The following is a 57,241-nucleotide window of genomic DNA, read 5'->3' as shown; positions in this document are numbered from 1 at the left end:
GAAGATGTACTATGGACGCCTTAGGGTGGGTGACTGCACTGGCCCACGCATGCGGCGAGCTGAACTGGGTCCGTATTTCGAGTTTGTGTCGTTATCGAAGTGTCGTTATCTCACGTTACCTCGAGTCGTCTGATTGGTCGAAACGCCGGAACCAGGTGTTGCCACTACGGAACCGGAAGAGGTGGCAACATCCGGTTCACGTGCGATAACGACACTTCGATACAGACGCAAACTCAGAATACGGGCCCTGAAGAGAACGGGGGAAGGGGCATAGCGCACTTCACACTTTCTTGCTAACGCATTGCAATTGTCGATTAAATGTTTTGAAATCCGAGTATTTGGCGAAATGAACACACCTCTGCAGCTCGACTGAAAGTACCGCATTACCGAGTGTCGTAATCGTCATGTGAGTTTTTTCACCGACGTGTATTGAAGTGCTATATTGCATGTTCAAGCGCAGTCGAAACAAACTACAGAACCGGGTCAAAAATACGACAAATTATCCTGTAGTTCTGTCGTAACCATCAGATTTTTCTGTAGTTCAGTAGTACGTTTCTGTAGTCCTGTAGTTTTTCTGTAGTATATTTCTGTTTTCTGTACTTCTGTAGCACTTTTCTGTTGTAACTACAGAACTTTCTGATGCTATTACAGAATGTTCTGTTGTCACAACAGGTTTCCCGTCAAAAACCACACAGAAATTCTGTCGTAATATCATAAAAGTTTCTGTAGTTTTCTCCGACTGTGAGTTACTCTTAAAACAGCGCTCGTGCCGCTTGAAGCACTCTCCCAGTTTCCCCTTTAGGACTAAGACGCTGTGATGGGCTGGTTGGTACATTTGAAGCGAAAGAGTAAAGATGCGTGAAAAAAACGGGACTGAAACCTACACACAAGCACACGCAAGGCGCAGACTTCCAACTAAACTTATTGAGAAACACTTGGCTTATAAATCCCCTGAACATAACAAGAAAGACAATACGGCAGAAAACGCTCGACATAATGACAACAGCACCTTACAACAGAATCATAGCGGCTGTACAACCCGAACATGCCCTCGACATATAACATGATATCGACGGCAACCGGACGCAGTCTTTTTTTTTTTTTTTTCGTTACGCAAGCTTGCCTTACGACATATTATAAAAACCCATGTAAATTATTTTCCGTAAGGAACCGGAGAAGGCTCTTATCGTTGTCGGTGAGTCATTTGGAGAAGTCATCTTCCCTTGTTGCGGTTAGTCCCATTTCCTGTAGAATTTGTGCCCTTGGTGCCCTTGTCCCGGCACAGGTCAGAAGGTGGCGAACATCAACTTCTGCAGCTGGTGTGGTACACTTCGGGCATCTAAAAAACAACACATATCCCATATCTGCCTTCTTGATGTTATGAGACAGTGATAATACGACATGACAAATGTAGGTGTTCTTTCTGCTCACCGTACTTTCCTTTCGGGTGTTTTTCAACTTCTGAAGAAGGCCTTCACATGAGCTAAGAATTACGTGCTGAGGGTAGCCCGCGGATTCGAGCCGCTTGACTTAATTCTGGAGACTGGACGACACCGAGTGAACACACGACTTCTGAAAGGCGGAGCAACAGCTGTTCATGATGATGCTGCGTTTCAATAGCTTAGAATTAGCATTTTTATAGGGCAAAAAGCTTTTGTTGACTCTAGGACTGTACGACCAGCAAACATGTGCATCGGAGAAAATCAATTTAAGGTCTGGAAATTGGATCTTGTTGTCCCTTGTTCATTCATGAGTGAAACGCAAACCATGCCCCTCAGAGGAGGAGTCGAGAATGTTAGCAACAACACAGTCGAGGTCATGGTTAGAAGAATTATCTAAAATCACAGGATAGCCATCTACATAACGAAACACGTGTAAAATCAGCTGCTTCGAAAGCTCTTGTTCCAGGCGCCTGTCAAAATACGCCATAAATATATCGCACAAAACAGGGGCTATGCAGACGACCCAATACAAATTACACTTTTCTGGACATAAAAAATGACCGTCCTGAAGGCTATATAACGGAGGTAAAATTCCAGAAGTTCTAGAAACTGGTCAGTGCTAATGCCTGCGGTGTTCTGGAAGGCTACTTCACCATGTTCGAGGATTAATATATCCCTGATTGCTTTGAACATGTCGTCATGGGGACGGAGTAAAACAAGTCCTCTACATCAATTGAAAAGGCCGTAAGTAATTGGAATCTCTTTCTCCAGAACTGCCACCAAGTCCTTGGAGCTGCGCGGATGAGGAAAAGATCACGCCCTACAAGATTGTCAAGGTGTTGCTTCAAGAAGGAACTCACAGCATGTTTTCATCTTCCTCTCTCCGAAATAATAGCGCGAATAGGGTAATTCTTCTTGCGTGTTTTTCCGGTGAAATATATTTCCAAAGATTAAAGAACCACTCTCAGCTTTTGGGACAGCCATCGCAACAGCATCCAGATTGATTCGCTTCAGGAGCCTGACAGCTTGCTTTCTTTAAAATTTGATTCGTAATTCAATCGGTTTAAAGTTCTTTTAAATTCCAGAATTTTTCAGCAAACATTCCTTGCGGCAGGACTACGAAACTGCCCCCCTAATCCGCTTCATTATTCAAGGGTCGTTAACGCTAAGGTAGGACACATGCAACTCTCTTCACCGTCCTGACCGACGCACCGACACAACAGGCGCACCGGTAAAGGCCGCAATTGACCACTGCATTGCAGAACCTGCGGATGCGTCCCTTATCTGGACAAAACCACTTTCCTCTCTAATGCACGAGACAAAACTGAAAGGAAGGTCATCGAAGCCTTCATGATTGCCAAAAGAGGTGACGACTGCGTCAGTTCACCGTCGATATTACTATCGATACAAGACATTGATTAGAAGGCACCCGGACATGTTCGGGTAGCACAGTCGCTATGATACTGCTGTAAAGTGCTGTTGTCATTATGTCCAGTGTTATCCGCGATAGTGTCTTTCTTGTTACGTTCAGAGGATTTATAAGCCACCTGTTTCTTAAATAAATTTAGATTGAAGTCTGTGGCTTATTTGTGCTTGTATGTCTTTCAGTCCCGTCTTTTTCTGGCAGTTTTACTCTTTCGCTTCCATTTACTCCTGTAAACACGTGGGAATGTATATGATCTCATGTGTTGTGTGTATATATACGTGTAGCCCTACAGATGTTCAATAATATTGCGCAAGTCTCAATATGCGCGGCGCTTCTGCGCAAGAAGATGAATTAAGGGAGAACGTATGCGAGAGAAATGGGATTCCTACTATTCCTGCTATTCCTGCTGCTGATGGTGGCTTTATCTAGTGGGCTGTTCTAATTAATGCAAAACCACCCCTGCCAATCATCGGCTGTTATATATCGAAGCCTCAGGACGCTACCACTCAATGTTTTACCCGCTGCATTTAGAACAGGTGTCAGGGGAAAATGCGCTAAAATACGACACACAGTAGAAGAACGCATAGAACAGGACCTTTTACTCTTATGTGCCGTGTTTTCTAGCGCATTTTCACGTGGCTTCACGACAACAACTTCTGATAGAGCAGGAACGTGATACTGAAAAAAAAAAGCTCACATTTGCGATAAACCATGGCCGAGGTTATCGTGCACCCAACTTCCAGCCATGCGGCATGTAAGCAAACCTATACGGCAATCTCATATATTTATTAACTGACGAAAAATGCGTCCTGAGGCAGCGTTCAAACCCGGGACTTCCGTTAATCCGCAACATTTCGCACCAACTCAGCTGAACGCGTGAAGGCTGGCAGATGAGATATACATCATAGCATTGCGAGAGTGAGGCGGCCAAGAGCTCGAACTTGTAAACAGTATTCAAAAGTTTAGGGAAAACCATCAAGTTGGAGTAGATGTGTAATGAAGAGGTCATTATATCAAATGCTCCAGACAATGCTACCAGCCAACACAACCGGAGCCTATCGTCAACGTTACACGTTGACGCTAATCCATAGTCATCAACACGAAGCAGATACAAAGAGAACGCTATTGAACGTGATAACAAATTTGTTCACTAAAATTACTTCGCAGGAGGCAGAACTAACAAGCAGGGTTTAAATTCAGGTGAGGCTCGGAGGGTCTGAGATCCCCGCCTTTATGTGCTTGATTGTGTAAGATATGCATGAATACAAAGCAGGCTGCCATTTTTTTTTTCTTGTCAGGGGGTTTTCGACCATTTCTTCTCTATTGTTTCCGCAATTCCGCAGTGATTTTTAATAAGGACCATTAACATATTACCTAAAACCTTCTAGAAATTTCTAGAGGAGGGGGAGTGGCATGAATGGTATATTTATAGAGAAGACGCGGTAGCCGTTCTTTTTTTTTTTCTTTTTTTTTTTTCTTGTGGAACCATGCAATGTTTATGACTCCGGCAGTCATGATAAAAATTTCAAACAATGGCTTGCTTCTTTTTACACAAAGGTCAAAGGTCGTAATAATGAACAGAAAAAGACTAAAGAACAAGGACTACGTAATTTGTTTTTTGAGAAATTATGCGGTCGTTTACGCTACTAGCAATAAATCTTATAAAATAACTTGCTGTTCAACGCCACTGGCTTAACCAAGATGTGGAAGACGATGTAAAACACACAATCCTTTGCAATATATGGTATAAGAGCTCAACGCAATAATTAAACACACACCAGGAATTCGAATCCATGTTCAACACTGTACACACGCGCGAAAGACGCATCTCTCAGTTTCGATGTCAGCCACGACGATTTGTATGACACTGACAAATGCAGATACAAATTTAAGATTGCTACTCAAAAGAACTGATTGAATATGTACAAGGACAGGCAATTTGCACGTCGAACCATTCACTCGACAACTAAACTATTAAAACAAATCTAAACCAAGACGTGACCTTCTATGTACTTCCTTAAAACATATTCGTTACAAATTAAGGGGGTGTCTTCAGAAAAACAAGAGGGCGGGTAAGGAAATCACTGGCCCAACCAAACGAGGAAATCTCTGACACATGGTTAGGGGAAGATTAACTGCGCACGTTGAAAGCACAGCTTCGCGTCTGGTGCGGGAAAGCAACCCGTACTACACGGGAAGCGGCCATCTCCTCACCGATTCAGATATATTAGGTATCAATAAATATTTCAAGGATCCCCTTGCAGACACGTTCATATTATTTAGCGCAAATGAGTGAAAAAAGGAAAAGGAAAAACGTGAGAGAATGATACTCATATAGTTTATTCAGAGAAAATCCAGCATACCGTAAACCGTTTTTCTTTTTCTTTTTTTAACAGGGTCCAAAATTTCAAAAGGAAAGATAGCCGGCATTTAGATTTATTTTATCCATGGTGGGCAATATAGGGTTTAGACCCAAAACGACTCTGGCTATGAGAAACACCGTAGTGGAGGGCACGGCAAAACATCTCACAGCACACGGGCGCCTAGCTTTTCGCCTCCGCTGAAAAGCGGCCGGAATTCGATCCCGCGCCCCTGGGCTCAGAAGTCGAGCGCCTTGGCCACTGAACCACCACGACTTTTTTGTTGTTGTTGTCTTTATTGCCTTAATTTCACAAAGACTACAGACTGGTCAACTGTGCACGTGTGAGCCGTTTACATTGAATATACCTAACTATAAAACGCTCAAATTGATTACTTTTTCTAATACATTGACAAACTCGGGTACACATGACCGAGTTTTCAAAACATCCATTATCTGGCGGATAGAATCCCCAAAATACTTTCGGATATGTCTGATATGCATAACAACACGACAAACAACCATTCGGCGTTTTTTTTTTTTTTTTTTTTTTTTTTTTTTTTTTTTTTTTTTTTAACTACTGCCACCTCAAAGGAGAAGCACGAGTTGGTCCTGCCAATGTGGCCATGTCATGTGGTCTCGCGACGAACCCGTTGATCAGTCAGTGCCTTGCCATACCAGCTGCTAGCTAAAACGTCAACGCTGACACCAGATTTTCTGGAGAACGCGTTTACACGCTACGCGTATGCCCATCGCCACGCCTCAGCCGCTCCCTCGCATCGAGTCACCCTAGTGCCGCCCGCACAGCCGGACAGATGGTGCCCTCCCACGGCCATATATTGAAGCGTTGGCGTGGAACAAGTGCAGTGCGCAACCTTGTGTGCAACGAGCTCATGAACGAGCTAGAGCTTGTGTTTTCATTGTCCCGTGTGTCTGTTTTCTTTGTGGGTGTGTTGTGCTGAACCATTATGGCACATGTCTCGAAGTCCAGACAAACATGTTGTGTCGGCGGCTGCACGAACACCTACGCCAACATGTCCGGCGTCAGCGAGATTTTTCAGTTCTACCGATTCCCGACTCGACCTTACGATTCCGAACGGCGGAACGCTTGGATACGTGCTGTGCGCAAGTACAGGTGCGTATCGCCGGATTTCTGCTGATCAGGCAAACTAAACTCTGAGCACAAAACCTACGTGATATTGTGAGGTTTTCGTGATGCTGTGGCATGTCCCTTCAAGAAATATGCATCACTCATCATGCATATGCTTTCAGCCATGGTCCTGATTCCTTCCAAATGTTGCAGTCTGCAATCAGCGCATCAATCGCTGTTAAAAAGAGCACTGGTTTGGCCACTCGGTAGTGTGGTGTGCGTCAAAACACCTGTTGTGCTGTCCCGAAACGGCAGCAAAAATCTATCCAGTGTTGCAACAATGTACTGCGAGTGCTGAAACAATGCTGCATTGTGCCGTTCGGTGCAGCACGTAGCGTGGCTCGCTTAAAGCCTTGCGCTTCAGGTGCCGTATACAGCTCAGGAAGCCTGCGGCCAGTGGCGTAGCCAGACATGTTTCTCAGAAGGTGTTCTACAACGTCGCTGTTATAAATAAAACAATAACACGAAGGGTTAGTTGTTTCGTTCACTGTAATATCTCCATAATAATACAAGTCCACAAAGACTCAGAGGACTTCATTCATTAAGACCATCAATTTTCTCATGAAGCAACACTCATACGAAAACTCACTGCTTTCGTTTCCTTTTATACAGCCGCGGCAAAGCACAATTAGCCTTTTTGAGAATGAAGATATTGTTCCTGAATATTTACTGAAACAAGCTGAAATGGGGGAGGGGGGGGGGGGGGGTGAAATGAGGCATTCAGAAAATTTTGAGTTGTGGTCTGGCACTAAAACACCCCGCTGGCTGTGCCCCTAGCTGCAGCAAATATTCCTCTAAGGAAGCCTTTGGCCAATAGATTTGATGACATCGCGGTTTCCCTCATTTCAGAGGTGTACCCACCATTCACTTGCAGTTTCACTCCAGGGGGATTAAGCGCTGCTTCACAAAAAACAGTCAACCAACGGCATTGTCTGGAAGGCCCCCTTTGCGGGAAGCTCGCCACTGCATTCTTGAGCTGTTATCTGACAGTAGGTTCTTATCCCTGCAGCTGCAGCCGATACATGCCTCATTTGCTCATTTCTGATTGCTTCGCTTATTTGGTTCAACACAACTACAATGCGCAGTAGAATGTGCATTGATAGAACCGATGCTCTGGGCTTCGCAGTAGACGATGGATTACGAGCCACTGGCATCTCTTTTCAACCATATAAGGCTTGTTTAGCTGCTGCCATAACTGATGATTGCGCCTCCTTAAGTACCACTTCAAGAAAAAGCAAGCAAGCCTAAATATTTGCTCTATTTCCTGCAATATGCCACTGTTTATGGAGTGCCTGTTCTTTCATTGCATACATCAGAGCTGGAACTAGTGTAGTAGAATAGAGGTCGACAAGGCTTGGTTTGTGAAAATTCTCTTGAAGTTGAGGTGGAGAAAAGGCTAAATGTATGTCTGTCTGTTTAATAGTAACTTCAACATGTTTCAAGTGGGCTTAACTTCTTTTGTTTGTTTAGAGTGAATGTTTACGCTTTACCAGTGTTCCTTTTCTGTAATGTGGACACAATTGTGATGCCCTTCTACAGAGACTGTACTTTCCAGCCTTTGGCAGTCATCTGTAAACTCCATCAAGAAAGAAACAGCATTTCAATGTCATTTTACCTTTGTAGCCATACCTAATAGTGGTTTAATTTCAGGAATGAAGGAAGTGCTTGGGAGCCAACAAAGCACTCGCGCATCTGCAGTCATCACTTCGTTGGCAATCGAAAGTCTGAAGATCCTAGGGAGCCAAATTACAATCCAACAATTTTCCCACAAAGTCAGAAAAAAAGGCCATCTACATCTCAGCCTAAAGGTTCCCGAAGGTAGTACGAAATGGCATGCATTTTTCTAGTTCTCACTACTGTCTTCCTTCCAAGAATTTAACTAATTCAGCATGTCTTTTGCTGCCAGTTAAGTTTTTTGTTTCTCTGCTCAAAGGAAAAATCTGAACATTTTTGGCATTCATTCACATTCTGAAAGCCTGATTTTTTTAGTGCATGTCTTGCAAAGAAAGGGGTGCCGAAGACAAATTGAAGTTGGTGTGTATCGACAGCATGCTGCACTCTAATCACATATGAGACCTCTCTCACTGAAAATTGAGCTTTTGTAATCATAAGAGGCTAAATAAAAAGAACACAAGATCACCAGCTGAATTCGCAAATGAACTGAATGCACTGACACCTAATTTGCATCGTGTATGCTACAGACATGGGCACCAGCCCTTCTCGGGGTAGATGGTCACAAGCTTGAATTGAGTGCTAAAGAAAGCTTTCAAACTGATTTATTTTTTTTTCAGCCCTAATTGAGCCTTTGCTGCTGAAAACCATTAATATATACAGAAAGTGTGAGGGAACCAATTTTCACTGAAAGCAATTATTGCGTGGAGTTGACCTGTTCTGTAAAATCGTGTTAATGGCCAAATAACGTTGTGCAAAAAACTAAAATATGTTTGAAATATAAGCACTGCAACCGATATACATATGGGATGCTTCTGCATTGTTAACTTTGCTGACACTCAGCTCAATGAAAATTTGTTGGCCTCATTTGCTCAGCGAGAAAGCTTGTGAGCATAGTTAAGTCTACAGAGCAAGCTAGTGACCTCTGCTTCTGTTGAAAATTTTAAAGGAGCCCAAAAAAATTGAAGTTGGCTCATGTCTGTAGGATACTGCTTCCAAATCACAATAAGTTCACTCACACCAAAGGACAGGTCTTACTATAAGCTAGAAAGGAATCAGAAAGCAAGATACAGGTGTCATCACCAGCAGTCAATTTTGCAAGTAAGGTGCATGTGTCAACATCGATTTAGTGCTCATATCCCAGTTGCTTCTCTACATTACTATTCACTTCAAAAAGCGATAGGAATAGACATTTTCAGTAAGGACATCATGAGTTTTGATCAACTATCAGGTAAAATCCAGTTTTCTTCTATATCAACATGTCATTTGCTACCTGAGCATAACAGTAATTGGATGGAGTTGTCTTTGGTTTTCCTTTAGTGTAGGCTAATTGTTAACCCTTGTTGAAATGGTCATGGGCAGTTGTGGTACCAGTACATTGTACCATTCAACGTACATAACTGTTTGCTACACATTGTTCTCATTTCCAGAAATTAGAGGGTAGCATATTTTTCGAAATGTCAGGCAAGAATTGAAACGTTGCTACCTGTGAGATATGAGTTTTAAGGCCCAATCTTTTAGCACTGTAAAGCAAGAGCTGATAAGCAGCAATTCCCAGGTTTTGCATCAATGTAGAAGTAGTAGTAGTAGTAGTAGTCGACATGTCTGGGAGGTGGTTGTTGAGAGTGGGGGGGAATATGACGAGTGAGTTGAGAAATGCATAACTAGAGGGTGGCTACCGCGGAAGGAGAAGTGCATGGTGAGAGTAGAGAAACCTATAACCAAAGGATAGTCACCATGGGAGAGGAAGGATTAGCATGTAAAGAGGAGGGTACGGCCGGAGTGCAGACATGCATAAACAAAGGGTGGTTACTAGGGAAAGAAGCGAGTATGGTGAGCGCAGACGAATGTGCAGCTGGAAAGTTGCTGTAATGGAAGAAAAAGATAATGGCAAGAATGTAAGGAAGCACAACTGGAGGGTGGCTGCCACGGAACCATCCAAGGAGTAGTTATCCTAAAAGATGTGGAGAGGATATGATGAGAGCATAAGGACGTAGGTCTGCTGCAAGTGGCGCAAAGTCCGACACCCAAGGAAAGGCATGTTTGGAAGTGCAAACTGGAGAGGAGAGCTCATCGAAGAATTAGTATGCATAGAGAACTAAAAGAACTAAAAAGATTACTTTACAAGTAGCCATATATGCATGTCACAAAAATTTCCTCCCTCAGTGTACTGTGAAATAACCACTTCTGTAGCTGTCACTGAAGCTCACGCTACACAGTGGTAACCCTCAGCTTCCCCACAGTAACACACATGTCATTTCCTGTTGTGGGTTCCCCAACTGCTTCAGTATTTTCATGCACCTGTGCAAGATTTTATATGGCTACTCTAGAATTCTTTTTAATTTTTGTTTGTTTGCGTTACACGAATACTGCTTAAATTTAAGGAGTGTTGTTTGCAGATCCTTTCTTAAGCTTGAAATTTTATGAAGAAGCACTTCATTTTTCTTTTCCATCTCATTGTTATTGCTGATGCTTACAGCGGCTGGTTTATCTCGTCAAGAGACTTGTTCATGAAATTCATGCTCGCTTTCAGTCATTCTCAAGTTTTATCACTTCTCAATTCTGAACAAATCTGCTCTGAAGACTTCCAGTTTTGTCTTCATTTCTTCTCTGAAATCTTGAAAAAGCTTAGCAACTGCCAGATTTAGTGAAAAGTAAGAAGTCATGTCTGCATTCTTTGTTCTATGCCAGCATTCTTGCAGGATGTCATCAGTCTTGTTTATCCTTCACGCCAGTGGCCTGTTATTTAATGATAGTTTATTTGGCACACACAGCAGTGGTAAAAAATATGGCAAAAAAAATGCATCCGATGGCCAGGAAAGTGAATGGCCAGTTCAGTGCATGCACCTCTGGAAGAAGACATAGCAAAATAAGTATTGGTGGCAACAGAGGAACTGTCATTTTTGATCACTTATCTGAAGTCAAGTCAACAGCACAAAAATTTAGAAGCACTGGCTACCGCTGCAGATGTTCGAACTTTTTTGGCAGTTCTATTTTTTTTCAACATTGTTATGCTGCTCAATGATGCAAAACTGCCAGAAAATTCATTTCACTGTGGCATCCAAACTGTTGTGTCATAAATTGTAGCACATCACAAGTGTTTTGAGAGTTAGTAATAAGACCCTTTTTTGATAGCGTAAAATAAAAAAAAAAAAAAAAAGGTTAGGAACACAAAAACTTTTGTGTATTTAAAAGTGAGTTGAACTATGGTGCCCTTACAGTCTGGTACTCTTTCTGCAGAAGACGTTTTTATTGTAAGAATTTTGTAAGAGACAAACTCTGTTGTTTTTGTGATGACATATTTTTGTAAAATATTGTTGCTAGGGAGGGGCACTGCCTTCATGCATGTCCAATTATGTCACTGCGCTACTTTGGGCTGTGAAGCATGGAATGTTGATGGGGTGGCAGCTTTATCTCTATTTTTCTCATTTAGAAGTAGGGATGTGCCACTGAGAAATTTTGGGGATTTTTTTTAAGGATTGTCAGGAAGCATTAATTTTGTTGTTTTTCTTACTTCAGGGTATTACATAAGATCTTGAGTGTTTTATAGAAAGGTTGACAGGATGCATAACTGCAGAGCTGGAGAGGCTATAGAGATATCTTTCCAACATTTGAGGGCATGGCATGTTCCTGGCCGAGTCACTTCTTACTTGAATTTCAAGTAAAGCATTTTACATACTTTTTGATGGCACTTTTTTGTGTGAGGAATACAGGGTGATTTTTTTAACTTACAAACTTCTAGTTCAAAAACTATGAGAGAAACGTCTATGCAGTCCAGGTGGATTCTAAAGCAAGGTGGACGTCATGCTCGTGCTAGCACTTGATGACTATGCAATAAATTAACTAAAATTTACTAATTAGCTTTTGTATTTTTGACTTTAAGGAAAAATATTGCAATCTGAAATTTGAGGTCATCAACATCAAAGGTGAGCCCCGCTTTTAAATATTTTTAATACTGAAGGCATTGTGGTTTGAAACATTTTAGTTAATGTTGTAAATAAACATTTCAGAACTGCCCGAGTTGACTTTTCTGCATTGCAAAATGGGTAATGGCGTTTATCGCATTTCTCATGCAGTAAACACAGCTTCTGTTTGTGGGATTGATGGCATAGAAGAAGCTAATGTCGTTTTGGCAACGTTACCATGCATAACGACATCATTATATAATTAATTATGCAGTGTGGGAAAGTGAGCCTTCAAACTCACATTTTTGGCATTCAGTATTTCAAGCTACACTGCCACTTAAAGAAATTAAACATCACGGCTTACCCATAATGCTGATAGTGTTCAGTATTAGAAAATGATTAGTTAAGTTTAGCTAATGGTTTATCATTTTCTAATATGTACGTCGTGTCCACCTCGCTGTAAAACCCATCTGCGCAGACCGCAGAGCCGTCTTTCTCAAAGCTGTGTGTGCATAAAATAAATGCCCATATCAAGTTTGATGCATTTGCTCTTTTAGAAACAATTCTAGGTGCAGTGCTGATCCTTGTTCTGGCTCTTTCTTTGTCTTTTTCTGCATACATGACCCAGCCTTGCTGCATACCATTCTGCATCATACTTACTTCTTTGCTGGGAATTTTCAGGTCCAAAAAGAGTCGGACATGTGCATTTCAGCTCCACTCTACCAGAGAAAGTCACAGTGAAGATGATAGTGAGGTATTGCCTTGGCAGATTGATCCTCTATATTGTACTATCATGTGCTGCCCATAAACACCAATATTTTTTTTCCTTCAGCCATCTTCTAGTCTTGGCTGTCATGCAGGTCAAGAGAATCAAAGTAAACTCAACAGAGTAAAAACATGTGAGGTGAGATGGATTGTTGTGCACTTTTACCTTTGTGTAGTGCATAAAACTTGCACACACATTACTCTTATGCATTGAATCTCTTTCAGGTTGGCACAATGACATCACGTGAGGTTCGTGAGGTATGTGAACTTTTACTGTTCTTTGCATTGATGCTCCGCTGTTATATATAATCATGATTGCTTTGTTAACTCTCTTTTAGGTTGCCACTATGACGCCTTTTGATAAAGTGCGCAGTGAGCGTCGCAAAGTGAAAATGCGGCAGGTAAGTAAGATTGCTTTACTACACATTAAATCACAGATGTGCATGCAGTTTGTCATCACTCACTGATTCTGTTTCAGATAGGCACGCTTACCCTGTGTAATCCTGGGGAACGTCTTTCAAGGCCTTGCAGCTTTTCTAGTTCGACAGATGGCACAACTGCGTCGACGCAAACCTCATCCAAATATATTTCTGAACAGTCAATTCAGACTGATGAAGCTGCAGTGAAATGCAGCACGGCCGCAGGACCAGATCACAAGTTGGTGCTCTTTGCAGGAGCGCAATCAATGCAAGCAGATAACAGTGCTATGCAAAGTCTGTGTGCAGTGACCTTTGCCGTATTTAATTTACTGATGAGCATTACTCCCGACACAAGAAGGATACATGAGCTGAGCAAAGCTGATCGGCTCACCCTGTTTCTTATGAAGCTAAAGACAGGGTTGACGTACAGTGCCTTGGGTGCTTTATTTGGCATTCACCGTACAACAGTAGCTAGGTGCTTTCATAGTGTTCTCAATACCCTCTATGTAAAAACACAGGATTGGATACAGTGGTATCAGGATGGTGAAGTGGCGGCGACAACTCCAGACTATTTTAAGGTGCATTATTCAGACTGCGAAGTTGTTGTTGACTGTGAAGAGGTCAGAGTAGAGCGGCCTGCACCAGTAGAAATTCGGCATTTGTATTCAAACTCAAAAGGAACATTTTCGGCTAAATTTTTGTTTGGTACTGCAGCAAATGGTGCCCTGATGTTTTTGAAGGCCTATGATGGAGAAGCCACTGCTGGTTGTACACAAACAAGCACGCGTGTTGCTTCTTTGCTGGAGGCAGGGTACATTGTTCCAGATCCTGGCTGCCATTCTGCACATACTGAATTTTCCCAGACAGGTGCAATTTTGATCAGGGCTCCAGATTCAAATGAAGAGATCGACGATGTGCCGAAAATTCATTCTGTTGCTAGTGTTCGTAACCATGTGGAGCGAATGATTCTCAAGCTAAAATTTTTCAACATCCTGAATCTTCAGCTTTCATCTGACCTTCAAGATCATGTTAACCAGATTCTTCATGTTATTTGTATTCTTGCAAACTTACAGAGTAGCATTTCAATGAAACCTGACTAATGTTTTTTGTAATTTGTACAGTGTACAAAGCAAATTTATAAGCGTTTAAACAGTTTAAAGGAATTTATTGTGTACTACAGAGTTTCTTGTATTTTTGCTGGTAACCAGTCTCACAGCTTGTTACCCATTGTTCTTGCAAAAAGTTTTTGACGTCAGAATGATCTCATACCTCAGACCATTGCAACGTACCAAAAATAAATCACTCACGTTATGAAACGAAGTCTTGTTGATATTTTATTATCTTTTTGTTGCCATTTACAGCAACAAAAATAGGTGAATGCCTAGGGGGGGGGAGGGGAGGGGGGTAGTTCATCTTGGTAGCAGCTGGTATTAGCTCGGTCTAAATGGTCTGAACTACTACAAAGCATGTATAATATTGACAGCTGTACATTTTACTATGCAAGCCTCATTTTTTGGAGTTAAAAAACATTTTTAATGAGTGTCATTTAAACTATAGCGTTATTCATATGATCTGTATGGCTCTATGACTCCACTGTGGCATCGACTGATGACTGTGTCGTGAGCACGCGCCAAAGGGATGATGCGAACAAAGCTCCTCTAGATGTGCAACACAGTTCTCGAAGTTACAACGACCACTCTGTCAACATTCTACCAACGATACTTGTGTGATATGCACTAGCAAAGGAAGTGAATAAATGCTAATTTTTATTTTGGTGGAGAATGTCGTAACGCAACTTAAGATGATATGTGGCCGGGACAATATATAGCATTAACTTTCAAGAGCCAGAAGTTGGCACTGTATGCTGTCTGTATCAATCGTCCTTGTTAATTTGTGCTATGGCACCTTTGTCAATATACGTAATCACCTGCCCCAAAAAAAGGCTTTATTGTACTTCACGCTCCTTGTTCTATGTGCCACTGCAAGTACAATCGACAAGGTTTCAATACATATATGCATGCCACTAGATGCCATCGCCTCCCTGTGGTGCTGGTTAAAGGGTGCTATATCATCTCTGGAATAGTATCATCTCTGGAACACATGAACACAAAAGTAATTTTAATAACTCGTTAAGGTTCGATGGACTTAGGAGTCACAATTATAATACACTCTAGCAGCCATGGAATCAAAAACGTACTAATCCCGTAATGCCCCAATTTTAAAGGCTACTATATCATACTAGACCCAGTTGATCCCGGATATATCGCATTATTGTTTATATAGAACTGGTGGAATATTTCCTTGAAAATCACATAAAAAAGTATAGCGTACAGCGTTCGCGTTTATCGAACACCCTTTTAATGGACATTAGAAATATCGAACTGCGCGTCGTGCCCCTGCAAGGGTAACTCCTCCTAACGGCTTTCGGACAACCGATTTTGGCGCATGGAGCCGGGTTGGCTGCGCCGCCCTTGACACCTGCTGGTTGCGCTAACACTAAAACCGCGTGAGATGAACGTCGAGTCCGCTTGAAAGGGGCCTTCGGTCTGCCTCTTCTCTTTTTCGTCACGGCACCGCTGTCATGCGGGGAAGCCGGCGTTCAGTGCACCGGAAGCCATACGGTGAAGCCAGCCTAGCTGACCGAAGGCCTGAGGCGCCCTTGCGTGGCCTGCTTCCCCGGTGAAGGCGACTCTGGAATCAATTATACTCTAATTTTAATTGTGTTATTGCTCTTACAGGTATTATAATTGAACGTTTTATGATCTTCGATGGCTTTTCCCAAAGCACCGTGCACTGCGCAGCTTTCATGTGAGCCCCAACTCCAACGGCACTCGTGCGCGGCGCAAGTGCCGTTGCAGTTGGGGCTCACATGAAAGCGCCATTGGACGTTGCTTTGGGAAACTGCACTAGCCGCGAGCGACACAAACTCCGACGCTCAGGTCTCTCCCTGCCACATATTTGCATATTTGCCCTCGGAGCGCGCCCGCATCGAGGCACCCTAGGTTGCGCGCCCCACACTTCTGGCGCGGCTCCGCACCTGCGGAGAGCGCTGCACGTGCTATCGCTGTAGGTAAGCGCTCCGCTAGCGTGGATGCACCATATTTACACTTCTGGATTACAGACTTCATATGGTGGTATGTTTTATATATTATATATCGAATTAATCGATGCAGGGAACTATTTCACGATCCCCTTCAATTTTCATATATTCCGAATTGACTGTGTAATGTGCCCACAATTAAAACCCAATATCAAGAAGGCACCTATGTGCTGTGTTATGTCGGCATACATTAATGACCCAGGTACTCTAAATTAATCCCGAACCCTTCCAATACGGTATCCCTCGTGGCCAATGTCGCTTCAGGACATCAACCCTGATTTTTTTTTTTTTTTTTGTACTGCTACGGTTTGAAAAAGAGTATATATAGCCAACTGGCAACACATGGCATTAAGCCCATACTATGCATCTGGTTGAATTGTTTTAAAGACTGAAATCAAGACCACAAGCCAATTTTAAGGCTCAGAAACAACATTGTTTTATCCAACTACTCAACAAAGACGGCAAACAGTTTTACCTTTCCGGAAAGCTTTGGCTACTGAGAACTTTACACAAAACTTTGTATGCAAATTCCATGCAATATTGCACGGCATACAAACAGTAAGTCGTGAATTCATGGTTGCCAAGAAAATATTTATTATTTCCTGTACATGCGCCTCTTTCTCTCAAATGCTATGCCCCAAGCGCCTAACTTCCATCTGCAGAAATGAAAATTTATGTCATAGACCTGGAGCAAGGAATCAAAGCTACATTTTTCTCTAGGCCTATATACAATTGCGCATATTTTTCTGTAGCATAAACGTGCCTTCCCACTGTGCTAATCAGTATTATGTGAAAACCCCATTATGAAAAAGAAGAAAAAAGGTACAAGTGCCTAAAATAACTGACAAATTTTATGTAGCATTTAAACTCCGCTGATGCTTTCCAGACATACTCGACCGCTGCTCAGACAGGATCGTAGGTACACCAGCGTACGCAGCTGCTACAGAACTGAAACAAAACCGACCGAACGAGATGTCAAGCTTCCGTGATAATTCGTAGGCCTTGCGTCAAGCTCAGTTCTGGATAGCCAGGGAGCCGGCCAGCCACTGCGCCTTCTGGGCCTCGTGGTACATGAGGATTGCCACGGTGACCATGCAGCCAGCTCCCGTGGCCATGATGGCGAACAGGTGCCAGCGGCAACCGCCTGCGGAACCGCGCCTTGTCGCCGCGTCACCGTGGGGCATTGATGGTTGCCGCTGCGTGCCGCGAGCCAGCAGTTTCAGAAGGCGCCTGACCACCGAGGCGGGCTTAGAGGGACCGGAGGCCGCTGGAGAAGTCGCAGTCTTTGTCATCACAGCGGTGTTACTGTCTTTGACGGCAATGGACGAACTTGTGCTCTGTGGCTCGAAGAGCGCAGCGAGATTCGCCCTGTGCTCTGTGACGATGATGATGATAGTGCCCTCAGATGTAATGGCACATACGGCGGTGGATTGGCCGGGGGTGAACTGCAGATGCAAACATGGACAGTGAGTGAGTAATTTGATAGTATTGTGCCATTTGAACAAAAAAAGGGGGGGGGGGGGAGAGAAAAAGTGAACTGTAATTCTAGAAAAGGAATCTACCTGATGTAATTTTATAGCCCTATGTCCAAACAAACACACGCACTCTGGGCCTCTTTCTCCTCGTTCTCCACCGCCCCACAGAGCTGCCGCTGAGTCATTCGTAATCTGTTTTTAATTACTACTGCGTTTTATTCGTTATAGCTTTAAAATGAAGTTGCTGTAACATGGGATGCTACATCATATTTTATTAACACTGCATCGAATTGAGCCGCATGCGCGCTTGCTGTTGGTTTCAAACGTTTGTGTCTCATCCAGGGTGTCGAACCGGAATCGAACCCGAACTTTCGCCTGGAACTGTACCCGCTTTTTTCCGCCATCTTGGAACTGAACTTAAACCGCAACAAATCAAAGGAACCTTTCCAAACCGGTTCGGGGCACGGTTCCCACCTACTTTTACTTCCAACTTACCTTTATTATTTTTTTTAATTGGTGCTTGTAACGCTCTCTTCCCTCTTGTTTCCAAATCTACACTGCACACCGCAAACATCACAATCATTTTGAACGATGAAAAGAGCAAAGGAAAATATACTGCCACATGCATCGCACCAATCTTCATTGTCGGGCTGTCGTTTCATCCCGAATATGGGTTACCGTTGCACTACGCAATGGCACCGCTCATGATCTTTCTTCTCCCCTTCCCTAGTGCAGAGTAGCAGGCCAGATTTTAATCATTCCGGCCAACCTCTCTGCCTTTCAATAAATCCATCTATATATCTATCTATCATGGAGGAAGTTGCACCATCAGCTCTCTTAGACAGTGAAATAGGAGCAGCTAATTCGTAAGTTGAAATAAGCAAATATTACGCTCATGTGCAGCTCAAACACAAAATGGTGAATCTGCTCCAAAAATATCAGCAAATCAATTTCTCTATTGTTCGACGACGTCGCAATGAGTCGCACGAGATCTGCATAGCAGCCGTATGTGATGTGACGCTAACAGGTGCAACAGGTGAAATTTGGTTGACCGAGATTTCAGAATGATGTCACTGCATCGCATTGAGCCGCCGTGGGCAGCAGTTAGCCAGTCCGTTTGGAGGGCTCGAGCCCCCTCTCCTTTCCCGAAGTTTCTTCCAGGGCGGGGGGAGGGGGGAACGAAATCCCGCGCACAACTCTCGCGCACGAGATTTCGTTCCGTGAGCCTAGAAAGGCTTTCGCCTTAAAAGCAAGCAAGCCGTGGAGCGATGTTTACCTAGGTGATCCAACTTCTTGATTGACCAAAACTCTGAGGAACCGGAAACGCAGGAATTACCGCGACTTTTTTCCAAGACCTCCAGTGTTTCTACTTGTAATTTGAATTTTATTCGAAACGCGGTTTTTTTCGAAGTCTGGCGCCTGTTGCCAACCAAATATGCCAACGGTATGTGTTAAGCTCATTTAAATGTTGCATGCCCAATCTGCCATGTGGCATTAACATACATATTGAGAATTTCGCACTTTGAAGATAGAAAACTGGCGCTCAATATCTTGACATATTATTGTCATCTGTTAACTCCTTCAGGCCTAAGAAGTAGAACTTTAATAAAAGTGCCCATCCAGCTCGTAAGTCCAACTCCAGGTCCGTCCCGTTAGGGCGCAAGCCCGAGCGAGCCAGGGCACGACCCGGGACCGCAGAAAAACGGCGCCCGGTCCGGTCCTGCCCACGGGCCTGGTCGGGCTTAGGCTTTCGGGTAAGCCCGAGCATGAGTAGTGCTCTAACCCACCCATCTGCGTGGAATAGTGATGTGAACAGAGTGCGCGGGTGGCACTCTTTGCCTTTTCTAGTTACTTGCACATGGTTCGTAAGGCCCCTGGGGCCCTGTTCTGTTCGGTCTCTTAGCTTTCGCTGGATTGTCGACGCGAGTTGATAATTGGACCCTCATAGCATGTGTTTGTGTGTGACGAAGGGTCGCGGCGTTGGGGGCTCACCGGCTTTGCTGGCTTGCGCTAAAGTACTCAACTGCCACTTGCCAAATTTTTGTTTGTTTGTGTCGACTGATTCTTCAATAGAAAACCCGAGTTTTGGGGGAAAAGTGTAAGATTCGGCGCATTGCCGTTTGTTTTGTGTCTGTGTTTTGTGAACATTTCTCAGCAATATGCCGGGGTGTGAACTGCGCGTCACGTTTAGTGCGCGGTCCTTACATACTTCTCTGCTGGCCTTGACTGGGGACAACTGTCCCCTGCTGTCCTATCGTCCGAGAGGGAGCGGCCGGCGGCCATGAAACCCCCGAGATAGGCTGTTTTTCGTCGCGATGCATAATGTGATGGAGACTAGGCCAATAATGTACGAAGACGTAAAGGGTTGGATAGCCTTCGACGTGTAGCGCACATCTGTTGCACTTGCTGATAGAACAAGCGCAGACACTCGCCATGGAAGGAGAAGAAGAAGCAACAGTCGGACGGCGCAGAAACACCAATCCAGAAGTGGTAGCTTGGGAGTTGGCTAAAAAGCAGCGAAAATATGAAAAGCGCAAGGCTAGACGAGCGGTTTTTCGCTTCGAGATATCCAAACTTAACCTTAGCTAAGCCACAGCTAATTTTTTGATGTGCTATTGCGTCTGCCCTTATACTACTACTGTGTAAAAAAAAAAAAAAAAAAAAAAAAAAAATGAGAGAGTTTCATCGGCGTATCCTCCATCATTGATGCAAATACAGTCTACAAAGGTGGCACTGAGAGCTAGAAGTGCGATATTAAGGGTAAACGTAACTAATGAGTAACCAGAGACGATGGAGGAAGGAACAAAAACCCTGAGAAGCAACAAGAGGGACGGGGTCAAGCGGACCAAAGGAGCCAGCGACCGGAAAGAGCCGCATTTCCTCACGCTTGAGAACTTCAAGAACATATTCGCCGCTTGAGAAACGAATCTGGCGTCGCGTTGAGCATGGCTTCTATCCTCCTTGGCACTAATGAAACAAATGTGTTAAGACGCTAATTAATGAGACAATTAGATTCCTGATTAAGAATATTTGGTAGGAAATGACGTCCAGCCGGCTGACAGTTTGCTTATGTTTTTTTTTTCTTGTTTTAAATTTAAAGCTTCGTGTATTTTGGAATTTTCGGAACTTCGCCAGGCCTCCTGGTGTGTAAGCCTATTCAATTATCAAATGCAGGTCAGAGAAAAACGCCCGCAATAAAAAGGTGACACTTGTTTCTCGTTCAGAAAGCGCATCCGGAAAAGAAAAAAAAGAAAAATCTCCTGCGCGGATTGCGCTGTTTCCGTGATCCAACATCCTACACTAGTAACAAATATTCGTCTAATATTTGTCTTGCCTTAATCGAAATATTTTCATATGCAACGGCCCCATAATGCAACACTATTGGAGCAAGCTAAAATGAAAGAGAAAAAAAAAAAATAAAATTGAGTAGAAATTTTGAGCAACTGAAAAGGCTAGGATGAAACTATTTTATTTAAAATTGCTTTTGGCACTAGGCAGCTTGAGTCGGTTTCGTGCGAATGAAAATAATATTCTTTCCAACCCTGCTCTAATCATTGGTCGTTCAATAAACATTTTGCTGTGGTCTGTGCAACGAAGTGGACCCTGTCACATCTGAAAACAAAAACGACAGACAGACTATAAATTTTTAGCTTCTATTACAGAATGGAACGGGAATGAAAACTTAGTTAAGAAAGTGGAGTAAAACAAAAAATAAAGCACCCCGTTGTCGTTTTTGTTTGTTTGTTTGTTTGTTTGTTTGTTTGTTTGTTTGTTTGTTTGTTTGTTTGTTTGTTTGTTTGTTTGTTTGTTTGTTTGTTTGTTTGTTTGTTTATGAACCCGTGTGAACCTGTTTGAACAAATTCGGACATGGTCGAACCGCTACGGAATACATCTCTCCGGAGCTGAACCCGAAAGTCATGAGCCGGAACAGAGCCCGAAAAATTCCCGTTAGATACTTGGATCTCATCACTTACACAGAGGGGAGGAGGCAGAAAGCAGATGTTAATTCGCAAGTGCTTTGGTTTGGGTTAGAGGGTTTAACTTCCCAGCACTGCTCTAGCTATAGGAATTACGCCGTAATGGAGGACTGAAAATTCCTCGTAAGGTATACACACGCGCTTTAACGTTTCTCCTCCATCAAAAAGTGGCCGCCACGACCGGGTCGAACCCTATTTCGTGAGATCAGCAATCGAGCGCCTTAACTGCAGCAAGGCTTTTACCGAATGTAGAACCTAACTCAAAAGAAAAAAAAAAATAGAAGCTCCGCCGCGGTGGCGAAGTGGTTAACATGCTGGGTATCTGTTCCGGAGTATCCGCGTTCGATCCCGACCGCCGGCGGCTGCGTTTAGATCACCGTTATTAGATATATATAAGAACGTTGGTTTCGATGGAGGCGAAACGCAGAGGCGTTCGTGTGCTGTGCGATGTCAGTGCACATTGGTCCCCAGGTGGTCAAAATTACTCCGAAGCACTCCACTAAGGCACTCCTTTCCTTCTTTCCACTTTCACTCCCACTTTCGTTCCTTCCTTTATGGCGCTGTTTAGGTGTCCACAGAACAAGTCTAACAGATACTGATTGTTTCCTTTCCTGTGAACCAATTATTATAAACTGATATAGCATCGTGTTGTTCACGGCTTCGAAGTCTCCGTTGGGACTAATAATCACCCAAATTGGATAATAAAAAGTATTAAATGGGTTTTAGTTGATTAACTGCATAATTAGAACAGTTGCGCAGCATTTGTGTCCGCCGCGCTAGAGAGTTTGTTCCTGCAAATATATATATATATATATATATATATATATATATATATATATATATATATATATATATATATATATATATATATATATATATATATTCATTTTGAACTCGCTATTTTGAGGAATTCTTTAATGTTTTCGCTGAAACGTGTCGCCCTCTGGGCAATACATTTGTTTAGCAAACTGCAGCGCATCCTTGATTTATTTTTCTTTGTAGCTGAAACGAGTAGCGCGTAATTCCCCGTGAAATCTGCGAGAAGCGCGCCGGGGCGTAACTCTACGCGTCCACAAATGTACAGTGGTCAAAAATGGGTACAAGCTCGCACGAGTTGACGGAACTCTAAAACAAGATAGCGTCTTTCCTATCTTCCGCTGTCCTGTGGTGAACGCGGAAAGGTCGCTCACAAGACGCACACAGCGCTGAAGATCTCGAGGCCTTACTGATTATCAAGACCGCTATCTGAGCTCCCTGCAACCACGAGGCTGCGCCGATAGACGCCATCGCCCGAAGGGAGCGTTTTGCGTCCTGCGAGAGTGTAGTATAACGCTCACCCCAGCAGTCGTCCGACCGGTCAGTCTGGATCAAGATGGCACCCGGAATCTACGTCTTCGTGCTCCTCATCGGACTGGTCGCTTGCAAAAAAACCTGCCCAGATGGATCTCTCTGCAATACTGGTAAGGCGATATGCGTCACACCGCATGAACCTAGCCGGAAGCAGTCAGCAGCCATCAGTGTCTACAGACTTTAGTGGTCAGTGGCCATCAATGTTAGAGAATATTGGAATACCAGCCGACACGCGAGACGTTAACCGCGACGTTGTAAAGCAAAACGAAGAGTGTGGTTAAAGGTTTGGGCAGCAGCTGTAGATGCAGAGGTTAAGGTATTATTTTGACAATTTATTCTACCATATGTATAAGCATCCACTCAAGCTGACGCTGACCCATGTAAGATGGGAAGAGGACAGCCGCTAACCGACAATTTGATCGTATGAGTAGCGCGCCGTAGCGGCGGTCACTGCTGTTGTTAGCAAAGTTTATGCGATGGCTGTGACCATGCCGCTTGCGACAGAAAAAAAATGTTTAACTTATTTTCGGTGGCACTGTACTTGCATTATTAGTAGCAATTATTCTCGGTATATATCGCAAAACACGCAGTGCATAATAAGGCACTTTTGTTCGACTTGCCTGCCTTTGTCAATTTGTTTGAAAGAAAAGGAAAACGGCATCGGAAGGAGGCGTAGCGCCACGTTATTTGGTAAACAACAACAGGAGCAAAAGTAGGCTGAGGAAAATTCGCGATTGCTTGTATCTTGGGAGGAAGAGGTCGAATGCCACTTCAGTCGAGGTGATATACTGCCAAGGAAATCGCGAGAACGTACAGCGAATTCATTCTTACAATGCCACGGTCAGAGAGACGAGTGAACAACTGACGCAGGTGATACAGGCGCTCATCTGTGGAGTGAGTAGCCACAAAAATGGCCTCCACGTAGTGAAAACGAAATGCAGATCGCGAAAGACGGTGCCTAAAAACGTTGGAATGTTTGCGCAGCGTTTCGTAGTCCGAATGGCATCCGTACGAATTCGAAGAAATCGAAGGGGGTTGTAAGGGCTGCCTTCGACATATCTTCCTCAGACATAGGAATTTCATGGTAGGCGCGGACGAGTTCGATCCTTAAAAATGTGGTCATGCCATTGAAAACCTGCGATGAAGTTCTGTATGATGTGAGTGTTGAGAGAGCGATAGTCTCCGCATGGCTTCCAGTCACCGGTTTTCTTGAGTGTCATGTGAAGTGGAGAGGCCGAAGTGCCAGAAGATGGTCAAATTATTCCCATCTGAGCATGTGCTCAAATTTAGCACGAGTGATCTTGAATTTGTCCGGGGCGAGTCGGCACGAACGAGAAAAGACAGGCATGTCCAGTAGTAGCCAGATGGCGACGCACCTCGTGGCGAACAGGCAGTGTCCAATCTGGTGGGGCAGTGATGGTCGAATATTCGCCGAGTAGAGGGCCGAACGATGGAACGGCAACTGCAGCGCAGACCGAGCGGCATCATGAGTTGCCCGCGTTGCGAGCCACCGGACCGAAAGGCCAATGGTCGGATCCAGAAGAAGCGAGACTTGGAATTCGGCGCCGATAATACATGTGTGGGCATCAGCAATAGCAAAAATTCATCGAAAGACTCGTCGTAGACCTAAGTTCATCGTCAATGCATGCGCCGTTCAAGGCAAGCAGATTGGTGATCGGTCGCAAAGTACGGTCATGGCGCAGAACACTGACTTGGACACCGGTATCGATGAGGAACATGGTGCCGGTGGTCTTGTCAGCTACGTAAAAAAGGCGGAAAGGTTCGAGGTCTTGACCGCTCGTCGCTGCTGGCGGCGTCCGGCTGGTTTCCTGTCCAAGAGCACAGAAGCGGGCGTTGGCGCCGAATCGGTGGTGGTGGTAATAACGGAACGGGGGCCGAGACGGTGATTCCGAACGGCACTCTTGGGAACCGGTGTGGGACAGTGTGCGCCGGCGGTAGTTCAGGCGGTAGTGCAGGCGGGATCATCGGTAGGCTAGAAACGACGCGGTAGCATCAGGTGATCGAGGCAGTGACAGAGCTTATCGACAGATGCTGACGGGTCGTCTGCTTCAGATGGAAACGGTTGGGTGGCGGAGGTGCTGAGGTGACGTTGTTGGTAGAGCTGATGATGGCAACCTGGGTAGGGTGGTTGCCAATTTCCAGGATTTCGTCGGCTAATTCGGCGATTTGGGGAACCGCCATAGTCGATGGCAGCGACCAGGATCGTATGGACGTTCACCAGCAGTTGGAGTAATAGTAGTCCGCCGTCTGAGCTTGTGCGCCGAGAATCTGCGTCATGCGACTAAGCATTTGTCTGGAGCGAAGATCACCGAGCCCCTCAGCGGACAACAGCTCTCGAATACACATTCGCGCCGACGCTGTAATAGGCGTGAGGAGCAACGGTCTTAAGCTGGTCTTACAGGTCCGCCTGGGGTTTCAAGGGGAACCCGGCCAGGAGGTCAGCGACTTCTGTCGCAGTCGGAGGTAGGGTGGAGACGACGTGTAAATACCGTGCGGCCTGAGTTGTGATATGGACTAGATCGAAGTGGGCCTCAACCTGGTGAAACCAAAGCTCTGGGTTGTTCCCCCTGAAGGGCGACAGGCAGACAGCAACAGCTGAGGGAGTCGGAGGCCTGAGGCGCTGGAGTCAGCACCGAGCTGCGATCCGTGTTGTGCGTAGAAAGCGGGTCCTAGTGTTCCTCCACGGCTCTACCTGGTTTAGGCAAGGGCCGCAAGGATCACGCCCAGGTCACCAGCTGTAGAGCGCTGTTGGAAGAAAGGACATGAGCCAAAAGTTATTTATTCTTCCTTCACCGCGAGCGCAACTTCAGATCCCGAGCGCTCACGGCACACGGCTCCTGTTCCTTCTTCCGCCGCTCTCCTGATCAATAGAGAGAATAGTGCTACAGGTTAATTGGCGCACGTTAAAGAAGCCCAGGTAGTAGAAATTAGAGCGTCCACTGCGGCGTCCTGCATAGCCTGTGTCACTTTAGGACGCTAAGCCCAATAAACAAAATGAACGACAATTACCGGTTTTTGACTTCGGTAGCTATAGGTAGAGCCGACGATATATGTCAAAATGACATAATGACAAAAATGGCCCTCTGTAGTTTCTGGTCTATAACTGAAGGAACGCAAGCAGTATTTGGCACAAACTTGGACTTTTCATATTTCGAAGTGTTAAAACAATTCCTCTGAGTTGCACTTAGTAGCTCCCTTAACTTTAGAGAGACAGGACAGGGGACAAGTGCAACTTGCAACTGCTTCTTCACAGCGGATGGAAGTGAAGATAAGACATCCAGAGGAGGAACCAAAAACATTCAAACGAGGAGTATACAAATCTGAACTGCACACAGAATCTAGGCACGCACGTGTCTATCTGAAGAATTTTTCTGAATATTATACATTGGAATAGATGGTGTGCTTGTACGATCACTGCTTTCTTTTTTTTTTTTTTTTCATTTATATAGCATGCCTCCAGCAGTTCCCGTGCTATCTTCTCCCTATACTGCCTTTGAGATATTTGTTTCCTTCAGCCTTGCTTCGCACAAGTTCTTGTCTCCCCCCTAGGCATTACAATGATGGTAAATGGGATCTGTCCCATTTTTGAAGTCGCGCTTATGCTCTACTAGGCAATCATTAATGCATCGATCAGTCTGGCCGATGTACTGTTTCTACTTTCCCGCATGTAGATATCTGATAAACGACGCCGACAGCATACTTCACAAACGGATCTACACGCTTTTTTTTTTCTCTCTCTCTCTCTCGCAATGCTTTTTCTTGATCTTGTTGGGGTCAGTTTTACAACACAGAGAAGCAAGTTTTTCGGAGCGGAAAACACCACAAGTACTTTGTGCTTTGTCGCAACGTGCTTCAATTTATGCGCTACCTTATGTGTATAAGGAATCACGGCTGGTCTACTTTTTTGTTTTACAGCTTAGTCCCGAGTATTATATTTCCTCAACTTTTCCGGTAAAGCTTCAGCGACTGCAGTTATAATCGAAGTGTCGAAATTGGATAACCAGCCTGTTCTAACTTCTGAGTATGCCCCTGAAAGCTTTTCTGTACTTTCTGACTGTGTGACCTTTTCAGTGTAGCGTCAAGGCACATTTGAGCGAACGCGCGCTCAACAGTTTTTGAATGTGCAGACCCATACGGCAATAATTCTTCCTACGCGCGAGGACAATACATCCAGGAAACGCTTTCGTCAATGAGGGTCATGGTGATGCCTGCAAACTAATGACTTGGACAAGTTCATAAGTGAATTCCAAACAGTCTCCAAATAGTTTAAAACTAGCTAAAATTTCTTCTACTATCTGTAGATAGAGCGAGGCTGCCGGTTTTCTTAAAATAATTAAAGAATCGCTAACATATCTGAAGGTCTTCAGTTTTTTAGCGTCGTTAAATGCTTCCATAAAGGATCTGTCCAATTGGGCTAAAAAGATATTACAAAGCACTGGGGCCACACAGGACCCATTACAAACTCCCCGTTTTTGAACAAACAGCTGATTTTGAAATGAGGCAACAGTGCATAATATAGTACTCTAACAACGCCATGAAATTGCCCACAGAAAGACCAGCCGAGTTCTGGAAAAAAAATGCTATCATCCTTCTCAAATCAGGACAAAACAGCGGATAACATCTTATTCTGTGAACTGGAGGTCAACGACATCAATCGAAAAAGTATAGCCTACCGACTTGTCTTGCAAAAATTTCACAACTTCAAGCGAGTTCCTGTTATAAAAAGGATCATGAACATTTAAATTACAGGCGTCGTAACAAGTAACCACTGATATAGCTCTGCCATGAACCTATCTCGCTGACAATACACACTGACAGTATGTTTTCTTTGTGTGTTTTGACAGTAAAAAACATATTTAAACAGTTGCCTTCACATTCTCGGATACCGCTGGATATCCTTTCGAAGCCAATTTTCTCACACAAAGAAAGTACATATAATATGGTGAGGCTTCCAAAAAAAAAACATAAAATATTTTGCCGCTGCCCGTGCCACTAGGTATAACAGGCTTAAAACAGTAGTTTTTAGCTTGCCCCGTTTAACCTTGGTCTTCCGGAAATTCTTGTGTTAAACGTGACCTATAGATTCCGAGTACATTAATCGCAATATCACTCTTTACTTCATTTCCAGAAGCACGCAGATGTACATGTTCTTCCGATTCCCATGTCCCTTTATTCCGGTCAACTAAACAGTTGCGCTTCATTCCCACTCTCGCGGACTGAAAATCTCGGTACGAACGTACTTGGATTCAGTGACAAGGCCAGGAGGATGCGAGGACTGGAGGTCATCACCCAAAAAGATTTCAAGCCTAGATAAAGAAATTTGAAGGCACTTAAGCTTCGCCTTTTTTTAAGGTTATGATGCGATAGCATTAATTGCTCCCGTCTGCGGGTCCTCTTGCTGATCGTCATTCAGCGCATGCACTGAGCTACTCGCTTAGCTGATTCCTAACTCTGTGCCTCTATTATAACACACACACACACACACACACACACACACACACACACACACACACACACACACACACACACACACACACACACACACACACACACACACACACACACACACACACACACACACACACACACACACACACACACACACACACACACACACACACACACACACACACACACACACACACACACACACACACACACACACACACACACACACACACACACACACACACACACACACACACACACACACACACACACACACACACACACACACACACACACACACACACACACACACACACACACACACACACACACACACACACACACACACACACACACACACACACACACACACACACACACACACACACACACACACACACACACACACACACACACACACACACACACACACACACACACACACACACACACACACACACACACACACACACACACACACACACACACACACACACACACACACACACACACACACACACACACACACACACACACACACACACACACACACACACACACACACACACACACACACACACACACACACACACACACACACACACACACACACACACACACACACACACACACACACACACACACACACACACACACACACACACACACACACACACACACACACACACACACACACACACACACACACACACACACACACACACACACACACACACACACACACACACACACACACACACACACACACACACGCGCACACACACAAACGCGCGCACGCACGCACACGCACACACACATTAGTACACAGTCGTAACCTATCCCGTTATGTGAAAGATCATGCTGACAAAGATGTACAGCCCCTCTTTGACCAAGCCATGTACTTGCCTGGGGGCAGCCAAGTTGGTATCCCAATATCATCCCTCATTTAAAAGAAGAAAGGAGCTGCCCTAGTCTACAGCTCCTTCCAAGTCTGTCATGTCTTGAGGTCTCGTGGCGTCACACCGCCTGCCAATTGACTAATGAGTGCCCGGCCATGCCACCTGCCAGCTACCACCTGCCAGAGGCATGCTCATGATTTTTCATGGATTCTCTGGAGAATGGGGCATCTAACGCTGACGCGTCAGAATCTGCTGAGCGCTTCGTTCAGACCCGTACAGTGCATCCTTTATCGGACTGTCTCGTTTTTATTCGCAATGCCACACACGTCATGCGAACGCAGCCATAGGTAGAAGCAAACTGTTCATATGCTCGTTGTCCTAATTACCTTAGGGGTTATACATATGAGGTCATTGTGGAAATATTATTTCTCGATGCAGCCACATTTTCGTGTGTGAACATAAATCACTCATCATATTTGGTTACGCCGAAAACAGTGTAATTGGTACAGGTTTTTTTTTTTTTCTCCGTTCTTTTCTAGGCGACACATGCTGTAAGCTCAGTAGCGGAAAGTACACCTGCTGTCCGCTACCCAACGCCGTCTGCTGCAAAGATCGAGAGCACTGCTGCCCATCAGGTTACCTCTGTGACAACGAAACGGACTCCTGCAAACTTCCCAAAAACACAGGAGTGACACCCAGAGCGCTCTTGTCGCAGGCTCTCGGCAACGCAAGCCACGAGGCTAGGAACTACGTGCTCTGCGGGGCCCAAGGTGAAGCAGTCTGCCCCTCTGACCACACCTGCTGCACGACAGGCAGGGAGGGAGCCGCAAACCACAGCTGCTGCCCGTCCAGAGAAGGCGTGTGTTGCACGGACGGAAGGCACTGCTGTCCCCGAGGGACGGCCTGCGACCTTGCTGCGGAGAGGTGCGTCTACAACGAGGCCTTTGATGTGCCAGTAACAAGACCGCTAACACTCACACCGGCGAAGCCACTCAAGAAGAACCAGACGACGCCTGCGGAAGCCATCCGTGGTAATGCAGCAGCATTCACGTGCATTAACGATACGTGCATCCTGTTGTCCGGCTCTGTGCAGCAGACTGTCGTGCCCTGCCGTGACGGCAAGTCGCACTGCCTCGACGCCTACACATGTTGCCAGGCGCCCGACGGATCGTACAGCTGCTGCCCGCTGGAAGATGCTGTGTGCTGCGATGACAACGTCCATTGTTGTCCCAAGGGCACGCGATGCAATCCTGATCGCGGCGCCTGCCAGAAAGCAGCCCATGAGCACGTGCCCTGGAGTATGAAGGTTCCTGCAACTATCTCATAGAGCTCTCATTGAGCCATGCAGAAGAATCACCCGAGTAAACTTTTGTGCAGGAGCTGTCTAGTTTTAAAGTTACATTGGGCGAATTGCTGAGATGACGTCGCTGTCTTCCAACTCACTATTTTATTGATCTCGCAGGAAAAACTACAACATGTAGTGAGTTTCGCATTACGATCTTCAACCTCATAAAATATTCAATAAACAGTTCATGTCATTTATACACAGGTTTCATTGATTGCCTAAAAGCAGTACGCGAAATACCAGAGCATCTGGAGGCTAGGAGCGGCGTGTTGACTCCACAAAAGAGGTGAATGTGCTGAAGAGCCGAAAAGAGAGGTTTTAGCACAAAGTGTCAGCCTTGGGACATCACTTTTGACACGAAAGGATGTTTGTATTGAATATGCCTAAAACAAAAAGCCATCTTTGTTTGGAAACGGCGGAACAGTTAACCGCATTGCTTGATGCATTTGTTGCAGTTCAGGGACAATCGCGAACTGAACTTGTAAGCACCGACATGGATTTACTGTTGCCACTACTTACGTTATTAGTTCATTCCTCTTTTGCGGTCGTCGTTTTGGTCGACGTCCGCAAGCGCATCATGCTAAGGAGCTTTTCCTGCCACGGCTGGCACGCGCAGCAAAAGAGATGAATCCCCCTATCGTCTTGTATGGGCAGATGAGTAGATGACAAGTGGGAGAGTGAAATGGAGTGAGAGGTTAAGGGTTGTTTAAGGGATTTACAGTGTTAGGAGGTAGGAATTTACAACCGGAAGGTGACTGCCTTGAGAAAACACGGAAAGGGGTTACCGTACGAGGAGGAGGTTATGGTGAGGGTGGAGGAATGCGGAAGCGAAGGACGGTTGCTATGGGAACAACACTGGGGGTGGATACCGTAGAAGGATGTGGGTTGGCGAGAGCGGAAGAATGAGATTGACTAGCTAAATAGAGATAACAACTGCGACCACGTGGCGCTGCGCCATTCTGCTCGCCAGCGCCCTCCGTGGGGACACCGGAGAAACCTCGGAGTGGCCACGTCGTCTGCTCCGCGCAGCATTCGGGCTCTTTTTTTACGTGCGTGCGCACGGCGGTTGCTCTCTTCCTCTTGTCGAGATCTGATCACCATCGCGTTCCAAGAAAATGAAAAAAAAATCAGGATTATGATTAAATTATGGTGTGCTTTCTAGTAAACTTGTGGGTAGAACGGCACAGTGACGGACGGTTGAAGAACTACTTTTATGGCACACCTACCACACAACAGTATAAGTCGAACCGCTCTTTCGAACGCACCCTGAAGGCACTGCATGGCCCATCGCAAAATCAGTCCATCTGTAACAGGCGTATCAATTGTTGTATTCTGATATGCGATCCTGTTCTCGGAGCTCTATAAAACTGCACATTTTCTCGACCAGGTATAACTGAACTAGGAATTGCAAAGAATAACTAGAACTAAGAAAGTTTCCGCGAAGAAGTGTCCCTGCTTGCATTGAAAGTCTCGAGCATTTCCTCGCTCTTGGCCTCGTGGAGACAAAACTGCCGCAAGAATGGCATGCCTCGGCTTCTGGTCATAGCTAAAGGTAAATGGGTCATTGATTTCGGAAAGCAGCGCTGCATCAGTGAACTAACCTCCCCTGACCGCTGTCGGCATGAGACAAAGAGTAACACGTCCTATAAACCCGCCAAAGAAAGGCACTGCGACGACTGCAGCATTCTGCGTAGTCGTCACTCTGCTGAAACGAGTGGACCACAAAAGGAAGCCGCCGTCTCGTAGTGTACGCGCTCCCCAACCGGCGCCCGGAGCACTCATAGTCATGGCTGTGTAGACGCACATGAATGGTTATCACGAGATTGGCAATGACTGTGTATTTTACTCTGTTAATTAAGAATGCTTCCATCCAGCAACAACCGGTCTGAACAAAGGACGACGAAAATTATTTTCTGAAAGAAAACATCAAGGATTATCACAACAAAAAAAAAAAAAACGTCCCTTACATTGCGTTTACAAAGTTAGTAACCATTTTATAAATTCAAGAATTTATGCTACTTATGTCCCCGTCTAATGTAAAACCCAAAGCATATGCTATAGAGCACACAGCTATGGTGTTGGATCCATACCATACGCCAAAAATATCGAACAACTAGAGCGCATTCAACGGCATGCTGCCAAGTTCATATTATCAGATAATCGCAAGCGTTCATCCGTAACTAATATGATGAGCCGCTCCAGGTGCATAGACAGATTGTCCAGTTAACATTTTTGTACTTGATACACAATAAAATAGGCTTGTCATATATAGTAATTATACTTGTTTTCTGAACCACAATTAAAGGTCATCCATATTGAACCGTACAAATGTGAGTCGGCCATATTATGCGAGGACGAAACAATTCCAAATTGTTTGTTTCTTTGCGCAATCGAACAATGGAATCGCCTGCCTGCTTTGATTGCCGAATGTGCTGATATCAATGCTTTTCAGCGTTCTTTGAGAACTTACCTTATGTAGCCCCTCCTGGCAGCACTGCTGCCTGTAGAATTTGGAAATGTACAAATAAATAAAGACTGCACCCTCCCTTTCCCTCAACAGCAAGAACAGACAGGCTTTCGCATAATTATTGAGTCTTCTATCCCTTAAAGACAAAAGATGCCGCCTCAAATCTCCAAAACAGTGTCGCTTGCCTCTCGCCTTCAAGTGAATTTCGCACTCATGTTCTTTTCTTTTTTCTTTTTTTTTTCGTTAATGACTCAGAGCCTGCCAACATGCGCGCTTTGAAAACAATGTCAGAATCCCTCAATATTGACGTACTCTGACAATGTCCACAGCTCGTTTTTCAGGATTTGAAGCGGCACGCAGTGATTACATTATATTAGTTATTAATTATTTCTCGCTTTAAAGAGCGCAGAGTAATAAGTGGTGGCTTATTAAATAATTCAAAAAGGCCAGCTCACGCTACTGGCACGTCGCACAGCGACATGGGGCAACAGTTCCACTGCTATCGTTGGCTCTTCTATTTTAATAGCGCATGGTTCGTGGAAACCGGGAGAACAATTAGTCGCATGCCTGCACGGCGTTATCGAAGCAGCGTTATCTAAGCTCGGGACTGCGCTGACAGACAACAGCTTCGCTTTCGCACCCGAGAGGCTCATTTTGCTTTATCGAGAGGAGAAACACGTCCCATCGAGGATCGATCAGTTAGTGCTGCAATAAGTATGGTTCCCGCAATCTACATCTTTGCTGTCTTCGCGGGATTTGTCGCTAGTCAGAAAACCTGCCCAGATGGATCGCTATGCAACACCGGTAAGGGTACACGTTATATGCTTGAATTCATTGCCTGCGCGGTTAGGCACTCGTCGATCGGCGCAGTACCGTTTCTGCTTTTCGTTAACAGTCAAGGTGACAGAGGAGTTCGTTTGTAAGTGGAATTGAGCTCTGGAGGTGTCGGAAGCTTTCTTTCGTGAAGGCTATTGCTTCAGGGCACAGAAGCTTTAGCAAAGAATATTGTCTCAAGGCACAGAAGCTTTAGCAAAGAATATTGTCTCAAGGCACAGAAGCGACGGATGATATGTACGCGAAATGGCTTTCAGAACGAAAGAATTAAGCTATTCAAAATCCAAGGCCTTCTATGGTGGTCACTATTTTACTATATCGGACAATTAGCACCACAGCACTAACAGCGAATAATATATGATAGTTAATTTTCTCTCTCTAGAGAAAGTCTGCGGCTTTACTCTTTCCCATCAGACCTATCAATATGAGGTAATCAGTAGGAGCTATTTTAAAAAGCGGGGGGCCCGGGGGGAAATGGTTGCGGCAGCTTCCCCGTCCAACAAGAGCTTCGTATAGATCCGCCCCTGATCACCGTTTATTTCCTCCTACGTTAACGGTTTCGCAGCTTTACTGATTGATCACATTTGTAAATCAGTAGCACTTAACATGAGCTACATCGTATCGGTCACTTCTGTGCGTCACTCTTCCGTTCACTCTAGATGACACGTGCTGCAAGTTGAAGAGCGGCAAATACACCTGTTGTCCTCTGCCCAACGCTGTCTGCTGCAAGGACCAAGAACACTGCTGCCCATCGGGTTACCTGTGTGACAACGAGACGGACGCCTGCAAACCACCCGGAACCATTGTGCCGGCACACTTGGCATTTCTGTCGCAGGCGCTCGGCAACAGCGGGTCATTAAACCACGTGCTCTGCGATGACTACGGCAAAGCAGCCTGCCTCTCCAGCCACACCTGCTGTACGATGGGCCTGGGGAGGTCCGCCAACCACAGCTGTTGCCCATACAGAGACGCAATGTGCTGCGCAGGCGGAAAACACTGCTGTCCCCGAGGAACGACATGCGACCTTGCTGCGGAGCGGTGCGTCTACAACGAGGCTGCCAAGGAGGCGGCGACCAGCTCGACGAGGCTTCGGTCGGTCAAACCACTCAGCAAGAAGCAAACGACATCGACGGAAACTGTCCTCGCTCAAGGCTTGAAAGACGGCCCACGTCGCAGCGGTCCAGCACTGAACGCCGGCCAGTGCCCATTTGACTTTTATCAGTGTCCCAATAGTATCTACTGTTGCCCCGTGGGCTACTTGTGCACCTTCACAGGCGCATGTGTGCCGAAGCCACGATCGGTGTTCTGGGCTGGCGTGCCCTAGCTGCAGCGCCACGATATCACACCGTCGAAACCCTCAAGCTGATGTCTGCCGGAAGGCGCCGTGTGCGGTGTGACCAAGGAGGATATAAAAAATTGCTGGAGTGGAAGTCAATGGGCTGCGGTGAAGCTTGCGGCGGCCATCTTGCGGTGGGCAAGAAGTGGCCTGCCAGCGCTTGGAAGCGCTGTTCACTTGCGTTGCCAGTTCACTTGCGTTGCTTAAAGGATTTTTAAGTTCTCATGCAATGCTTTGGGCTATCACGTGAGCCATATTGGATATCTCCGAATTGATTTTAATCATCTAGCTTTTTAAAGATATTCATGATATCCGAGTACTGGTAATTGCACAATGGTGACTAAATATTAAAATACATGCTATAGCTACAAGTCGTATATCGTTGGATAGCTTATGCCAAGTCCAACAGCACTAGTCTAGCTGCACGTTTCAATTATTTACCGCTAATTGCGCTAATTATTTACTGCTAATTGCATAATTGTGAATAAATATTAAAATACATGCTATAGCTGAAAGTCGTATATCGTTGGATAGCTTATGCTAAGTCCAACAGCGCGACTAGCTGCACGTTCTAATTTTCACCGATAATGGCGCTAATCAATTACTTTTAATTGCATAATTGTGAATAATAACATGCTATAGCTACAAGTTGTATATCGTTGGATAGCTTATGCCAAGTCCAACAGCACTAGACTAGCTGCATGTTTTATTTACCGCTAATTGCGCAAATTAATTAGTGCTAATTGCAATGATATTAATTTAGTAGAACTGTACTCAATATAAGCTACACCACGATATATGACTTGAAAGGATAGCATTCAATTCAGGTTTAATCACCGTGGACTAATTAGCGGTAATTAATTAAGACGTACAATTAGTCTAAAGCACTTGTACTCGGCATAAGCTATCCAACGATATATGACTTGTAGCCAATGCATGTATTTTAACTTTTATGGACAATTATCTAATTAGCATAATTAATTAGGAATTAAGTCAAGCCAGTGCACTTATACTCGACATATGCTATTTAACGACATATGACTCGATGTGTAAAATCTAAAGTTTATTAGCAGTTAATTCACCTTGTTTAATTAATACTTGCAATTAATTAACACTTGCTCAGCTGGTAGCCCACAACATTGCATCACAACTTAAAAATCCTTTGGGTACTTGAAACCAAGGAGGTTATATTGAAGTTATATAGAAAAGTTGGCTGTGTCAGTGTGACAGTCAGGTTTCTTGCTTACTCCAGTATGTCTCTGAATTGATTTTTGTTCTGACATCTTCCATGACTGATCAATTTCTGTATTTAAAGAGAGTGCATTTAAGAAGATGAATAAACGATAATTGCTGAACTCGTTTTGTCCAACTTTACTTTTCTGCTTTGCGGCAGCTGCATACAGCGCATATTGGTGACAAGATTGGTGCCGATAAAATGAAAAAAAAAAAAAAAAAAAAAAAACTCCCCACTACTCGGATATCTCAGCTTTAAAAAAGCGCAGGTGTTTAAAATCGATCCTGTGATCACCTATATGGCTCGCCTCATAGTCTAGAGTGTTGCATTAGAGCTTGAAAACCCGTTAAACAATTAAAAGCCGCTGTTATTGTCGGCGAACAGCGCTGCGAAGCGCTTGGCAGGCTGCTTCTTGCCCCCCGCAAGATGGCTGCCGTCGGCTTCACCCGAACCCATTGGCCGGTATAGGCGTCCTCCGCTCCAGCAGTTCTTATATAACCTCCTTGGGTGTGACCATGCGCATTACTGCCGGAAAGGCACCCGGTGCGGCGCTGGTGATGACGCCTGCCACAAGCGAAATCGTAGACTTCTCCGTTTGAACGGCACACTCCGGTTTACATTGGTGACATTTGTCAATGACGGTTCGGCCCGATGTAGCGTTTTTTTCTTCTAAACTTGAGGAGTAAATTAATCACAGTTCGCATGAAAATGCGTGTACGGTAAAAGTGTACTTATATGCATGGTTCGTGGAATATGGACACTATACAACTTACTTTCGTCAGATTCATAAGAGGTTTGCTCCTGGGCCACGTGGCTTGTACTATATGCATCACCGCGTTCCAAATTTCTTGAAGAGAACTCTCGTGCTTGCCTAAAGTCCCAAAGATGTTGCAAATGGCGCGCTACGCGGATTGGAAAGAAGCCCAATCCTCGATTACTTTACTTTTAGTGCAAAAACCTTCATACGAACACCAGACCCGAGCAAGTCTTGACAACCATCGTTGTACCTGCCTTACTCCTGATTGGCCCTTCATATCGTGACGTCACAGTACACGTGTCCGATGGTAACAGGTCTACAAACCCCTGATAATTTTAGTGCGAGCTCAAACCAAAAATAGTCGGAGCGGAGCGGATTCGAACACAGGAATTTCTCGTGGCAAGCGAGTACGGAATATCGCCACAGCAGATCACTCCACAAGAAGACTGCAAGTCTGCAGCTTACTCTCGAGCTATGCATTGTATGTTGTCATCTCTATAAACTTCCATGTGTGCGCAAAAGATTTCGCGCGTCCTACCCAACCACTTTTTCAAAGGGTGTACTTGCCTCAAATGGTACGCTAATTATTAAAGGTAGCGTAGAGCTCCAGGTTGCTTTCAGCACTAACGGACGAACTGCTGACACTGTACCACACCGCCAAACCTCTGCAAATCCTGTTCGTGTCTCGAGAGGGATCGACGATTTTTTCGAATTACACGGAGTTCGAATTAAAATGAGACCGGTGTGCAGCGTTGCGCGCGCACGCCGCATGCATGGAAGTCGTGCGTATATATGCGGTCTCTCAGCACCGAGAAATGATGCATTTTCAACGGCCTCAAGCGCGCGCCGACCCGTCGCCCGCTTTTTTCCGGCTGCTAGGCACCCTATCATGGCGCTCACACAAACTGCACCCCGTCCACGGCCGGACTGGATGCGACGTCGCATCATCCAGTCCGGACCCGTTGCGGTAGCTTGTCATGAAGTGTAGCGACATTCGTAGCGCATGCTAGGGAGCGAGAACAAAGCTGGAGCGTAACCGGTTATGGTCGGTGATGTAACATTTCCAGATGGGCTCAATTGAAAAACAGTGCGAGTGGGCCGAAGTACGGTGTGCCCTGGGACAAAACTTTCGCCGGTCAGGTGTGAAACCGAGCCGTCATCCTATCTATAGGCTTTAATCCTAGCCTCCCAACAGCAGCGGTGAGGTATTGATCGCTCCGGCACAGCTTGAGCAGGAAACTGCGTTGCATCGCAAGGGAAACCGTGCGAACAGATAAATGTTTCGACAGTATTGCGTAGCTTAGAGGGTTGAATGTGGAGTCCTTTTATTTCTCAGATGAAGTTTAAACCGAAACCATGCTTTCTTGAAGCAGGACACGTATATGACGTGATGGAGGTGGTGATGTCAGGCGCCTCTGGGATCACATCAAAATGAACGCCCCCGGCGATCAACGCCCCGCCGTACTTCCTAAATGTTTGCATTACGCGGGCTCACAGTTCTGGTTGCTTTTAGGGAGCAGCGAGCTGCGGCCACAAGAATGTCCAATTTAGTAACGCGTACCGTTGCTACTGTTGCGACGCGTGCTTGGTCGTTACTTCCTTGAGTCGCAGGTGCGGCGTGTTTATTTACGGTAAGAGCATGTTAACTCTCCCAGCGTTCTGAAGCTGTACTTCCAGCTAAGAAAAAAATGCGAGCACGGTGGAGCTGCCATGCTGTTTGTTCAATACGGGAAGCTATATATGGTCACGAACCAACCAAGCACGAGCTTGTGTATTTTCAGGATACATAAAATGGTATTTAGAGCAATTTGTAGACACGAGGGGGACAACAGTGAATAAGGCAAGTAATTATACTGGTTAACATCTTTCTCAATTAAGTCAAAATACATTTTCTGAGTGACCAGACAGTTGATTCCACCTAAATTAAACTGGTTGATACCAGCTGAAAAAAAAAATCCTTAAAATTTGGCCACTGAGGGTATTTCAAAATGGGCGATACGTCTCTGCTGATTAGCAAAATAACCATGCTGTTTTAATCAAGACAAAATAACCGTTCCTGTGAAGTCCCCTAAAGCTATTTCATATTCATAATCATTTCTGTGATTCGTGTGCTGCAGTTCCTTTAGGACACTGTGGGCTGAACGACATTACGTAGAAAAACGTTATGCGAGAGTGTCTTCCCCATGTGCCACAACTCCTAGCTCGTTCCTCTCCACCTAGCAGCCTCCGCGAGAACACGGAAGGTCTAGAGACCACGGCCGTGATCAGGGTCGATCAGCGCAGTAGTGCGCGACATACTTATCTGTCACTCGTGCTTTGTGAAACGGCATCTCTGATTTTGATATCGTCGTAATGCCTCCATTCAGAGATGAGAACAAAAGGGACCTCATCGTTTCCCGAGAAAATCAGACGAAGCACACCGGAGAGAAAAAACCGTGAAGGACTATATATGGTTATGTCTTAAAAACCGCAGACGAGAAAAAGTGACCGCGAAAAAGCAAGTTTTGGCAAATTATTTTACTCGGGCCAACTTCTTTTCCAGTAAGTGTATCAAATTTCCTCATGAACATTGATTAAATGTCTGGTTCATGGCGTGATCATAGCTCCTTTTTTTTTTTTTTTTCTAAGTGCGCTTTCTTCGACATCTGAAATTGCCGTCGAGCTAGCGGTGTTATCCACGGTTGAGTTTCGCGGGAGTTTTTATTTCCGATAGAAAGGGCTGCGCTAAGGCGTACATCGCTGAAAACACCTTGGATGGACTATATTTCGAGGAGCTTTATACAAATTAACTTTCCTATTCACAATTGGCGTTTAACAGCGATATATTAAAAAAATTGATTTGTTGATGCCAACAAATTATTCAAGCAGGCGGAACGAAAAAATTACCTGTGGTTACTTTACACGACTGCTATAAATACCCACGATTTCAATTAAGGGGAACTCTAGAGTTTTCTTTTTTAAATCTTGGTGCACCTCAGCTGGGTCGCACAGTATATGTGGACCACTAATTACTTCGAGGAACAATTCAAATACTCACAGAAGCTGTCAAAATGCGGTTCCAGGACTTCCCGAGTCGAAGCGTAGTCATCGGAGCTGCACGCGTGCCGGGGGAAGCCCATTTCCGATGGAATTAAAAGTCGTACAACCAACCAACCAAGCACGCAGATAGCATGCAAAGCCAGTTCGATATCATCGCAACAACCGGTCACGCAGCAGCTCAGGCCGTTGGGACCTTTATCTAGTGAAGTCAGTTCGAAATAAACCGCAAATCAGCTTACCTGTAGCAGTGAATAAGTGTGTCTACAATGGTACCTGCACTTTTTACAAAGGCTGGCGTAGCACGTACAGTTGCATATTCCACCGCGTCGGGCTCACTGGTGAAGCACTCTATCTCGAATGAGACCTCGCACTGCTCACGCTGTAATTCGGACGTCTGCATGCACAAGACGACGATTTCGGCGCGATCATCATTATCTCTAATCTACCAGCTACTTCGGGAACGCAACCGAAAATTTCAACAGTCTGCACACCGAGGTCGTCAGAGAAGAGCTTGTATTGCCCCAGTCGCTGCACTGGTTGAAGCTCAGCTGTATGGTCCTTCAGTTCGATTAAGATGAAATGGTTGGCCACTATAACCCGATCGCTTAAAAAAAAAAAAAAAGAAAACCACAGCTGTTCGACACAACCTAGAAATTTAAGTACTGCATCAAGCGAAAGTGCTGATGTAGTGCCTATAGTCGCATAAAAATTCAGTCTGCAGTAACCGACACACAAGTTCTCAGTGACAGAAAGTAGTCCATTAATATTGGGGCTTTTCTGGTTACTCAGATAAGCTGTCAGACCAAATTAAAAGCGCAATAAGTGCGACCCATCTGGCTTGTTTAGTATCGTATATATTAAAAATTGTTTGTTTACTGTTCAACAGAGTAATACACACGCCGCGTACCACGTACTGCCGATAGTTAGGAATTGCCGCTTTTTTTTAATTGTATCCCACTATAATGCCATCATAACCTTTAATATGGTGATGGTAGCGCCTCGCGACGCGGCGGAGCCAAAAGGTTCTATAGCAATAATAATAATAATAATAATAATAATAATAATAATAATAATAATAATAATAATAATAATAATAATAATAATAATAATAATAATAATAATAATAATAATAATAACCACGATCAAATCGTTCACTGCAGCCGGTTCACTCGTCGATCACAGTCGTTGCAGCTACACTGTAGTTGCAGCCTTCCGCACGTCCTCAGCCGCACCACAGCGTGGCGCCACCAATATTCCAGGCGTCTCTTAGTGCACTCCACCACCGAGTGATTGGCCGAATCCGCTGATGCTTCACACTCGTCGCCGAAACCCAGGACAGCAGGGAGTGTCGATGCCCCTGCGGGAGGAGACAGAGCAGGGCGCTCCAGGGTGCACGTGACTGATCATTTCTTCCACAGCTCCACAAGGGGTGCAATCGGTGCTTATACCGCTCACAAACCTGGCGCGCCACACGCGTGTGCGCAACACTCCTCAGCGGGCCTCAGCCAGCATGCCACTGCCACAGGAGTTGTACCATCGCTCCCGGCCGATTATGGTCCTAGCGGCACAGTAGCGAGGGCCAAGGTGGACTTCGCCGCCGCTCCACTGAGCCACTCCTTCGTTTCGGCCTTCCGCACCTGCTCCTTGATCTTTGCGCTCGCTGCATTACCGGGCTGTGCTGTAGCTGTTGCCATAGACGCGGGCGGGACCTCAAACAGGCGGCGAAGCCAAGGAGGTTATAAAACCTCCTTGGGCGAAGCTGCGCAGTCTGCCTCGTCCACCTCGTTGCGACGCCCTTGCAAATGAGGTGCACCATCATACCACGTGCCAAATTCTCGGTGGGTAGACGGAGGAGCTTGGCCTCAAACCACAGTTTAGCGACGGCTTCTCGCGCTGCAAACGAAGACCATCCCAGGACTCCCTGAATGTCCTACACACCGGGGTGCACCTTGTATTCCCAGGGCCATCCGCCCCGCGTCCCTCTGCCGCCTCTCCAGGAACTCCGTAGTCCCAGCAGAGAGACACAACGCATCGTTGGCATGTTGGTCAAATATTTAGGGGAATCCCCCAAGGTGGAGTAGATTTGTAATAAGGGAGTAATTACTCATTGCATCCACCCAAGCGCAGCCATACGGCTACAAAGGAAAGCCGGATCAGGACGAATTTTTCTTTAACTACGAAGTTTCTGAGAAAGCTGTATAGCTTTCCTTTGTAGCCGTATGGCTGCGCTTGGGTGGATGCAATGAGTAATTACTCCCTTATTATAGTTGGCATGTGTTGGCACCGCCACGATCTTCCGCAACGCGCGTACCACCTCGTATTTGTTATATGCCCGCAAGGACTGGCGGCCCAGGACTCCCCTTTCCCTTGCTGCTTTCCCTCTGATGGCTCTCTCCTGTGCCGCCAGATAGTCTGCTCCTGAGCCGAGGCGCACGCCCAAATACTTAGTGACTTCAGCCATGCATACAGGGCCCCCTTGCAGCGTCCAAGTCTGCTGCTGACTCCGCTCCTCCTCTCCCGACATTACTACCACGTATTTCGCACTTCGTCATTCCCGCGCCACAAATATCAAGAAGCTATTGCAGCTCTTGTGGTGAGCCTGCCATCACCGCAAATATCGTCCGTGTACACTATAGTGCAGGAATATGACGCACGACTTGCTGCCCGGCCTCTAGATGTTCCAGCTTGTAGTCAACACCAGACACCTCCAAGCTGTGTGTCACGTCTGCAACATACAGCATAAAGAGAAGCGGTGAAAGGGGGCAGCCCTGCCGCAGGCCCCGCGGAACCTCTGCCGGTGCCGTGCTCACATCGCCCCACTCAACTCGCGCTGACTCCACTGTACACGGCCCGAAGCAAGTCCACATCCGCCCGTGATCCAGCAGCAGCTCCCATTACAGCTCTCGATATACGCAGTCGTACGCCTTAGAAATGTCGAGTAACGCCACATAGAACGGGCTCCCGGCCTTCAGGGTGATCTCGATGCGTTGTGTAAGAAATAAATTGTTCTCAATGCGTCTGCCGACCCGGAAGACCGTCTGTAGCTCTCCCAGGATTCTCTTCCGCTCTGCCCGGCTCTGCAGACGATTCCTAACGACTTGCATCGTCATCCGGTAAAAGACCGGCGTGATTGCTACGGACCTGTAATTGACCATGTCCATTTCATTGCCAGTGGGCTTATACAACGGGCGCAACGGGCGTACTCTGCCGAGATTCCAGTCCGCAGGGATCCGGGCTTCCACCAGCACTTGGGATATCAGATCACCCACCCTCTATCGTGCCTTGGGCCCCAGTGCTTTGACAAGGCTCATGGGGACGCTATCACAATCTGATGCTGTCCCTGCGTCCATCTTCTTCTTTTCCGCTAGTTCGAGCTCTCTGTCGGTCGGCGCAAGGCGCAGGCCGTCGGGAACGACGGTGGTGTCGTCCAGAGTAGTCGTGTCCCTAGCTCTTCGTAAGACCCGCTCGCCAGCGATGAGCACTGGCGCTCTTTCATCATATTTCAGGAGCGACTTCCACCAAGTCTCCAATAGAGACAAGCATGCGTGACCCTCCACTCCCACTGAGCACAGAATATCTTGTAGCTGTCTTGATATGTCTATATTGGTCACATATATCTTGAGCTATCAAATACATCTACAAGACGTCGCTTGGTGCTAGTCTAGAAGACATCATCGGCAAGATGTCTGGAATCTGTCTAGTGAAGAATTTTTATGTCTTCAGCTACGCAAGACAGTTATTAGCCGGCTAGCGCCAGATGTCTTCTAGAGTTCTGCTTCAGAAGTCTACCATACTTCCTAACAAGACGTTTCAGGGTCACATATGCGCCTATAGTGCAATATGTACACAATTTAACTGGGCGACACTGTTCTGCATACTCTAAGTATAAATTGTCGAAGGTTTGTTCTAGCAATTTTTCAGCTTGCAAAATACTGTATCCAAAGTGCCTGCGCTTTTGAATTAAGCATGCAATTTGGGCTGTTTCCAGCATGCAGGACCAATATGGCACCAAGAAATGCTGTTTAGGCGATGGGTATCTGAACATAATGTACAAAAGCCGCTGACACCTTCATTTCTGCAGCTGATAGCCACACGCGTACTGTGTTCGACCTCACTGGGCGCAGTCCAGTCCGCCGGAAGACTTCTAACTCCGAGTGTTCACAACGACAAAGTAAGCTAGCGATGTATCCGTGTGTGATAAAAGCCAGTAGTTCGCACAGAGGAAAGATTTGTTGTGCCGATGTTAATACGGAACGCCAGCTATGCACGATCCGCCATTCCCAAACTTCGCGCGCCGTGGCCTTTTCGCACCCCTCCTCTTTACAGCGAGATAGAAAATAGTGCGCCAAAATAATTACGCAAGACGCAGGTTGTATTTACCGTTTTGAAACAAATACGCCATAAGCAACAGTTACATTTTACTTGTATAGCTTGTTTTATGAAATATATTTCAGATTTCTATTGTTTTTAAAGTTATTGTATCAATGCGCTGCTCGGCGGCTGGCCATTTCAAATTTTCGTCGTGTCTAGTCGTGTCTGCACGTTAGGCCGTTGGTTTGTGACTGCGTTGAAAATGTATCCCGCACAGCGGCTGCTGCTTCTGGCTGCAAGGCAAGCTTCGCTGGGTGAGTAAGAAATTGTTTCTTCTAAATGAGTCACTTAATGGAGCAGTAAAGTGACTGAGTGTTTTCTTTTTCCGATAAAAATGCTGCAAGGACCGTTGTTTGCATCCGCCGGCGCAGGCTGTGTGGGCGAGCAAGATAGCGCGCGCGGACCGTTTAGTCAGTACGAAAGGCGGTGTTTTATGGCGCATCTACAGTTTTGTGCATGCAGGAAGGTTTTTCGCTTGTAATTCCACTCGCCGCGTTTCGTGAACTGCCATTGGCGGCGGAACCTCGCTATGTAATTCTTCAAAATGAGCTTGGCGATCCGACGTCTTTCGTTGATTGCCGCTGGTTCTAACACTTTCCCAGGAAACACAACTGAGCACGAAAGTCTGCATGCTTAGTGTGGCCTTCACTCTGCAGCAAGATACAGAAAATACGCACCGTCGAGTGGAAGCCGTGCATTGTTTCTCAGCCTGCAGAGCTCTATACGCGCTAAGTTATGCCGCGGTTGCGAAAAAGAAAGAGAACGATCTCAATAAACCGCCTTAGAGGGGAGGGTAAGGTGCATTCTGGCTACAGCGACTCTCCCAACTGCTAGCAAAATACTCTCGGCCTGTTCACAGGCACAAGTTGAAACACATAGCGAGATAGGAACGGCGTACAAACATTCTGCAGTGATTTAATTTTAATAGTTCATAAAATGTTTAGTCAGCCATTACATTGCCGTGATTAAGTGATTTTACATTTTCATATAGTCAGAAAGCACAATTTAGTTCTTTTTAAGTTCCTGAACTGCATGCTGTGGGATGTGCTGGTGCTCTATTTGCTTTGGTCCTCAGGTTTTTTTTTTTTTTTTTTTTTATTGGCGGAAATGTTTTAAGAAATTAAGCTTCAGTTGAATTGGTACAGAAAGAAATCGAAAGCAAATCTTTCGGACGGACCTCATATAACGAAAAGCCTATTATAATACACAAAAACATATCAATTTCATTTGTTTTCTTGCTTCAGGGCCAATAGACTCTTCCTATCCAGAACTGGGAAAAGAAAAGAGAGTACTGAATCATAACTTACTTTTAAGGCGTATAGAATTTAGCCATGTTATAAATGGGTTCAGTGTATGCCTTCTGGCTGTCCTCAACAACAAATCACACCTCCAACCAAATTGTTACGTGGTGACAAGCAAAGAGACGGCACAACATGGTTACAGGATGAACAATGATTTTATGGCTGGCCTAGCACGAGGTCTCCTCTCACGCCACTTCTCTTCCTATCCAGAACTGGGAAAAGAAAAGAGAGTACTGAATCATAACTTACTTTTAAGGCGTATAGAATGTAGCCATGTTATAAATGGGTTCAGTGTATGCCTTCTGGCTGTCCTCAACAACAAAGCTGTGACTCCACGCAAACCTTTTGATAGCATATGGACTCCTCCCGAAGTGAAAGTGTTTGGCATCAAAGGTGAAATACCTTCAATTAATTTCAGTTCAGTCGTTCAGTCGTGTCCGACTCTTCGTGACCCTATGGACCATGTCACGCCACGCTTTCCGGTCTCTCACTATCTTCCTAACAACACATAACTTTATCTGCAGTGCCTCGAGGATGCCATCTAACCATCGCGTTCGCTGCCTACCCCTTCTCAACCTTTCCCAACATCAAATCTTTCTCCAGTGACACCTCTCTTCTCATCAGATGACCAACGTAGCTGAGCTTTAACTTTAGAATTAATTAACTTAGAATTAAGTTTAGAATTTAGAATTTAATGCTCTTTTTCACATTGTGCTGTTGTGTCTGTGCTTGGTGCTCTTGTTATTTTGTGTCTGCGCGAAGTAAACAAAACACTTACCCAACAGCTCAAGCAAGTGAGCTATGCATTCTTTTTTTTTTTGCTCTGGGTGCATGCTCACTGTTTAAAATATTGCTTTCATTTGTTCTAGGAAAAACTGGTGATGCATTCATACATAGGTACCTACATATATACATGCATAGATACATACATAGGTAATGCATCCATACATAGATACATGATACATAGATTTATTTCTTCTCTACATATGTCGAATGAAACACTTAGTAAACTCAGAGGCAGGAACCTTACCCAGCATAGAAAGTGACTCTCAATAAAAAAAAGAAATGTATATAAATCAGGAAAATGGTGGTTCTCTTCAGGTGTGTCTGTTGGTGAAGACAAGAAAATGTTTTAGCCTTCGAGGTCATCAAGGAGTTATTAATATACATATATTATACTCAGCACTATTTTGTGCTGCTAGTGCGTGTCTTGGTTAAACATATTTCTATTGTGTACTCAGTACTCTCAACCTTATGTGACATATTTTGAGGTTAAATTCTTATCCTATGTTTTGTAGTCAGTGATTTGCTTTATTAAACTTCACAGGAAATCTTTAAAGCATTGGAACACCTTGCAGGTTGCCACCACCTCCACGGCTGCCTAGCAACTATCCTTTTCCTGTCTGTGCTGCAAACAACTTAGCAATGAGGGCCACAGGACTGACATCTCACTGGGCAGTCGCGGGCTACTGACTGAATACACAGGTATGGTTTGACTGTGCCAAAAACTTAGAGTTGCCAACAGTGGGACTTTTTCCTTCTGTTTGGGAGCTCATATATCTAAATCGTGCTTTTGATTTTAATCCTGGCAGGTGTGACATGGAAAGCCTTCAACACCAATGAAACTTAGTTTTGCCGACGTCACAAAAGAGTGGTTGGTGTTTGCCTTGTGACAAAGACCAAGTCCACATCCAAAGGCGCTGCACAGCCACCATGAACAGTGCCACAATAGCAAGCAGCTGGGATCAAGGCACCTTCTGTTCTCATTTACAACTCAAGTTTGAAGCTTTGTAATTTTGCAAAGGTAGGCCTCCAACAATTGACAGAGAGGAGCCTCCCAATCAGTTGAGCCACAAAGGAATTCCCCCTTTCATGGCAGTAGGTGACAAAAAGAGGCAGTGCAGCTGGTGTTCAGTACCGATAAAGAAAAAGCTGCCCAGCCTAGTTAGCTGTGGACAAGGGCTGGAGTGGGACCAGTGTTGAGAACGATCTGATTGGCAGAAAAGCCTCCTTTGAGGGATATTTGCCCCTTCATTCTTAATTTGTAACTGACTGCAGTGGATCTGATAACCCCGGAAGTTTTCTTTTTTTTTTTTTCAATTTTCTCTGCCCTCTAGGGTTGTACAGAATAACAGATGCACAACCCATGCCAGCTCCCTCATTTTACGATGCTTTCATGCCAGAATGTTGGCAGTGGTATTCAGACCTTGTTTCGTTTTTCAATGCCTTTTCTCCATGCATAATAACAGGCTATTTAGCGTAACACAGTCGCACACAAGACAGAGGACACCATCAGCACTTACAACTGTTCAGCGGAAAGCAGCCGATATACATAGCCTACTCAGGTGATGCGCACGGGTACAAGGCAACATGGAAACAGCACCATTTTGTCAAACTATGCGTGAGAAATTTTTCTTCAGTCTCATAAGAAAAACCAATTTGCTGCTGACACAGCTGTAACCTGCTTTTTATATGAAGGGCTTCTAGTGTTTCATGAGCCGTTACCCACAGTTTTCACAATTGGTGCAAACCCTACGGTGCAAGAGAAGTCGCTCACCTTCATTGTTAATGTCTTTTGCATGTTCCCTACGTTGGCCATTGACGCAGAATCCTGCTTGTGCAAAATAAGATTTTTCTACATGACAGTAGAATTTTATAGACGGTGGTGCACTTTACGAAATGCTGGCCATGTCTCTTCTGACAGCCGACCTGTTTGCTTTCGTAGCTTATGTGATGGCTTAGCTGAGCAAGCTTTCAGGGAGCAGAGGATACCATCTATACATTAAACAGGTTTGAGCTGTGTCAGTGACACTCCAGCTTTTCTTTGAGGCTGAACAGATATTTCTCATACGTGCTTTGATAAGATTGGTGCTGTTTTCCTGTTGCCTTGTACATGTGCACATCAGCAGTGAAAGCTATGCATCGACTGCTTTCCCCTAAATAAATAGTTGTAGTAAGTACACGTGGTGTCTTCTTTCTTGTGTGTGTCCGTGTAATGCTAAATACCTTTTTTATTTCTGAAAACCAACTATCTCAGCAGTTAACTTCCTTCTTTTTATACCAGCAGAATGTGAAGAGCAGCACCGTGTGCAAGACTGAATTTTATTCTCTCTCTTTTTTTTTTTTGCTGTGCCTTCTGTACTCCTCGCAAGCTGTTTGCTGCACTACAAAAGGTAAGGACAGTTTGTGCCATCATGGCTGGTTCATGCTGCCCTTATCTTTTGTAGTGCTGCAAACAGCTTTTGAGATGGAATATAGTAGGTTGGTATGTACAATGACAGGGATGCGAACCTTTTGCTCCTTCCTTTTTTTTCCTTATGGTGCCTTCTAGTGTTTCTTGTAGAGTGATGTAATACCCTTACCTGCTACCTTTTCCTTAGTACTTTTTAGTTATGATAGTAGAATGTAACTATGACAGGCATGCAGCCATTGCATTTTTATTTTTCAGTGCATTCTAGTCATGCTAACAGGAACAGCAGCAGTGAAGCAGTCTTGGCTTCTTTTTTTTTGCAGTGTAGATTTTTTAATGGATTTGATGTTGTGCCTATTGCTCAAGTGTTTGTGCAGTTTCTACAAGATGTATGTATGACCAGCATTCAGTTGGTGACATGCATGCACATATAGTATGAAATGCAACACGTGATGATGGTCCTTTGTGAAAGCGCCTTTTTCTGTATACTGAAGCTTTTTCATTCGAATTTGTTGCTTTGTTTTATTTTGTACAAACATTATGCAGATAGTTCGTTCAACCACTCAACCAGTTTTGTACACTTTTGCATACCTATCCCTGTTTATTTCTAGTCATTTCCTGTTCTTGTTTGGAGTATGGATGTTGTCATTCTTTTGTAAACAGATCATTTTAAGCTTGGAGAGAACTGCATTATTATTTTGTCATTTTCATACCACTTGTAGTGTCTAGTTTCTGTGCTTGTAACTTCGTAGCGCATTGTTGAAAAAAAATCAAATATATGATTTACACATTTTGTTTCCTAGCACCTTTTGTAGTTATTGCCGAATCTCCCAAAGAGCACCCAACCATGGCTGTCCACCGTACAGTGTGGCATGTTTTGTAACAAAGAATGTGTACAGTTCTCACTTAGTGTTTGCAGTTTTAATGTCTGTGAGAATGAATGACAATGTGCATCATTCTTTACATGTCATGTGTTCATGAGTTGGCTCTTTCTGGTGTTTTCTTCCTTGGTACAATATTAGGCTTCAGAGAACCACATTTTTTAATTTGCATACTGTTGCTTGTGGCTTTCCTTGCTTTTAACATGCATGAGATTGTTTAAGTTGCCTATTTGCAATGTATAATGTTGAGGAAATTAAAGAGTTCTGTAGTTTACTCATCTCATTTTCTAGCATTGGGTGCAGTTACTACCAAACTTTCTAAAGAGCACCTGATGGCCATTAACAGTGAAATGTGGCACGCTTTGTAATAAAAACATACAGTTCTCATTACTAGACAACAGTTGTAGTGCGTGAGAATTAATGATTTACAATTGTACATCAGTTTAGCTTGCATCATAACTGAATGTGTGAAAGAGCACTGTGGGTGTGTGACGGCAATGCAGCTTTAGTTGTAGCATCTGATGAGACTATATTTTTGTCTGGCAGTGGTGTTGAAAACCTCTGCAAATACATAAGCATTTCAGACAGTTTTGCGAGAAATAGCAGGGAATAAATAATTTAGAGCATTGCAGGAGATTCTAGAGCTCATTTTAGACATTCAGAATCTATTTTAATGATCTCTAGATGATGACTTGCAAGACGTCTTGCAGCTTAAAAAAGTGGGTGCATTAGCTGAGCTAGAAGGCAGCTACAAGAAGTACCAAGACATATAAAAACATCTTTCATATCTTGTCAAAGCATCTTTTAAATGTCTATCAGCTGTCTTGGGTGCCACTTCAGATGTCTATAAGGTGACTTGTTTATCTTGGGCAAGATGCCTTATAGCTATCTGCTAGACTGACTTACGTTTAGTAAGTTATTTGTCTTCCAGATTTCTAGGAGATATCTTGCAAGACGTCTTGTAGCCTAAAAAAGTGGGTGCATTAGCTGAGCTACAAGATCACTACAAGAAATATCAAGACATCTGGCAATGTCTTGCATATCTTGTCGAGACATATTATATACGTTTAGTAGCCATCTCAGAGGTCTACTGAGACATCTATCGGGCATCTTGCTTGTCTTGGCAAGACAGTTTGTAGCTGTCTCATAGATGGGTTGGTGTTTACTGGGCTGTCTCTGCGTTTTCTGACGCGCGGAGCCACTTCTGGGCGGATACACTCCTTCCCGCCTGAACATGGCCAGAAACGCTGCGGGGCCTGTTTACCTGCCTTCTGCAGGTCTGCCATAATCCGCTAGTTCAGGCTTCGAATTCTGGTCTGGACCAGGGTAGCTGCCTCCCTTTTACAGTCTAGAAAATTATTCCATGCCGCCGCCGTGACCACCTGGTCGACCTCCTTACTGAGATGTCGGTGTCGCCGGCTGGCTTCCTGCTTCTTATTTATGGCCACCTCCACCGTCCACCACGGTTTCGCTCGGTGTCGGCCAGCCCTATGTACCGGACACTCTTGCAGCACCTCCGCCAAAATCGCCACCATCCGCTCATAATTAAGATTCCATCCCTTCTGCCCTTTTCCCCAGACGCGGCACCATCAGCTGGAGATCGCGTTCAGAGGTGTGTCGTGGCCCCCGTCCCTCGTGCCGGGGGACGCTCTGGCGTCGTCGGCCAAAAACTAGGCGAAAACTGTTATGGTCACTGGCCAGGTTCCCACATCCATCCTCGTCAATGATCATCCTGTCCAGAGCATTGTACAGCCTGTCCGACACCAAGCAGTGATCTCTGCAGGATATCCTGTTCCGGGCCGCCCACGTGAACGCTCCTAGGCACGTCTCCGTCAAATTGACAATCTTTAGGCTTTCTCTCTCGGCCAATTCCTCGAGCCGCCTGCCGTTAGCGTCCGTGTGACCATCCAGCTTTTATGTGCGCATTAAAATCGCCAAGATCAGTATGTCGGACCGATGCCTTAGCTCCCGCACATCCGTACTGAGGTATGAGCTGAATTCCTCATTCTGTCCTGCCGGCGCTTCCGACCACCAGTACACTACAGCCATAGCCACTGGTGCTCTTTGCACTACGGGCGCTCACGTATCCAATGTCGGTTGTCCCTCCACACGCATCCAATCCCTCCTCCTTGCCTCTCTCTTGCTAGTCGGTTGCAGCCTGAGGGGGGGGGGTTCTCATCCCGAAAGTGTGTTTTCACCACAGCGAAAATTGTGAATCCTTGGTCGCGCACTTCCTTCGATAGTTCCACCCATTTCTGCTCTCGTCTGGCTCCCCGCATATTCAAGAACCCGATCTCTATACCTGCGTCCTAGCTGTCGCTTGCAACGGGGCCCTCGCGTCGCCGCTGGGTGACCCCGGTTCTGTCTACTTTTGTTGCCGACTGTGGTTATTCTTGCCTTGGGAGTTCTGCAAGAATATCTTCCTTGAGGCCTTCATCAAAGTCTGCTCGCTGAGCGCCTTTCTTGGACACGGCCGGGTGTACGTGGCCTGTCTTGCGGGTGTCGGGTCAGCCCTAAAAAAGCACACGCACGGCCACCCAGTTTCTTTCTCAGTTGCGAATAGTGGCTATGCTGCGAATAGTGGCTATCTTCTCAGGTCCCCTTCCATGTGTCCAGCGACCCTGAGAAATTCCACCTGAGGTCCCAGATCCTTGCACACTACTTGTAGTGCCAAGTTCCATTCCTTTCTTCTGTCCTTTGCGCTCTCTTCCTTATCAGCTACCTCTGGCACAGCATACACGTGCACCAGATTACTACGCGAGAACCGCCTGACCCACTGGCCAATCTTTTCCCGCACATACTTCGCTTCGGCCTAGGGATCAGAGTTACCTTGCACGTCGGTTTGGCCCGCATGCAGTACGACGAGGTGTTCCTCTCCCCCGTGTGTTTTGACCGACTGCACGTTGTCCACTGTACCCCTTCAACGTGGCGCGTGGCTTAGTCTGAGATATTAAGCGACTATCCTCACGAGTTACTGCGAGAGCATTCGGCTTCATTCTTTCTGAGTTAAGTCGCCCACCACGAGCACTCAGCGATGCGTCTTCGGTAGGGGTCTCGTGATCATGTGCTCTTTATTTGCATCTCTTTGCTAGTCTTAGTGATGCACCGGTTGGAGGATGCTCCGATCTTGGAGGATGCACCGGTTTCCCCACGCGCTGCTCCCGCTTATAGCGGGCTACTGGGCAGTCCGCCGGCCCCTATCGCAGCTCCCTGTCGGATTGCCCGATGATCACCAGTCTCTCGTTGAGCTGGGTCTCCTGCTTGGTCCGATACTCTATCACAGTATCTTCACAGTACGATCGAGCCTTCGGCTGCAGGCACTCCCGAGAACTTTAATCTGGAGGCACCGACTGCAAACCCCTGTCCTGATCTTCCTGACTGGGAGCTGCCTCTCCGGGCATCAATTTACTTTGCTGTCCGGTCGCCATCAGCTGATCCACCATCTTCTGCAGCTGCATTAAATGAGCTTCAATCGCACTGCTGCTAGAGGCCTCCTGTTGCATCTCAACTCGCACCACTTGCGGCTCCAGTTACTTGGCTTCAAGAGAGAGAGAGAGTAAACTTTAATTGGTTATCGGAATTGCGTGGGTGATTTACTCAGTCCGGGACACCATGGGCTTGGGCTGCCTCCCGGGCCCTGGTGAGCAGGCTGCGCTGTTCAAATAAACCCATGTACTCCGCTTGGCTGAGTGCTCGAGCTTTATATTTCTTGCTCTTTGCAGTTCCATATCATGTGCAAGATGTCCGAGACTTCACCGCATGCAGCGCATGTGTTATTTTTTAATTATTCGGGCAATGTTTTGAGGTACTTTGCTAGGTTTGGAAATGTCCTAGCCTGTATGTTCCTCCACACTACGGCCTCCTGTCTGCTGAGGTCTGTGTGGTTCTGCGTATCGTTTTCTTCCTAACTTGAAGTATTGTATTAGTTCCACGTATGTGAGAGGGGATGAAGGCTCTGGGGCAGCCAGCGCAGGTGCCCGGAAAGTATGCCCTCGGGCTATCCTGTCGGCCGATCTCCATCTGGAAACTTCGTCCTGCAGCCGCAATGCACAGCTCTCTTGGCAGGCGCGGACAGCTTAGACTATCTCTCCCTGTAACAGCTAGGTTAATGCGTACGCATTGTCGGCACTCCTGCTGTGCCTCCCTGGCTTCCTCCACAATTCTCAAAAGGCGTTGCCTGTAGATCCAACCATGCGCCGCATTTGGGACATGCCACCCAGTTTTCTCCGTCAGGCACAGCCGTCCGCTTCGCTCCGTGTTTTGCCCATCACGCCGGAAAGCTGTTACTCGCACGGCCGCAATTACTCGAAGGTAACACAACACCATCACACCTCGATCCCACCAGCACTCGGGGCTCTCTTGACCTCACTGCCCCACCTGGTCATTGACTCGGAATACACACTGGCAATCAGTGCTGCCAGAAGCGCAATTTTTTTATAGTTGCTAATATTTGTTATCGAGTGCGGAAGAAATGCCGCAGATTCAACACAGTTGTAAAGGTCGATGTAGAGCTAGGTGAACAATCTGTAGGAATTTTTTTCTTCCAAAAGAGTTTATACTTATTTAGCGGCCCCTTGACTAGAAGTCAGACTGTCATTTTTATAGGCTAAGTGGAACTCAGTTTGCTTTCGAGCCACCCCCATATTCTTGCTCCGTAACCTTGAGCTACATTCGATCTTAATATCTGCCAGTCCCAGCTCCATTCATAGCAGCCATTCCACGACAACCAACAAACGCTATGTCGACAAACGACAAAGTAACCTATAAATGCTACACTGTTACGAGACAAGCTCGATCACTTGTCTGCATGGCGTTGTCAAATCGCTTTCCATTGAGTACATATGCATGCCTGCACAGTCAACAATGAAACAATTTGCGAATACCGACTGCAGCCTTAGCAAACTGAAAACGCAGCACAGCATGTATGCATGCCACGATCGGAATGCATCCGCTCCAGCTGCGCGGCGGCGAGCTTATCCCATCAGCAGGAGTGCTCCAATTGCCGCGAGTGGCACGGGCACCCCTTTTGGCACTTGTGAGATGTCGAAATTAAGTTTGCCTGTTTTCTACAAAAGTACTGAACCGGCAACAGTGAACGTTTGCATGTGGCATGTGATGTTAATGTTACTCTGCTGAAAAGCAAACAGAATTAGTTTTGATATATCAGCCTATACTAAACAACCCAGATCGAATCACCAATGCTTATTTGGTCTGACAGGTTAGGTTTGTATTTAACTAGAAAATGCTTAACAGCAGACTAGTTCCTGTCATGGAGGAATTGTGTGCAACGGTTGCTGTACACTTGAGTCATATCAGACTATGGAACTTATGCTGGCTTATGCTAAGCTTGTGAAACTTGTGAAGATTGTGAAGCTTTTGCCTCCAAACACGTAGCTCGTTGTTCAGGCGTTTCATTTGCCCGAGCAATTCTAGCGACCTCGGGGTCGGCTCGAAGATGCCATTTCCTTCTTTTTTATGCCAACTGCGAGCGAGCTCCACCTCTGATGGACACACAAGTGTGACGCACAGTCCTCCGATTGGTCATATCTGTGACGCGACGCGCTCTGATTGGCTACAGCTATGTAACAACGTCAAGCGATACTCGGATGCTAAGCACGAAGAGTGGCAGTTGAACACACTGGGCAATCGGCTGCGGCGACGGTCTTGTCCTCTAAAGCACTGGTGAGCGAGATAAATCTGCTCACGTTGCAGCGGGATGGAAACAAGTCTAGGCCAAATTTATTTTATTCTCTTTCAAGGCCAGAGGTAGAGGTGTGTACAGGGCGAAATGTTGAGTTCGAATCTGGCCCAGCCCGCTGCTCAAAGTTAAATCCCAGCCCAGCCTGACACTGAAAGGGCCCGAGCCCGGCCCGCTGAAAAAACTTGTGGCCCGGCCTGGTCCAACATGCTATAATTTGAGATGAAGCAACAATACAGAAACAAAAAATTCAGAATGAGCTTAATACCTTGAAATGTTGGGTTCTCACACTTAAGATGAAAAATTAGTAGTACATATATAGGATTACAGGTATTTCATTCTAACTTATTATGCAAAATAAGTTCTGCATTGATGAAGATACAGAGCTCTACAAAGGAAATCCGAAACTTGAATCTCGTAGCCCATAAGCGACACCTCTGCTCGGTCATTACAGCTAGCAATGATCCGCTCAAGGCGAGGAGGCGTGCAGGAAAGGCGGGTCAATGCCGAGAAAGAACTTGGAAGTTCTCACGTGGGAAGGACGTGGGAAAGTGCAGTGCAATCTAGATACTTATCGCACCATGGTGGTATTCACACTTTCACAAAAGTTTCAAGTGCTAGGAATCAGGGTGCCCAAAACGATCCGGCCCGCCCGAGAAAAATGCACCTTGACCCGGGCCCCACCCAAGTCTGTGCACAGCTCTAGTCAGAGGCGCTGCACAAACAGACTGACAGGCAATGGCATTTCGCCCAAATGGGAGACCAGAGCAGAAATCACTAAGTACGCCTTCTATTAAACAGTATGTTTAAAAGAAAGATGAAGATACCAGACGAAAATTGAGTTCAAAGGCACCATTTTATTAGTCAAGAAGACCATCTTTGTTTGCACCCTTCAAGAGGACGGCAAAAAATCTCACATTACTACCAGGAAACAGTGTCCCCTACCACTCAGCACACACTGGGTGGAGTGTGCGTTTCACTGTTGCACAGTGCAACCAAATGACGTACACTGTTGCACATTTCAGGCATCCTCAACTAAAGCTAATGACACCACACAAAACTATAGTGGCTTATTGCTCCTGCTGTTGCATCTGGAGCCCGTGACCGTGTGTCTATTAAAACAGGCATGCACACACACAGCACGAATACAGTCATTAAACATGAAGCCTAGCTGTGTGCGCTAATATCTAAACAGAAACAAGGGTAAAAGAAAAGTAATATGTTGTGCTACTCAAACTACTTAAGTAGTTTCTGCAATATGATGTGCACTACAGTGTGGTGAAAGGTATTCTGCTTGCAGTTCCTGTCCATATGCTTCTCAAAAAGGTTAAGTCATTTCCTATTCACGGAGCAAGACTGTAACAGCTGCAGTGTGTCAACA

At 45.5% G+C, this 57,241-nt stretch overlaps 3 protein-coding genes and 1 long non-coding RNA gene across 5 annotated transcripts; all 4 read left to right on the top strand.

Moving 5' to 3' along the window:
* The first annotated feature begins 6,082 nt into the window (after positions 1-6,082).
* LOC146199466 (uncharacterized) lies at positions 6,083-14,453 on the top strand. Of its 2 annotated transcripts, none has more exons than XM_084594953.1 (7): positions 6,083-6,362; positions 8,028-8,195; positions 12,635-12,707; positions 12,786-12,857; positions 12,944-12,976; positions 13,057-13,119; positions 13,201-13,494. In XM_084594953.1, exons 1-7 carry the CDS (start codon positions 6,196-6,198, stop codon positions 13,342-13,344), a joined length of 720 nt encoding a protein of 239 aa, XP_084451079.1. In that variant the 5' UTR covers positions 6,083-6,195; the 3' UTR covers positions 13,345-13,494. The 2 variants fall into 2 exon arrangements, with proteins under 2 accessions (XP_084451079.1, XP_084451078.1); XM_084594952.1 differs by having other exon boundaries at positions 6,084-6,362; positions 13,197-14,453.
* Positions 14,454-23,019: 8,566 nt separating this feature from the next.
* LOC146199465 (progranulin-like) lies at positions 23,020-30,939 on the top strand. Its single transcript, XM_084592773.1, has 2 exons — positions 23,020-23,149; positions 29,947-30,939. Exons 1-2 carry the CDS (start codon positions 23,062-23,064, stop codon positions 30,732-30,734), a joined length of 876 nt encoding a protein of 291 aa, XP_084448899.1. The 5' UTR covers positions 23,020-23,061; the 3' UTR covers positions 30,735-30,939.
* A 2,925-nt stretch (positions 30,940-33,864) lies between these two features.
* LOC146199464 (uncharacterized) lies at positions 33,865-37,926 on the top strand. Its single transcript, XM_084594951.1, has 2 exons — positions 33,865-34,023; positions 34,713-37,926. The coding sequence occupies exons 1-2, from the start codon at positions 33,936-33,938 to the stop codon at positions 35,375-35,377; spliced, it is 753 nt and encodes a 250-aa protein (XP_084451077.1). The 5' UTR covers positions 33,865-33,935; the 3' UTR covers positions 35,378-37,926.
* Positions 37,927-44,307: 6,381 nt separating this feature from the next.
* LOC146199463 (uncharacterized) lies at positions 44,308-50,445 on the top strand. The gene is made up of 3 exons (XR_014705082.1): positions 44,308-45,044; positions 47,450-47,576; positions 47,684-50,445. It is a non-coding gene; the product is annotated as an uncharacterized LOC146199463 (long non-coding RNA).
* Positions 50,446-57,241: the final 6,796 nt, after the last annotated feature.

Source organism: Amblyomma maculatum, chromosome 2 (genome assembly GCF_055883805.1).
Source record: "Amblyomma maculatum isolate TAMU_Amacu chromosome 2, ASM5588380v1, whole genome shotgun sequence".
Lineage (NCBI taxonomy): Eukaryota > Metazoa > Arthropoda > Arachnida > Ixodida > Ixodidae > Amblyomma > Amblyomma maculatum.
The sequence above is the reverse complement of the archived record's forward strand: the minus strand, read 5'-3'. Positions and strand labels throughout refer to the sequence as shown.

Coding starts and splice junctions, on each gene's coding strand:
- LOC146199466 (XM_084594952.1), top strand. CDS start 6,196: ATGGCACATGTCTCGAAGTCCAGACAAACATGTTGTGTCGGCGGCTGC. Junction 8,196..12,634: donor CAGCCTAAAGGTTCCCGAAG/GTAGTACGAAAT, acceptor GGGAATTTTCAG/GTCCAAAAAGAGTCGGACAT. Junction 12,858..12,943: donor ACAGAGTAAAAACATGTGAG/GTGAGATGGATT, acceptor AATCTCTTTCAG/GTTGGCACAATGACATCACG.
- LOC146199464 (XM_084594951.1), top strand. CDS start 33,936: ATGGTTCCCGCAATCTACATCTTTGCTGTCTTCGCGGGATTTGTCGCT. Junction 34,024..34,712: donor TGGATCGCTATGCAACACCG/GTAAGGGTACAC, acceptor CGTTCACTCTAG/ATGACACGTGCTGCAAGTTG.
- LOC146199465 (XM_084592773.1), top strand. CDS start 23,062: ATGGCACCCGGAATCTACGTCTTCGTGCTCCTCATCGGACTGGTCGCT. Junction 23,150..29,946: donor TGGATCTCTCTGCAATACTG/GTAAGGCGATAT, acceptor GTTCTTTTCTAG/GCGACACATGCTGTAAGCTC.